This window comes from Micrasema longulum, unplaced genomic scaffold (assembly GCF_059751315.1).
Source record: "Micrasema longulum isolate JH-2025_06_02 unplaced genomic scaffold, ASM5975131v1 h1tg000148l, whole genome shotgun sequence".
NCBI lineage: Eukaryota > Metazoa > Arthropoda > Insecta > Trichoptera > Brachycentridae > Micrasema > Micrasema longulum.
The window spans coordinates 619240-691328 of record NW_028277354.1 but is presented as its reverse complement, the minus strand read 5'-3'; the positions used below and the strand labels follow the sequence as shown (position 1 = coordinate 691328).

The following is a 72089-nucleotide window of genomic DNA, read 5'->3' as shown; positions in this document are numbered from 1 at the left end:
ATCAAGGATTTTTTAAAAAAGAAAACCCAAAATTAACTCCAAGATCACCTTTTTATAACTTTATAAATAAAACAGCGAATTGGAATTACATTAAAAACTTTCTTAAACATGTCAAGCTTTATTTTTGATAAAGATAAGAATATTAGGAGATTCGGAGAGCTGGACTTTGAATAAACGGAGTTCTACTATATGCAGTTTTGGTTTATATTTCAATACCGTTTTTTTTTAGCTGCCAATCTACTGCATTATCTAACGTCCCTATATATAATAGACTAGCGGACCCGACAGATGTTGTCCTGCCCGAAGGTTGGCTTGCCTGCTATTAGTTTGGAAACAGACTTTTCATTGTTAAGTAGGTACCTAGGTACTTGTTTGTGATTGAATTACAAAACTCAAAGTTATTAAAATTAAAATAATGAATTTAAGTGGATACCTAGGTACTTGTTTATGTTTGAATTCCAAAACATAAAATGAATATTTTTTCAAATATGGCATTCTTTTTGCAAACGTCATATTCTGGTCTTTTTTACCGACAAAGGGGTGTACTTATGTAGGAATAAGATTTTTTTAAATGTTTTGAATGTAATATTATTTTAGTATTACCAAAATCCAGTCAAAAGAAATAAATGGGTGAAAAGTATAGGGAATTTAAGGAAATAATCTGATTAAGATCCACAAAAAACGAATGCTGTTTGTAAACGTTAAAAAATAATCTTCGTTTATACACAAAAAAACATCATCTTTCCATTTTTTTGTAAATGCGTTCTCCTTAAATGCAGCCCTGGTAGATAACTGAGTAAAATATTTATGCTCCTTACTTTTTTTACATATAAGATTGAAGATTTTAATATCTAGAAACACGCACAGCGCGAAGATTTACATTTTTCTGCAAACTGCACGTAAATCGGTTAAGCCGTTTAGGAGGAGTTTCGTCACATCACACGTACAGAGGAATTATATATAAAGATGCATATATTTTGTCTTTTTTTGCGCTTGGTTGTTTTGGTATTGTGTAAAGGGTAGTAAATAATGAACCCGGTTCTATTACAGCACTAAAACTGAATACAAAAGCAAACACTGTAAGGGCCGAATTGAAAATTTTACACGTTTAGTAAAGCAATTAAGTCAGCATTTTTGATACACAGATTTTATATCTTTTTTTCTACCTGCACCAAAGCGTTAGTTCATAAAAAAATATATAACATTAGACAGGCGCCGTGGCGCAGTTGGTTAGACGGTCAACTGTGAAACTGGCGTCGCGGGTTCGATTCCCGCCAGTTGCAAGAAAAAAATCCAAGAAAGAGTTTTTTTCTCAATTGGTCTGGGTGTTGTAGTGTATTTTTCATTACCTCCTTCCATATCACCTCTATCCCACCTGCTGACAAGCCTCAAAATAGAGGCTTAGCGGGTTATTCCTTTAAAAAAAAAAAAAAATTGTTTGAAATTCGTTTGATGTAAATTTGTCTATGGTTACTGCACATGATATTAACAAAAAGATGTCAAACAAAACTAATTACATGAAATTTGTCTTTGTTGTTTAAAAATCATATTAAATAAGTATTCCCTAAGTTTTTCCGAGAAGGATAATTAAGGATGAGAGCTCAGAGCGTGCAAAAAACAAAGTGTTTTTCTTGGGAACTTTTTGAATCTCAAAACAAATTGAACAAGACACCTTCATTTAAATTTCACTGGAGCTTTTATTGCTTCTTCATAAATTATATTTTTTTAAACCAAATCGAGATCGGAATTTCGGTGAGTAAAATTGTACTTTTTAGAGAATTTATATTAATTTCTTGATTCAGCAGAACTAATTTACAAGGCATTTATCTTTCGCACGAAAATCTAGGTCTGTATTACGATGAGATAATCGGCTTTTACAATGCTGATTACAATGCAATACATGAAACTAACTTTTTATTTTATTTTCTAAGATGTTTTTTAGATTCAATTTTTAAGGGGTGAAATCGGGCGATTTAAATATATATGGCACAAAACTTTGCAATCGCAATTTTGGTTTAGTATTTTTATTGTTTACTAAACATATTTTTGTGGCTTGTGAACGTTTTCAATTCGAAAATAAGCCGTATTCCTAGTCGGATAAAATAGCGTCATAAATTGCGGCGCAATTCAAAATGTTTCTCATTTTAATAAAACCATCATTTGTCAAAGGAATAGAGCCTGTTTACACAGTACTGTCACGTCGCTTCCGAATTAATACGAAAATATACCGAAGATACATATTTATTCCGAAAAACATATTTTAATAGCTTCAAAAGACTTCCTTTAGGGTAAAGTGAGACCATGTTTCCGAATTTTTCCCGAAATAAAATACCCTTGCTTGTTTATCAATACACAATAAGATTCGCCAACTCATGATATAAGCTTGTGTTGGGTACTTTTTTCCAGTTCTCGCTATAAACAACTTCCCATCGCAAAAAAATATATATCCAGGGGTTGTAAAATGAAAATTTTAAAAGAAAAAATACCGGCTTGTGGGGAAAACTATATCATCATCATTATTCCCTTTCCGCACCTTACGGTGCTTGGGCACTGCATTAGTACACCGATTGCAGCGTATCTTGATCATTTTTGTTTCATGAAGGTAAGATGATCAGTCTTACGCTCCAGGGACCATGAAATATTCTAGCGTGAAAACACACTTTTAAATAAATATTTCATATCAACCATGTCGGGATTTGAACCAAAATCCTCTTGCATGGCAGGCTACAGGCTGACTATTACACCACGAGGCACGAGGAAAACTATATTGCTGGGTTAAATTAAAACAATCGATTTTATTTCATGTGAAAATTCGTGGAAACATATTATTTAAAAAAACATATTAAAACACAGTTCATTACATCGATGGCTTAGTTCCACAAAAAAATATCTCAAATCAAGCAATGTTTTTTTTTTGATGTTTATTTGTTGCAATAGAGAAGGAAAACATTTTTGAGAAGAGGAAAACAATTTTTTTGTTAAAGCGCAAAAATCCTAGTGAAATTTAAAGAGTGTAGAGAATTTATTATTATACTCTACTTGATAGTAAGTATTTGTTAGTTTATGTAAAACATATTATGATTGAATGGATTTAACCTCAAGGAATAAATAAATAAGATAATTTCAGTGACTTACAATTTTTGGTTTATTACACACGAAAATACAAAGATTACACAAATAATATTTTAGAGTGAATTGAATACTGGTGAGGATAGAGAAGGGCGAGTGACGTGTTCCACGCCCTTATATAGGTCCATTAGGCACTGTGGCCATAGACAACAACTCTCTGGTCCCCACAATAGTTTAGACAATTTGCTCGTTTCTTAAGCTCAAAATGAATAATTTTTGCCTTAGTGATTTGAGTTTTTCAATAAATTTACATAAATGACACATAACACGCATATAAGTTGAATTTATATTTACGTTGCAACACGTCAGTGAAACATTAATTTTTTTATTAATATAGAAACAGGTAATCTTAAAGCAAAATGCATGTTTTGCATGAATCAAATAGATATAATATTAATATTTTTTACTTTGCAGAAAATACCGATTCTACCAGCTGCTTTAGTTGGAGGTAGAAAATATAGTGGCTGCTTTGTTGCTAGTTCACAAAACATTTACCAGAAACGCAATAAACATTAAAATGCAATTCCTCGAAAACAACATTTTTTTATGTATTTTCCTACGGGTCTGAGAAATCGATATAATCTGTATTCTATGTTACATAGACTTAATATTTAAATGTACCAGGGCCTCAATTATGAACGCTATCTTCATCTGTATATATCGAGACGGTATACTTAATTTCTGTACTATCTGTATCTTACCTCGGTATGTTCTACCTACTTGCCATATCGACATCATATGATCGAAATAAGCCAATGAATGACCGCTAAAAATCAGTCCGCGTTCCTTACGTCATAAGCATTTAAAATAGTTCTCATTTATATTTTAAATATAATTATAAACTCCAATAAATCCCAATTCAAGCAAAAAATGCTCGCTTTAATATGATTTTTGTATGACTTTTAACCATTGCCAAAACGATATGCTTAAAGATCGTTTGCATTTAGCTACTGAGGATACGTAGCGATTACAAAACCGGCTCTCGATACGTTCTCTCAGAAAGATAGTAAAACAGATGGAAAAAATAAAATAACTTAATTTATTTTTTACAGGGGTACCTTTCTAATTATAGAACATAACCTAACGAGATTATTTTTGCATCTAGCCGCACGTTTCTCTTAATCTGACAGTTATGTCGAAATATAATTCGACTTTGAAATTGACTTATTTCTTTCTCATAAAATAGGCTTTTAAAAAAAAGCGCCAACCTCAAAAAGACAAAAAATTTAAATAAATCGTAATTAAACAAAATATTGCTCAGTGGAACAAAATTTTTGTTACTTTGCGTAGATAAACGTATCGAAGGGTTCTACACCCATCAGTATAAACCGAAGTACCTACATCAAAACTTGATGGTGGTATCAATAGTATATCTTTGTAGTCGGTCGGGAGAATTTTATCTTCAACTATGACGTAATATTGAAGCTGTCATTTTTGAGCGTAGATATGTTGACTGTGACGTACGCTTCCCCTTGTTTCATATCGATGTACCTACCCAAAACTTGAAGGTGGAGGATCGGTAGTATATCTTTGTAATAGCTAAAACGAATTTATCTTCAACTATACCGTCAAGGTGAAAGTATGACATCTTTATCTTCACATCATAATCGAGGCCCAGATGACAAACTCTTAACTACTTGATGATTACGTGTAGACCTCCCGGTGATCACATGAAGACTACTCAGTGATTACGTGACGACCATCCGGTGATCACGCGACAAGCACTCGGTGATTACATGATGACCAGTCGCATAGCATGCGTGCCATTCGCCGCGTCATAGTGCGGTGATCGAAAGTTTAGGAGTTTTCGGACCTCAGTATTTTTTGTATATTTTTGTGCAAACGGCTGGGTAGTGCAAGGTAAATTTTGCGGTCATTACATAATTGTTTTAAAACGGAGATTGGTTAAACATTGCATATGAAAAAATCGTTGAATTACAAAATAATTGCAATCCTGTCATTTTTAATATGCGTAAACAATTTTATTCATGCTGTTCTGAAAAAGAATATCGAGTGAAAATTAGGCGGCTTCGTGCTTAGTCAAGGTTTACAGTTTTTGTCTACCATGTCTAAGGTCCCGGGTTCAATTTCCAGTAAGGTTGGCGTGAAATATACACGCGAAAAAGCCATTATAAAAGTAATGTTCAATCGGACTGGTTCTTAGGTGTAGGACTAATCGTTTTGCCCGCACGTATCAAATTTATATACATAAATGGTCATGGAAATGATGATGCTGATTATTTTGTTATATTTATTTGTAAATAAACAATATACGATGCAATCGGTGAACCAATGCAGCGCTCTATGAATCATAAGGTGTGAATAATTATTCAGTCCAGTGCCAAAAATTGGCGTTTATAATTAGCAAAGTATTATTATATTTTGTTTGCAAAACATTGAAGAATGTAAAAAAAAAAATACAAATAAGCAAAATTAAAATAAAGGCAATTATATTTAGCTCTGTCTATTCTCACTAGGTAAATAAAATACCTGTTCTAAAGTAGACAGATTTATTTTTTTTTAATATAAAATACAACACATTTTTTAATTACAGGTCTCTAAAGAAAATTAGTACAATATTGAATAATTTATAAAAATACGATAATCTAAAAAAAAGGGAACTTAACATTTTAGTTTGATGAGTTAACAATTTTTCTTGGTGGTGAACTATGGTTTTAATACTAACTGCAGTGGTGTACTGATCATTAGTAGAGCTGCAAAGCACAGCCGATACAGTGGGGTAAATTGTTTTACCAAAAATATGGTCGATACAAGTTTCAGCCTCATGTGTCACTCTAGTTGATACATTAATTGATGAAACAAATCCATGGTGCATAAGAAGATTAGTGTATTCAATTATTAAAAGCATATTTTTAGCTTAGAATATTTATGTTGATATCTCCGGCTAAGACAATTTGTTTTGAATGTTTGGTTTCTTCTAGGATCTGCTCGAGAGATTGTAAAAAGTGTGCATTGTTTGCATAGCTGTGGCTCCATAGTAAAAGATGTAATAATAATTGATGTTTGAAGGATGTTCTAGATATTTTAAACAATTTTTTTTATCTATGTCATTAGCATGTTTAATATAATAGTAGTTTTTCTCACTGGTATTATTCCGTTCTCAAGCAAAACAAATTTTAAAATTTTGCCTTTTGACTCTTTTTTTGTTTTCCAGAAAAGTTTCGTATTGTACTCGGTTTGTGTTTCATTCATAAAAAATTTGGTGCCATCTGCACAAATTTGTTTTATGATTTATATATAAGTTTTTGAATTCATTATGTTCTATCGCTTTTCTTTATTGCAAAACCTGATAATTATGTGACGAGGTTTATCGGCATCGATTATGATGATGATAGGTATGTTAAATGGTAAAAAAAACTAATATGAAGTATCTACATACACACATACATATTATTCTACATACACAAATACATTCGCCCATACCAATGCTGATTCAACTGCTCCACAACTGTATAGCTTATGTTAGGTTTTTGTTATTTTCATTGTATGTTTTGTAATATAAGTAATATAGATGTAATATAGATGTATAGTGAATATAGGCTCGTTAACTATATCGAGCGGAATTCTTTATTTTCGGTAAGGCAATCGGCATACCGACGTTTTCATTCCACGGAGACGGGAGTGATAAGAGTACTGTCTGACATTATAACGTCGGTGGACTCTGGTAATCTGGTGTTGATGGCTCTTCTGGACATGAGTGCTGCATTTGATACTGTAGACCATAATATTTTGCTTGAACGTCTGGAGAAAACTTATGGTATCCGTGATCAGGCACATATGTGGTTCAGTTCATATCTTAATAAAAGAGAATATGCAGTCGTGTTCCAGGGTAAAAGCTCAACCAACTTTCGGGTGTCTACAGGAGTGCCTCAAGGGTCAGTACTCGGACCACTTCTCTATCTCCTTTACACTAAAGATATAGAGAACATTATCAAAGAATGTGGATTGTGGTCGCACTGCTATGCAGATGATACGCAGATTTATTTTTATTGCAAACCAGGCGAGAGAAGTGTGCTTGTCAATTTAATTGATGGATGCATCAAGAAAATAGGAAACTGGATGGCTGAAAACAGACTAACATTAAACCCATCAAAAACTGAACAACTGTGGGTGGCTTCAGCCAGACGACAGAATTTGATCCAGGATACGGCTCTACCCAATGTAGGGAGTGCCGTTCTACCCACCGTTAAACTACTGGGAGTTTTACTCAATTCTGACCTATCTCTTGACGCTCAAATTAGTAGAACGATAAGTTCATGCTTCTACCAGCTGAGACAAATTAAATGCATACGCAAAAATTTGCCGGTTGATGCCGCCCGTCAATTAATAAATGCGTTTGTAGTGTCTAGAGTCGATTATTGTAATGGTATCTATGCAGGTCTACCAATGAACAAAATGACTCGCCTACAATCTGTATTGAATGCCGCAGCGAGACTTATTTTCGGAATCTCTAAGTTCAGTCATATCACTCCACTACTTCGGGAACTACACTGGCTACGTTTTCCACAGAGGGTCGAATACAAATTCTGTTGGCTTATGTATAAGTCACTGCACAACTCGGCTCCGGAATATCTAAGGGAACTATGCATTCCAGATGAACTAGCTGACAGGCGTCTCACGCTTAGATCAGCTACGTCTACGGCGAGAGGAAAAGTTATTATACCTCTACGCAAACAGCGCACTAAATTTGGTGAGCGCGCATTTGCGGTCGCAGGCCCTATGGCATGGAATGCTCTCCCAGCAGAGGTGCGAGGCTGTGAAAGTGAAGTGATGTTTCGGAAAAAACTTAAAACCCACTTGTTCTCTAAATCATTTGAATAAATCCGTAGCACGTGACAACAAAATAAATTATTTTAATCAAATTACAAATTTAAAGCTTCAATTAAATTAACTTAACAGTAGAATCACCATGTAAAGCGCCCTTGAGGTATTTTATTACGAAAATGGCGCTATATAAGTTATCCACAATAAATAAATACTTTGTTTTTAAAACTGTCTGAATATTTGTTAATTATGTTTGTTTTTTAAGTTAGTCTTCTTTGTTTATTCTCAAATGTTATTTCAAAAAACTAAATAGTTAAGTGTTTTCGGCACGGGAAACCCAGTGAAGTCACATTATTTTTACTATTAATTATAGTTTGTAGGTGAAAAATATGAATAAATATATATTTTTTTAAATAAATAAATACCGGCAAGCCCATTTCAAGATAGTCCACTGAAGAAGTCTAGTGAACTTCTCAGAAATAAACAATTATACTGACTCTAGGGTCTCACTTTTTAATAACGATAATCAAAAATAACTACCCTTCTTTACAGACTTCAAACGTCGAAATAGTGTTTTGATACGAAAGGTCTCATTCCTAAGAATCCGCAAATTATATTTTTATGAAAAAAGAATCCGATGGATATTTCATCTTCCCTGTGTTCAGAAAGACAGTAAATAAAAGTCAGAGAAGTTAATGCATAAATATAAATACATCCGAACATAGAATCGGGTGGTCGAGACTAGTGCCTGGCGCCTCTGTACGAGCGCGGACTAACTCGAGGGTGAGAAACACCCAAACACAAAAGAAAATCTAGAGAAGTCGAAAATTTCCTTCTAAATACAGACTCTGCCAATGAAGAGTCACATCTAAAGCCGACTGATTTATAGAAACTACACATTCATACGAGATAGATCTAGAAATATATGTTTGTTCTACACTATGAAAGGACATTTAGATACCAGATTCTGTCCTTAAACGAAAAATACTTTTCATTTTTTATTTAACTTTGCGAATCTTATATCAAAAAGATTTTTATATTATAATATGAAAAATCTATTGGTTTATTGGTAAATACTGTTTTTAAGGAAAAGTGATCCTAATTGCCCCCCACATAAGTGTTTAAAACATCATAGCCATATAAAATTCACCTGCCACATTTAAGTATATTCATTTTCATTTATTTTATTCATAAAAAAAAAACAACAGCCATTATAACAATAAAAAAACAATATTTATTTAAACCATAATTAAAGGCCATTTATAGTTTTCTATATATTACTCCACATCATTCAACTCGAAAAAAAATGTGGCTTTTCGCGTTTAAACTTGTTGACATATTATTTTAAGGCTAAGCAAAACAACGTAACCGACGACAATGTAGGTGGTTACGCTAGCTCGCCATAAAAAAATAAACCTATCAGAGTTATAGGCAAAACAGCGTTACCGCCACTATATTAAAAGCAGAAGTTATTTAAACAATTTGGCGGTCATTTCAATATTAGCAGTAACCAATTATTGCAAATTACATTTACCGAAGTATCAAAATACGTGTTTACAAAACAAAAATTGAAAAAATCTTCTCCTGCACATTTCACCATTTGTCGCTTACATTGTTCTGCCGATTGTAGCTCGGTATATATCATTAAAATATTAACGAAATTGATTTGACTGTCTTATAGGGTAAGTAACCCTGTTTTGAGATAATCGAAATTGTATTATTTTGGTATCTAAAAACACAGTACGTAATATACGTAATAAACCTATAAAAATTGTATAAAAAAAACAACATATTAAAAACTATTCCAAACATAATCTGTTATATTTAATTATGTAAAAATAACGATTTAAACAAGAACATGTGATAGTCATTTATTGGCTATCACCAACATCTAACTCTCCGATTACTCACTGGTTTCACTTAAGAAGGATATTTACTTATTCAAAACGTGTATGTGCTGGAGCACACCTGTTTATTACAATGCATACATGAGTATCATAAAAAATGCAAAAAAAAGTGCATAATAGAGAATTTAAAGTTAAACAAATCTATAACACATAAATTAAAAAAAAAACAAAGCAGGTAAATCACTAATACTCATCACGATACATAATAAGAGAAGAATAGTCTAAAACTGGTAATCCTAGAACGGAATGTTAAAATATGTATGTATATTCTTAAAATGCTATTATTATACTTTGATTTTAGACCGGAGCGTTCTTAACAAATTTACATCGATCGATAAGGTGGTTGATAGGTTTTCTCATTAAGGTTAAAAAAAAACCAGATATTTCTTGATAATCATTATTCAATAAGTCCACTTATATTCACTGCACACTCTCGCATACGTACAATACTCACACACCCATACATATATACACACACCCTAAATATATATACTAACTATCACTAACATGTACAATAATAAAACGGATACACTATTTTTTTGGGACCAAAACTAGTACATAGAGTAAATATTATTATGTTATAATAAAAGTTATCCTCACAATGTAATTAAAACCCATTTAATGTATATATTTCTACCAACATATTGTAACGATTGTGTACATTCCGTAATGTGCTTTGTTTTTATGAGAAAAATAAAATAAAATAAAATAAAATAAAATAAAATAAAATTAAATAAAATGAAAGAAAATGAAATAAAATGAAATAAAATAAAATAAAATAAAATAAAATTAAATTAAACCAAATAAAAAAATTAAAAAAATTAAATTAAAATTAAATTAAAATAAGAATATGCTTATGTGTGCAGTATTTCAAAATTCTAAATGAAAAAAAAGTAAAAAGTGGAATATTAAATATGAAAAATATGTATTTGTGGTTATTTCAGTATTTTTATATTTTTTAAGATATCTGAAATCATAAATTTAAAGCTTACGCTCACCTAATTTTTGCAGTAAAATTTTGTATGTAATAACTATGTCGAATGAATCACAAATCTCGGAGAAAATGTTTAAGAAAGAATTTCTTTATCGGCCACGCAACAAAATCCTCCTTAAAGCTCCATTTGATCATAGCAACCCTCGCTTTAAATCTCCCCGAAATTAGTATAAAATTTCGAAAATTACCAAAAAACTCCGAAAATTGTTGAAGCAATTTCCCGTTGAATTACGATTAAGTTTTCGTAGGAAAGAAAATATGGCAGTCTCACACCCGAAGGGAAATTAGCGCCTGGAGAAAGCTCGCTTATGCAAATAGGCTAACAAGATCTCCTTTACCGCACTTTGCATAATTAGGCGAGCGACTGAAGTATGGTGTACTTCCTAAAGCAAGTTTTGGCATTGTTATTATTTCATAATTAGCCACCCTAGACGCGTTTGTGCACGTAAAAACCTTTGCCAACCTGCCATAGATGGATGAATTTACTTTATACATCATACGAAAAATATGTTTCTTAAATCCTCCCTTTTTTTACCTTCTCCATACCTATTTGATAAAAATTTAAGGCACTTACAAAGTTTTAACTTCAAATTAAAAAAAAGGTAAGGTAACGTAATTGATTAATTCATATTATTTATGTTCCAAGCATTTACTTTGTGGTGAAGAATTTTTATGAATGTTTGTAAATATTAGCATAAAACCACTTACTGACTTTTTATGCCTACCGGTTTGAAGACGTACCCGTCTCTTCGTCAGGACACTCATTACACCAACATGCAAATACTAAAATACACTTTCATCATTACCATCACCGTGGTATACATGTTATTTACGAAAATATACACGAATTACATTACGCAAAATTAAAGGGGATGCAAACACCACCATTTCCGAACATGCAATAAAATTGGGTTGAAAATATTTAGCAATATATAAAAGTATGTGGAAGGGGAACGGTAGGAAAGGTAGGGGCTAGGAAGTTGAAAGTTACACATTTGGTTAATTTCAATAATTTTATTAAAAATACTTTGGTATTTTCTCTTTGTAGCGTGAAATTATTTAGTTATTTTAAATAAAATATTGATTATTGCGTTTTTTTGTATGCTCAATGTAAGTTTGAGATTAAATTAAAACATTCATAATTAATTTATTATATGAAGTTTTTTGATGTCGATTTGGAAAAAATATTACGAGTCAATAGGTAATTTCACTAAATTACCACTGAAATTCAACTTAATGCGTGCCTTAAACAGGTTGTACCTAATTTTGGCAACTTGCACATAATCCAGATGAATCTATTACCATAAGCTTGTAGTAAATAAAGAAATTGTTGTTTTTGTTAATAAACCGGGATTGTTATTTTACTTACTTGGGCGAATTTTCACAATTTTATAGAAAAAACTTAACTTTAAAGAAAAATAATAAATAAAATCACTTGTACCACCGTTAAAAAATAAACAAAAAAATCATTTAGAGGCAGTTTTTTTGTTAATTATGCCTACAAAATATATAACTAATATATTTATGATGTACGAGGTGTGTTCAGAAAATAACAGGATTTTTTTAATTTGGCGGGTTTGGAGAGTCCGACTGTAATATTTTTTTAATATGTTGGTATACATACCTCTGAAGTATGCTTGAATTTTCAGCTGTATTCATTGTATACTTTGTTTGAGGCAGCCGCTAAGGTTAGGTTAGGTTATGAGCTCGGCGATTTTCGTTTTCAAAATGGATCAAAGAATTTGTATCGAATTTTGTGTAAAAAAATAAAATAAAGTGTAACAAAGTGAGTGAAATGTTAAAAAAGGCCTATGGTGAGTCGTCTATGAGTAAAACAAGAGTTTACGAGTAGTATAAGCGTATCCCAGATGGCCGTGAAGGCCAGGACGCCCCAGCACATCAAGTACCGATGAAAACGTGGCAAAAGTGAATGAAATAGTCCATAACGATTACCGAATCACAATCAAAGAGGTCGCTGATAATGTTGGGATATCTATTGGCTCATGCCATGAAACTTTTTCGAATGTTTCGGGCATGAAACGCGTGGCAGCAAAATTTGATCCATTTTTTTTAAAATTTTGAACAAAAACAGCGGCGAATGAATGTTGCTCAGGTGTCACTAAATGAAGTCAACGACGATGCGGAATTACTGAAACGTGTTGTTACAGGTGACAAAATATGAATTTATGGATATGACGTCGAAACTAAGGCTCAATCGTCCCAGTGGAGGCATTCTGAATTGCCAAGTCGAAAACAGACGAGCACGCTGAACGCGTACACCTTAGCGGCTGCCACAGACAAAGTAAACAATGAATACAGCTTAAAAATTTAGCATACTTTAGAGTTATGTGTACTGAAATATTTAAATTTTTTCAATTTGACAACCGTACTCTCCATTCCCGTTATTTTCTAAACACACCTTGTGGTTAGGTCGTTTGAAAATGTGTCACAGTTTAAATAAATTCCTATACCTGTCTCCTTTTCTCTCGCCCACTTAAATCCTGTCCCTTTTGCACCTTAATAGTTCCAATAACTTTTCGGTTGATTATTTTACCACCTGGGGTCATTGTCCGTTTTGACCGCAATTGAAGTGCATATTCAGTTTGGAGTTTTGATACTTAAGCAGAAAAATAAGAAAATCTACTAAAAAGGTCAGTTCATTCACTCTATATCCTTGTTGTCCATTTGGGCTGTGATATTTTCAAAATTTAAAATACCCACTGTTGAGAATCAGCTTACGCATTGCCACCTTGTTTGTATCATTTATGTTTAAACGTCAATTACATACCTTTCTTACGGTCGATCAAATGTTTATTTTTTATTATTCAACTTCTAGATTTCGTAAAACTCTCACAACATCGATAATTCTCTACCGTTTTGTTCTTATTATTGACGTGCTGACACTTCTTTCAAGAAAATACTTTGTGGGCGGTATTAAAAAAACATCGCTTAAAACGGATGAACAAAACAATACAATGAGATAAATTTCAGCGCATTACGCCGCTTTGTAGACAAAACAGTGTTTGCCAATATAATACGAGATATAAATTCAGAAACACGTATCAAAGAGAACCCAAAAATTCCTTCTTCGGGATAAGAGAAGCTTAATTTAAGACCGAGCCGTCAAAGATTAAGTGGCAGCTTTTATCTAGAACTAAACAATTAGCGAGTGATTGACTGAGAGCTTTATGGGAGCTTTCGAACTGTTTTTCAGCATTTAAAGAGATAAAAACTGTTTGAAACTCTTTGAAGCTCGGAGCCTAGTTTTTGGGAGCAGGATTTTGTTGGTCCACAGTATGATTAATGCAAATTGTGTTTGATAAAGTTTTCATCTCGGGCGTGAGAGTGAGATTTTATACTATGTGCGTAGTAAACTACGGAGTTGTATCTAAATAACGCCAATTTGCCCGATGAAAACGTGACAAATTAAAAAATAAATAAAATATAAACAGTATTTTGAGTATGTTGAATCTCTGGAGACTGGTAAATACTGAATTTTATTTATTTATTAAACCTCTTGTATCTACATATTGGTACATTAGTAAGTTTATCGTCAAATGTCAATTTTTCCCAACATACCAATAAAACAAAATGTATTATTTATATCGTTTTAGTTTCAAAACGTACACTAGAAAAGTATAATTCATCAAAAATAGAACAAGCAGTATGTGTTTATAAAGGAATGAATATCGATACAAGTCTTCCATGGGAAAATAAAATAAAGATAGACAAAAAGGAGAGATTAAGGAAAAGAAAGATAGAGAATGAATTTTACCCTCTAGGGAGTTTTTTGCTAGTACGAGAAATAATTCAACATGAGGCAAAACACACTATCAAAAGGTTTAAGCTATTTTACTTAATAAAACTCGATGGATTTTTTTTTAAATGTGCAAACATAGGCAGCATTAATGTTACACAGTGTGTAAAATGCACAGATAACCAAAAACGATATGTCGCACATGTATTTCTAAAGTGACTCAACGCAAAAAAATTCTTTATCGAGTTATCACTATGTGGGAGAACAGGAAATGTTTATTTTTGAATGATTAAAAGAGTGTAACTTAGCTTCAAAAATCAACTGGAAAATGGTGCTAATGTCACTCTCGTTGCTTCGACTTACTTCAACTAATTGTGTTTCATAGTATGTCAGACCGGTAGGAGACCAAACAATATCTGAACATGTGCTAGCAAACTATATACGTATTTTTATTATTGTAATTAAAATATAGTTCCTGAAATAAATGTAAGTTTAAAATTTAAATCTAAATGTGTTTGTTGTGTTCAAAACCGTATTATTTGGAATTATATCGTATATGTAGATTTAACGTAGATTTTTTTGTGTAGCATTTAAAATTTTTACATGTTTGTAGAAAGAATTTATTAAAATAATGAGTTTTATTTCGTATTGTGTCAGTTTAGCCGCTCAAGGTTAGCAGAAAGTTAATAATTATTTTAAATAAAGTCATTTTAGAGAATTTCAAAATTATAAAGTTATTTCTGAGGCTCAAAAATCATAATGTTAGAAAAAAAAATTGTTGTTCCTGGTGTCAATTAACTTGGAATATCCTTTTTGTTTCGTAACTGTCTTTTTTTATCAAGCTCACAAACAGTTTTTCACCTTTTTTCTCAAAGCGCAATTTTTTTAATTGTATCTCTTAAGAAATGCATTTGCGATATTAAAAATTTTATAAATGGAGAAGAAGGAATTTAGCAAAAAAAAAAGTGATAAATAAAAAAAAACTACATTTAAAGTCAATATTCCACAGTTACCCTGCCAGGAGGCGATCCTGGGACCTCAATCATGGTAGTCAAATGCGCTCTCCACTAAACTGCTAAGCGTCCTATTCTCCATTCGATTCCCTTTTCCAGGATTTATTTATTTATTTATTTAAATCTTAAAGTAGGGCACACATATCATACATATTGTTATGTGTGTTCTAATAATAACATTGAAAATATATTTAATTTATAAATTGTTCATCACATATGTCTTGACCATTATTTTAAATTTTTATATGTTTTTTTCTTCATAAATATTTTTACCTAGAAGCAGCCATCGAGTCGAAAACACTCATTCAGGATTCTTATTATATTACCCACTCAGAACTGTATTCTTCATCAGCCCGAATACAGACCAAAATACTCAAAACTACGAAGACCGATAATTCATAGCTGAAAATAGAACCAATATTTAAATATTTGGTGTAGTTATAATAATAATATCACAATCATATTTTGTTGTTAATTATTATGGCTTTGCACGAGCACAGCCTAAAAGGCCATAATAGATCAGTGAATGTGTAAAAAATGCATAAATCAAACTGGGTTGCGGTCCCGTGTTAGCATTGTGGACTCAATGATTAAAGATCGGAGGTTCAAATCCCAGTCTACCATAACTTGATTTCCATTTTTTTAGTACAAGTTATTTACGACTTTTGGGAAATGGTCTGAGAACTTCAATATTTGAGGAGATAAAAGGAATTCAAGTATTAAAAAAATATGAATAAATATTTAAAAATATACTCGTATATACTAGTATATACCTCCGTGGTGTAGTGGTCAAGACGCTTGACTCACACACGAAAGATCCCGGGTTCAATTCCCGGTGAGAAGACAAAAATTAAAATGTGATTTTTCTCAAGCCTGGGTGTTCTGTGATGTAATTCACCACTATAATTGGGCCTCCTGGCCTGTTGTGGTGCAAAAATAAATAGATAAAATAATAATAAATCGTAAGATTTCAAATATGTATTTTTGTAAATACTAGGAACGTAGATAATATATATGTCGGCCTCGTGGTGTAGTGGTCAGCGCGTTTTTCAACTAAGCAAGAGGTTTTGGATTCGATTCCTGACATGGTTAAAATGAAATATTTATTTAAAAGGGTGTTTTCACACCAGTATTTTTCATAGTTCCTGTACTGGTACCTAAAGCGTAAGATTGATCATCTAATATTTATGAAACAAAAAAATGATGACTATATTCTGGAATATTAGTGCAGTGTCTTTTGCACCATTAGACGTGGAAAGGGAATTACGATGATAATGACATTATATGCATAAAATTTTATCAGTACAAAATTTAAATTCGGAGTCGAGTCAAACTTAAATTATTTGAATACCCAAGCCACAAAGTTCCTCCGTTATGTAATTTTTCTTTTAAACGACCCAGGAGAAATTAAATTCCCCGCATTGTTCTTTTCTGTTGGAAGCTTCGGGTTTAATCAACACGCTCATATCGGAGTCAAGTTTATTAAATAAATACACAATCCGAAAAAACATTCACCACGCCAGCAAATGTCGGTGAATGAGAAGGCTAAAGAAGGGTAAATTACCAACACCTTATTTAAGGGAATGAACAAAAAAGGATTAGTTACTATGCATAAAAACAAAAAGTTAAACTATTAAAAAAACAATTGATCGGAGACGACTTTCATCAAGAATAGATGACTTGGTATGCCTCCTGAAAGCCTTAACCTGGCTTTAGGGTTTCTAGTCCTGTACGTCAACTGCTCACAGATCGTCGGCACATATATAGCCCTGACTGAGGAGGCTAGGGCTATTTATAGTTAGTATATGATTACTATTCCACGGAGGTTCGTTCCACACAGCACCGTGTAAAAAAAGTATACTTAAAAACGAAAATACTTATTAGGTTTTAAAAAAAAAAGTGAAATTGTTTATTGCGTCTTAATTTTTTGAATGAATCATTAATGTTGAAATATCACCTTTTTCCCCGATTATGAATCAATACGGGTATATGAAATATTATCGAGTATTTTTTTTTTGTTATTTTAAACTTATAACTATGAACTCTCGCAAAAGCGCTTTATTGCTTTGGCCACCCCTTATACGTCACGATTCATATTTGAGTTTGACGTTTTGTCATTTCAGTATGAAGAGACCGTCATTTTTGAAGTCATCATTCTTGAACTCACGAGTGTCAAGGCCAATCATGTCACGTTTTTATGATGGCGTATTTTTTGAGAATCTTATTCTCAAAGCTCTGAAAAAAAAATACACAATATCCATATCGATTTTGAAAACGCAATTATTTTTTCTAAAATTATATCATATGTTTTCATCGGTATTCGTGATAAGTGATATTTCTCTATTGTCAAATATAACATGTCATCAAAAAACTTGAAAAAATCGTAACAAAGATTATTCACCTTCACTTATTACATTATATTATACTTATTATCAAGTAAGCTAAAGAGCAGGGCAATAACAAACAATATTTTATTAGTAATTCATGTTTTTAGTTTTTTATTTAAAAAAAATGAAATGTGGCAGTGTATTACCAGTTTCAAAAACAATATTCCACGAACACAAGACTTCAAGTATGTTTGATTACGAGGCTAACCTGACCTAACCTAACCTAACCTTAGAAGTAATAAGACCTTAGTGCACTATTACGTTAGATTCTCAAAACTTCTGCAGTAAATATATTATTAGCCTTATAAAAGAGACTGTCAAGAAATAAAGACTGTCATCTTAAAAAACCCCAAGCTAGATTTCCAAAAAAAATAGCTTTAAAAAAATTAGATCTATTGTTGTCTAGTCGACGAATGCAAAACAAATTCATGAAAACCCCTTTTGAAATATTCAAAAGTTGAATTTTCTTTTGTGGCATTAAAATTGAGACCGAGAGGAATCCATTGAAAGTATGAGAAACAATGCCCGGCCATAACTGGGAAGAGTGGATGGGAATGGGAAGTGCATCATTGAAAGAGAAAAATATTCTAGCAAATGCTCTCATATTGTCATGGAAATGTTCAATGGCCATTTTGTATGTAGGACTGGCGGTATAAAGCAATAAGGTCAACGCGAAAATGAAAAAGTTCGATACTAAATTTTAGTTTACGTGCATTGCAAGCCACTCGATTTTGAAGCAAAGTTTTACGGGGATATAGTTCTGGCAAAATCGGAGGCCTTGCTATGGAATAATTTAACAAGCGAAAGTGCTTGCGATCGTAAATACGAACGTTCGTTTTTGATGCTACCATGGGCGTTAGTAATAATATGCACTGAAAAAGAAAATGAAACGTGTCTTTTCAAATTGCGTACGGAAAAAAGTTGTAATAAAAATTATAAAAAACGTTTGAAGTAATAAACTAAAGAATGAACAGTAGGTCATATTGTAATGATTATACATTTTAAATTTATTGTAAATTTTCTGTCTCTTTATAAAGTTTTTTATCTGTATTCTTATTTGTAATAAAAAGTACATTATCACGGGTAACCGCTCCCGACGAGGCCGACAGTGTATTGATCAGCTCGTTTGCCTGCCACGCAAAAGGTCTCAGGTTCGATTCCTGACAGGGTTGACATGAAATATTTATTTAAGAAGGTGGGAATATTTCATAATACCTGAACTGACAACTGAAGCGTAAGACCGATCATCTTACCTTCATGAAAAAAAATATATACATAAGAAATAAAAAATGATCAAGATACACTGCGATTGGTGTTATAATGCAGTGCCCTATGGACCATTATGTGCAGAAAGGGTATGATGATGATGAACCGCACCCCAGTAAATAATAATATTTTTTATGTTGTATATTTGATTAAAAATAAATATTATTTTTGTACTGCGGATGACCTAATTTTTTATGTATAATTCTATTTCATACATTATTTATATGATAATTCTTCTGTACGTGTGATGTCCTTGAACTATTCCTAAACGGCTAAACCGATTAACGGTTTTTTACAAAATATAGAACCCGAAAAAATGTTGTTAATTAAAAAAAAATATATATATATAAAAATAAATTTATTTAATTTACTTTTATATAATTTTGAATTCTCTATCCTAACCTCTGTTTTGTATTACTGAACTCCTTAATAATGTTACCAGTTTCGAAGATATCGCGAAATCAATGAAACCGGTAATTGGATATTTCAAATTTGTGGATTAAAGTATCACTCGTCTTTTATTTCTACAATAAAATCATAATTTTTCGTTTTGAAATTTAATCATAATTAAGTACCTACTTATCAATAAAGTCTTTTCCCTTTAAACCGGACAGTTTTTGCACAATTTAACAACACAAACAGTAATTTTTATTTTCATTTCTTTTTTCTGACTAAATGCCAAGCTTGCGTCAAAACCCGGCTAGCGATTAAAGAATTACTGAATTCGCGTTAGTCATGAGTTGAGTGCCATAATTTTAGAAGGCTTTGGGTAAAATGTGGTCTGATTTTTCTTCATTAACACGTATTCCCGTATTTCCTTTCTTGATTTTAGCACTAGTGCAGCAAATTTTTCACGATTTTGATTTGAGCACGACAAGGACTTTTAGCCAATCGCACGAGGAGATAAAACGAAAATCTAACTCTTATTACGAATGTGCAAAAAGGTTTAAAAAAAAGGCAAAAATAAATCATGTTTTAATAACGAAATGTTTGAGTGGGTGGGTCCTTGGATGGTTTCAATTCTCAATTAGAACCGTTAGGTGGCGCTGCGATCTTAATCTCAAATGTTACTTAGTATAATATGATTAATTGAAAATTCGTTTTTTTCAAGATTTTGCGTTTGCTGAACCAGCTAATAGCAGGCAAGCCAACGTTTGGGCAGGACAAAGTCTGCGGATCAACTAGTATTTTAATAAAATATGGAGTTGTAGTTGAAGTTGTTGAAATGCGTAAAACTTTTATTTAATACATTTTAAACATTTAGATGAATTTACTGATTGCAATTGTTTACAACGCAGCATATTTTTCTATCAATTCTGTTAGTAGTAATTAACATATATTTCATTAAAAAAAAGTTATTTGTTTCCATCACTTAAATAAAATAACCGACTTATATTGATTTATTTTTACAATTCAGTTTAAAAAAAGAGTATAAGAATCTATTTTTTCTATGGAAGATAAGGTATTTTACCAAAAATTCAAAGTAATTTAAAAACGAACAAATATGAAACAGAGTACGGTGCAAAATAAACTAAAAATATTAGTATTTAATTATTCTTTGACGACAGCTTTTTAAGAGAAGACGAAACTACACCAAAACATTCAACTCCAGTAAAATGACATTTATGGCGTTAAGCGAATGGTTTTTCGAGCTGCGCATTTTTAGATAATTTTAAGGGGTACAAACAAACGATTAACATTATTAACCCTTTGAGACCGTATGTATGTTAAATGGAAAAATAACTTTGCAGTTTTATTTTTCCCATAATTAATAAAATAATAATGTCATGTTTTTGTTTTCTAATTGCTGGCAATCTTTTCTACAGCGCTTATTTTTGACTGCTATGTTGAAATCCGAAATCCCGTTTCAAATGGCGTTCAAATTTTGATAGTTCGACTCTCGTTAGAGCAAACTATTCCATTCGTTATTATTTGCATTATTTAAGGTAAAATGTCAACTAGCCTGTGACCTGATGGGTTTAAATTGATGTATTGTAATGGAACATTACTTTGACCCTTCTATATACGAGTATTTTAAAAAGAAAGTAAATTTATATCTTTGTATAAAATAAAGAGTCTATGTCCTACGTGCTATTTTGTCACTCGTTGTCACTCCCCTCCCGACCCGCGTCTCACTTTGCCGCGCTTTTTCCCGCACTGGACCTACGTACAAAGCTTCTAGAACCTTCTACCCCCGCGACGCGTTCTCCCCTCGTCGCTGGTTTAGCAGACTGCTCTGACCGGCATGACGGGCTCCACGAATGAAAGCTTCGGATTCACGTTCGAATCTGTCTCCCCGAGTTTGTCTCTTGCCGTTGAATCTTAGTGTCCTTTTATTTCAGTTGTGATGTCGTCTATAACGGTGAATATATACATCAAACAAATAAAATACCGGTTATTGGTGTAGAAGGACTGAATTTATCGGTGCCGCGAAACTTCACCGCGCAATTCTGATAAAAGACAGTTATCGCGGAGTGCGCGAATACGAACTTAGTGCGAATTATCTGCAACGGGTGTAATTTGAGCGTTTTTTTCTTCTTCTTCAGTTTGGCTCTCTCCACTGCTGGATAAAGGTCTCTTCCAAACGTATCCATTCCTTCCTATCACCCGCTTTCATCATTTACGTTTTACCGGCAATAGAAGCAATGTCGTCGACCCATCTTTTCTGTGGCCTTCCAACATTTCTTTGTTTGCCCATTGCTATGCCAATTTGAGCATAGCTGTGGTTATTTCCACTGCTTTTTTGTGTCTTTACCTTACGTGTTCGTATTCGTACATTACAGTACCTTTGTGACCTGATGGTAACGGATTATATCGCTAGAATCAGTCACGCTTTTTTTCGAACTATAAGCCCAGAGACAAATGGCGTAATTAAGTGACTTAGATACAAGAAGTTCGTGTGATAGCCTGTTATTGGTATACTGGAAGTTGAGCCCAATCAGAATATAGAATCGATAGACATTCACCTGACAAATTTGCCTTGCATTAGTTAAACGTCAACATTGTGTATCCACCCCGCTGTGAACATTTGAACTGCTACCACCAAGTCAGAGGTTCTTATCTATCTTTAACTTGGAATTCCGTACAAACCTAATTTTCACATATTTTATACATTATTTTGTCAATAATATTTTTCCATAAATAAAAAAACAATAATGGGAAAAAAATGCAACGATATTTCTTTAGTAATTCTCTAATACCAAATATTTTTTACAACTGCCAAATTTAATTTAAATTTCAGATGGTTAAAAAATGTATATGGTGCAATTGGTATTTTTTCTCTTTTTTTAAGCTACAATAAATTACCCTGGCAGGAAAAGTCATGTGCTAATCCTCCAGATAACCCCGGAAGGGGTGCTAAGTTGCCAACTTCTGAACGGGAGAAAAGTAATAAATACCATCTTCGATAGAACCAGGCACTTCTATTTCTGCAATGTTTGTTATATTATATCATCGTTGATAAAACAGACAATAACAATTTATTTTATAACGTTTTAAAAATGCATTTTGGGTTTTCATTTTGAATTTATTTTTAAAAAATAAGGATTGTTTCAGACTATTGTCAGAGAACACAATATATGGAAAAAGCATCCACAAATTTAATACTAGTGCTTTTTTTGAAAATAATCCGTTTTTAATCTTAACGTATAATAACAACAGAGATGGAGAAAGTTTATGATAAGAAAATATCGATGTCTAGGCTTAAACATTTCTCATGACCTATAATTGGCGGGTTTAAACGGCCACTTTATGCAGTGTGAAATAATCACCATTTCGCCTGTGATTGAACATCATTTTTATGGGAATCTTTCATTGGGTAAGAAGCGTGCACGTTACACGGGCGTGTTTTAAATGTCATATTATGGTGATACATATACGTTCAAAAGTTCGAAAAAATTTCTCCAGCAATTCCTAGTCGGGTTGCGAGCGAGTTTGTGCATGCTTCCATCCTCAGGTATCCCAAATATTTAAAACTGTCAAATTTTTCGATTCTCTTTTCATTACAATGAAGAAGCTGATCAGGGTCATGACAGGATTCGTTGCACATAATTGCGGTAGACCTGGCTTAGACACGTGCTACGCATGCCTTAGGAGGACCTTAACTCAAGTTGCCTGTTATTTAAACCTGCGGGGCTCACGCCGTCCTGGAAGGCCGTCGATGACGATCTTTCGACTTTATTCAGCAGAACTAAGGGGCGCTGGATTGACGTTGGAGGAGGCGAAAGTGCTGGCTGGCGATAGGGTCCTCTGGAGGCAACGGATGGTGTCCACATGCTCTTAAAAGCGAATGTAGAAAAGGGAGAGAGAGGGATATTTTTATAAACGGTGCTGTATATTTTATTAGTGACTACCATAATCATATTTTTCGTATCAATACCAGTAACAAATAACAACATAGATGGCAAACATTTGTAACAAGGAAAAATGGAAGTCTTGACATTTACAGGGCTTATGACCTGTTGTTAACTGATTTAAGTTGCCATGTTAAAAACTGTGTAACATTCTTCCATCTGATGATATGAGTGAAATAAAAGAACTTAACCATTATTGTTGTGATATTAATATTAATTCATTTAATTGAATCATTTCACATATTAAACAACGCTTGAAAACAATTTATCATTTTTTTTTATATTTGGATAACCTTAAAAATATTATAGTTAATGCTAGAAGTTCTCAATTAATTTCTGATTCTAGAATTTTCGTTAAAACGTGCTATATTTTCATTTTTTATATTTAATAACAAAAAATGTCTCATGTTTTCAATTAGAATTAGGATATTTAAGTTTACCATTAAAGATGAAAAAAAAACAACTGTTTTGAAAAGTTCAATTCGAGTAACAAATCTTGAAGCATTCTCCAAACGAGCGGAAGAATGTAAATGTGAGATAAAAACATTTTCGATAGATGTCGTCTTATAACTTATGTGTAAGATATCGTTTGCCAAGCTAATGGAAAAATTATTATTGTTCCGAAGAATAAATATTTTCTCGCATTGTCGAACAAAGGGTGGCTAATTAAGGCATACGGAAAATTGGTTTGGCTCAGAATCTTCTCAAGAATGTTTGTTTTGCAAATGATTACAGAAACGAGAAATATTTATTTAAATGTATAAACATAATTGAACCACAAGTGAAATAAACATATAAATAAAAAAGTAACTGTTTTGAAATAAAAAAAAAACTGTTTTTCTTTATTAAAAAAGGAACTTGTTATAATTAAGTAGTTCCTAAAAAAAAAAAAGCTTTTTTTCTTCATTGAAACATAAAATAAAATAACAGATATTATTGTTATCAAAAACTTTTTTTACTTTGTGGTATGACATTTAACACTTATTTGTTTATAAATTTGTATAAACCACTTAATTTTTTTTTATTATTATTTTTTTAAATATTTTTTTAAATATTTTTTTTTTTTTTTTTTTTTTTTTTTTTTTTATGATTTATGATTTACTTTATCTTCTTTCTCTCTCTTTCTTTCAATTTTCGGTCTTTTTCATACAATATTTTATTATATAAATAGCAACGCGTGTAATTATAAGTTAGTTAAATTCCTGACGATGAGGTAGTAACCTCGAAACCGGTCGAAGTGTAATTTTAAAAAAATTAAGTAGTTTATACAAATTAATAAACAAATAAGTGTAAAATAATAGAATTTAAAAAAATGCTTCCAAAAAAGTATTTGTCATCGCTACAAAAGTTTTTCAATACAAGAGTTATAGGATTTTTTTATAATGCTCAGAGATAAATGTGAACTTTATAATTTCATGTCTGCTCTCTAGAACCAGCATATGGTGTTTTTTTAAAAGCTTTCATGTACTTCTGTCGGTTTTCAACTCTTGTGCGTCTTCCTAAGTTAGATTCGCGGCCCGTTGTTCTGACATGTACTGCCGACGAATAGTCAGCAGCGGACTTCCAGGACGTCTAGAACCTGATGTCTTGTTAAGTAGACAAACGTGGTAAAAGCTATCGAGTTTTCTGTGTCCATCCTCTTATTTCTTCATTTCTCAAAAGTCAAATCGGGTTGTGGTCCTGTGGCTAGTGTCTCGGACTCACGGACCAAAGGTCTGTGGTTCGAATCCCACTATACCCCAACTTGATTCCATTTCCTAATAGTGAGTTATTTACAACTCGTTGAAAATGGCCTTCAAAATTAATATTTGGGTAAATCATAAGAACGCAAATATTTCTTTTTACTAAAAAAAAAAAAAAAAAAAACAACCAAAAAAATTAATACCCGTAAAATCAGTTACAGAATTTTTTTTTACCCCTCTCAAAATCTATTTTCAAATATCAGGTAATGCACAAGCGCAGCGTACTAAGAGTAAAACCATATCAGATACCGCCCATTCCTTCCGAGCGTTGAGATGTCTTTCAGTTCGTTCCGACGCCTTGTTGTGTGTCGACGTCACCTCTCCGCCGCTCTGACGCCGACGCTTGAAACATTTTAGCGAACGAAACACACATTTGAATCACCATTAAAATGGCGGGAATTAAACAAAAAGTGAAACTCAAATCAAATTAAAATACAACTATCCACAGATAATTTAAATTTTATTGACTCAGACTTATCATTGAGGTTACATAAGTGTTATTTGAGTGATTAAATATGGAGATAAATTCAGAACTACGCATTAAAAATGAAGTTTGGAATCCAAGTGAAACATTCAGTGTTTATGTTTTGAGTGGCACTAACAATGTAACTGGATTTGTAAAAGAACAAAAACAAAAATACTTAATATTTTTTTGCAGCTTGTGAAGACACGATGTTTCTCGATTTGTGTACTGTTTTATTTTTTATATCGTTTGTTTATGGTAAGAAAAACATTAACATTCTTAATTGAGTTTTGATTTCAATTATTTAATTCATTATTTGAATCAATTTTTAAAATGTACATAAAAAAATATAGACGTGTATGTAAGAAAGTATTTTATCTCCAGGCTTCTTTTTTCCTGTTTATTTTTATTTGAGAAGGTAAACATGAAGAGAAAATATAAAAGGTAAAATAATGCAACCCACTCAACCGCAAAACCGGTTTGTCAGCAGGTATCTTATTTTTCCTTTGCAAAGAAAAAAAGTTAAAGAAATTATATAATAAAATAAATAGAACAACTTTGTTTTTAACCACTAATTTTTATTTTTCACCGACCGGTTTTAAAGCAAACAAGCTTCTTTGTCAAGGTTTACGTAACTAATGAATTGATAGAGGTTAAAAACAAAGTAGTTATTTTATCATAATGAATAACCACAAAGTTAGTGCTTTAAATATAAACTTTAAGTAATATAAATATAAAAAGTAATATATAAATTATAAAAAACTTAAAGCGTACGTATTTTCCATAGAATATATATTTACAAAGTAATAATCAATATAAAGCCTTGCAACATATTAGCCATTGAATTATTTTTTTCTTAAAAGTTTTGTTAACATTTTCTTTAAGATCTGCTTGGGAATCTTATTGAAAATTTCAGGAATTGTATAATGAAGTGTTCTTTGGCCAGATTTATTTAAAAGTTTCGGTACTGACAAGCTTTCAAGTTGTGCTAGCCTTGTATTAGTATATGTATCTACTCTTTCCGGTAGGTAGAATCAAACCGATACCTTCAAACAAATTTAAACCACATAATAGCATTGACGGACAGGCACCCTTGCTTTTTAAAAAGTTCAGGTACCTGTTAGGCTTTAAAAATAAACATTTTTAAATTTGACAATTTGAAAGTTCATATATTTGCAGAAATAAATTTGAATGTGACAATAAATATAACTGCCAAATGACACTGACAAACTGATTGATCCTTTTTAGGGAAATTTAAATAGTAAATTAATTTTTAAGTGACATTTTTTTTTAATTCTATATGATTTTTTTATATTTTTATTAAAAATACTCCAAAAACTTTTTTACTACAGTATTCAAGTTTGTCCAAATGTTTTTAGACAAAATACTGGATTTGTTAATCTTTATGACTCCCGAGTGGGTGAAATCCAGTTATTTGTCGACAAACATTTGGACAAACTCAAATATTGTAATAAATGCAACTGGTCCAAGAAGAAGTTTAGAAAAATTTAAGATTGTTTTCAGGCGTTACCTAGTATGTGAAATAATTCAGTCAGATCAGATGTTCAAACATAAGAAAAATTGTGAATGTTACAGTGTGTAAAATGGCTACAATAACCAGCCAATGGCAGGTAATTAGCCTTGTAAATGCTTAGACTCCCATTTTCCCTTATGTAAGGTATTCTCCATCCCTGTTGTAATTTGTTTTTTTTTTTAATGATTAGAAAAGTCTAAAAGAAGATTTTAAAAAAGATTTCTTGCTGAATATTTAAAAAGTATAATTTTCCTATATTTAATATGTACTAAGAATTTGAATTAAAATTTTGAAATTATATTTACTTATTTCAATATAGTACAATAAAGGTACATTTGAGTTTAAATTAATTATTTATTATGATACAACATAATTGTTTTTGATTAATAAATATCAAAAAAGAAACAAGCTCTTGTACTCACAATGAATTTTAATCGATATGAATATCAATAGAATTCATATAATTAAAAATACGAAATACTGTCATTTTGTTATTGTCCTTTATATAATACGAACTAAACCCGGCAATGCTTTGCTATTACTTAATTTGAGTACATGCCCGCATATAGATAAAATTAATTCAATCGAAAGTTTGATAGTACAAAATAGACATGACAATTAGACATTATCATTTTTGTATTTCGGTTTACATAAATTGTGAGGACAGAGAATTTTAATAAATAGGAATTCAAGCAATATTTTCCTGTCACTGTATTACAGATGCCTTCCCGATACTGTGCAAAAAAGACAAATGTATGTCAGACCTTTTATTAGAATAGACAAAATCGACGTTTCGTTGTCCCGTTTTCCGCACCTCAAAACTGAACCGATTTTGTATTAATCAAAATAAAATTTTCTGTATCGGTAGGTTTTGCGTTTTTCAAAAATAGATATATTTTAACTGTGCTTTTTTACGGGTTTTTGGGTCGTTCTTGTTCCTATTATAAATTATTTTTCAAAAAATAATACAATACGGACACGCCTATGGTATATAATACGTGTAAAAAAATCACAACTCTTGTGCTATTATCCAGAGAGTAAATACGAGAATACGTTTGTTTAAAGAAAAGTCGGACCGCGTTTTCTCTTAAGATTTAACATTATTAAGTATACTTACAATCCATAAAGACGATTGTTCTTAAAAAAACCATCGACCTATTAATACAAATAGACGCACCTGGAACCCTCTTAAAGTAAACTTAACTCATGCCCAAACGCTCAATTTTGCCCTACGCTTATTTAGTCGTTCTTTAATCACCAGCTGGGTTTTGACGTGAGATTGACATTCAATTTAAAACCAAAATGCGTGGTTGTGCCGTAAAAGCGAGTAGAAACCGTTTGGATAAACGTAAAAAAGATGGTGAAACTTTTCATTGGTGAGTAAGTACCTAGGTACTTGCTTATGATAGAATTCTAAAACATTCATTGATTAATTTTCATTCACATAATTATTTTTGCAAATGTCAAACTCTGCTCTTCTTGCCAAAAAAGGTGCATTTTATTTTAGAATGCAATTTTCGAAAATGTATTTAATGTCCGTTAATATTATTTTATTATTACCAAAAATTCTATTGAAAGAAATAAATGGGTACACATTATAAGGAATTTAAGTAAATAATTATTCATTCAAAAACAAACTTTTTTTATTTACAATAATAAACGTCCTTACAATTTTTTTGTATTAGCATTCTCTTTTTTTCCGTGTTTTGACTCTTTATCTTCACAAACATCAATATATGGAAGAATTGAAGGAATATGTTATATTATAAATATTTAAAGCATTAATTTTGGGGTCAAACATTTAACTAAATGTTATAACATTTAAAATATATTATAATTAACAAATTAAAAAAGAGATGGAGAATACCTAGAAGAAGATAATATGGAAGTCTAGGCATTTACAGGGCTTATGACCTGTCATTGGCTGGTTCAAGTGGCCACTTTACACACCGTGTAAAATTGTTTTCAGGCGTTGCCTAGTATGTGAAATAGCCGCTAGGCTATTTATTACATGTCGGCATTTAACTGAATTGCTAGACTACTCGTTTAATAAACATTCAACGAAAGTGTTGAACGTCGCTAACCCTCTTTAACGTTAATAAAACATTAACAATCATTGCATTTTTTAATTTATTTCGTTGTGTTAAGTAAGGTTAGGCCAGGATAGTTTGGTTTAATAACTATTTAACTAAATCTTTTTTTATACTTAATTCTTTGACTTAATAATTAATCCTCGACTTAACGCGATACATTAAGTAAAAACAAATTGATTAAATTATTTAACTCACCCAATATATCCTAAACTAACCCGGCAGCTTTTGGTTCGGTCGTTACCAAAGTGATAGCATACAAACCAACAGGTTGAACGTTGAGTTGTTTTAATTCATTCAACGAACGGCCTAGCCATTCAGGTGAATGCCGGCATTTAATTAACCACCTAGCCGCTTCAATGGCTGATTTAACTACTTGGCGGCTAAATATATAATTGTTAGTCCATTATAAAAATGCATATGAATGATTTATTTTGTTTCTTAACATTTTTGGTCTTTTCATGTGAATATATTTTTTAAACCACATATTTTGTATTATTATTGATTGAATTGGCATTCACTTTGTAACACTTCATGACAAATTTTACAAAAATAAAACTTTGTTATAAGTGTTACACAATTTTATTATTTTACATGAACCCTATAACAGTTTCGCAAGAGCGCTCTTCCCTCTGACGGGTCATATAAAGATTTAAAAGTTGTTTATGTATACATATATTTAAAAAAAAATGAAATGAATACACAAATATAAAATTTCATATCGACCGTCGATGGGAGGAGTGTTCTCCTGAAACTGTGGTAGTGTTCTTGTAAAATAATAAAATGGTGTAACACTAATAACTAAATTTTATTTTCATTATAATACATATTTTGTACATTATTTTTATTTATAAATCTTAATTTTTATGCATAAAAATTGATGGGAAAAAAATTCACCTTAAGCATACATTTTATGTGTCCACTTTTTTTTTACTAGTATAATATGTAAACAGCTTTCTTTTTTTCTTCTTCTTTTTAATTCATTTTTATTTCCTTCTTTTGTTTTTTGGTTTAAATAACTGATGTGTAAATGAAATATGATTCCAAATATTATAAATATATTTTTTATTTTTTATTTCTTTCACTTGATATTTTGTAAACTACATTTCCGATTTAATATTTATGTATGTAAAAGTTTACAGGGCGTTTAAATATATGAATGAAGCCTGGCTAAATTTTAAAAAAATAATTAAATGAATACATTTCAGAGATTCGGTGCTTAAGCGTCACGGACTTACGTATACACCCCCCGGCTGTGGAGAGAGGGGGTAGCGTGACACTACAGTGTGTTTACGAGTTGAAGGATGCACCCCTATACTGTGTAAAATGGTACAGAGGGTACCGAGAGTTCTATCGATACGCCCTCACTGACAGCCCTGCAACTAAAGTGTTCCCGTTTTCAGGAATAAACGTTAATGTACGTATACGTATACACATATTTTAATTCAAAGCTGAAACAAGCAAACATTATCACTCGCCTCTGTTTAAATGTATTTTATTCAAGATATGTCATACAGTCAATGAAATAAGACGGGTTTTTATCGCTAACTCCGTATCAAGATGTCAAAGGTTCGAATCTTCTTACTCCACCATATTTTCTAAATTATTTTTACTTTCTGTGCTGCTGAATAGCGTTTATTAATTATTATTTGAAGTAATATGTCATACCAATAATATTTTGAGTTTGTTCAAATGTTTGCAGATATGCTGAATTTCCTCCCTAGGGAGTTATTTTTATCTTAATTTGTCGCAACAGAGAGGTAACATATTTTTGAGAGTAGAGTATAGAAGTTTAGGCGTTTACATGGCTTATAGCCTGTCATCGGCTAGTGTAAGTGGCCACTTTACACAGTGTGTAATATTCACAATTCTGCCCATGTTCAAAAATCCGCATTTCCTCAACTCTTCCATCTGTTTATTTTAACCGAAACCTTTATCACGGGGGTGAAAGTCATCCGGCTGATCCAATTTACCTACTAGGCAATGCCTGAAAACAATTTTCAAATTTTTTGTACTTCTTATACCAGTAAATTAATTAAAAACATATTTAAATATGTTCAAATGTTTGCAAACAGGCTGGATTTTCTCCCTAGGGAGTTATTTAGGTCTGAGTTTGTTGCAACAGAGAAAGAAAATATTTTTAAGAATGGAATATGGAAGTCTAAGGTTTTACAAGGCTTATGACTTGTCAAAACTGGTTTAAATTGCCACTTTACACACTGTAATATTTACCATTCTCATCATTTTTAAACATGCACATTTCTTTATGTTATAATTTCAGTAACCCACTAAGTCTAGAGACTTTTCAGTGTACACATTTTTTTAACTGGTATGTTTTACACACATACATATTACATTTCAATTCATTTCCTAAAACGTACTAAGGAGTAGTTTCTTTTTTCATTTAAAGATCTTTTGCTTAAAAATTGGTTTTCGGGAGATTATCAAACGATCTTGGAATAACGCAATTTAATGTTCGTTCTCCGAAGTAATTTGGAATTTGGGGGACGGCTATAGAACTTATTGTTTTTAATTTAGTGTCATGCGTAGGTTGCTCTTTTTTAGTATTATTTATTAAAAAGGCGATCTATAATTAATTGAAGACATGATTGGATGAAGGCGCAAAGTCGCAATTTTTCGAAAATGTGTTTTTTTATAAAGATGAAGAATTTAAATACAACCGTTTCATATTAAACCGACTTCATCATAAAAAAAAGTAGCACAAAACCAATTTCAAGGCTGAATGAAGGTGATATATTATCAATAATTGTACTGATGATCAAAACTTTAACCCCAGATATCTCTGTTTTTTGTGTTTGTCACATAACACCTTTATCTTCACATGTTTACAATTTAAAGTCACAAAGTTGTTTTACCGGCAGCGTATCAGAGAATATCAAATATACACTTTCGCCCATATATTTCACCCTACTAGATAGCTTAGTTTGTTTCCCATTTTCTAATGATTTTGAATATTAGTGACTAAAAAAAAAAACAAAAAATTGAAGTATTTGAACAAATCATAAGAATGCAAATATTTCCATTGAAAAATTTATACAGATGAAGCATATTTCTAATTTGTCATACTTCGTGTAATAAGTGTTAAAATAATTTCTAAGGGTTTTTACTCAACACGGATTTGTCTACTGAGTCCGAGCAAGAACATACTTATGAGTTGTTTCTAGTATATATATATATATTTTTTTTATTCGTATAAAGGTAGATATTAAAAAAAAATATAATAGCGTATCCATAACTCTATGAGACCAAGAACCCTGTGTTGAGTTAGAATACAACACAATGGAAAGTGGAAGCATGCGTATTATTAAAGTATACTAAAAATAAATTATCCTTGTCATCATATTTGCATTTTAATTCGTCCAATTAATATTAATAAACTTTTCAAATGTCAATATGTCGAACGTGTTGAATTGTGTGAGTTTGTTTAAAAAACGTATTTAAAAAAATTACATTGTAAAAAGTAATAATTTTTATGTCCTGATACATACAATATGAAGTTTTTTAGTGAAAATTTTTGGTGGAAGCTCTTAGTAACTTATTATACAAATGAGTTAAGTGATACTGGAATACATACATTTAGAATAACCAGTGATAGGTAACATGACGTTCGCAACATCTTTGAAAATGGTATATCTACTATAAAAAAACATGCATTTTTAAAGAGGGTATGAACCAAATGATAGCTAGTGCAGTAAACTGCTTTTCAATTTGTGCAGTAACCCATGTTTTCGGGTACATTAGCTCTGTTGGCTGTCGGGATATTAGTTTTCTTCTAGGTCCTGACGTTATCAGGAAGATATTCTCTTCTCACACTCCACTTCTCACAGTTAAAAAAAAACTTAAATAAGTTCATCTCTATTAACAAAAATAACATACGTAAATACACCTAGTGTTGTATGCATTTATTTTAAAACCATCACATTAAATGAAAAAAAATATTAAATTATGAGTAACTAACAAAATATCATTATATTGTAAATGATATAATATATGTTCGCTTTAGAAAAAATCTTTTATCATGTTACGTTTCGTATAATAAACAAAAAAATATTAATTTTTAAACAAGCATTGACGATCAAACACCAGCAATTAAATAAAATAATAATTAAATTGTTAAATTGAGTAAATATTGAGTGAAAGAATATAGCCGAAAATACTGTTAGATAATAGAAATAATTTTTTAAAAAGCTGATCTTTAGGTTGAAATAAAAATGTTTTCCATAGTAAATACTTATTTTCTCTTATTACACTAACTTAAACTTTATATATTAATGTACTTGGTTAGCATTTTATCAAAATACTTATTTATTTAAAAAAATATTATTTCATAAATTGTTAAGTTGGTAGTTATAATTTTTATAAATTGTTATTGTACGATAGAATTTTCGTAAACAGAAAAAACAACAGATAAGTCACGTTTAATGTATATAAATTTAATTTATTTATAGAGGACAATTTTAATACTACCAAGTATTGATAATATTATCGAATTTTTATATGTTTTTTGCCTTCTTAATGCGATCGCTAAAATAATTAAAACATTTACAAAATATTTTATTTATGATGGTTTTTTTTTAAATTTTGAGTTTTTTTTTAAACAACCTACCAATTGAAAGAAAAACAGTTTTGCTGTTTTATTTTGATATTATACCTATTGATTGTATGTTTCCTTTTGTAGCTCGCAAGTTCTAACGCAACGCAGGTTGTTCTTCAAAGGGTTGATTTCACTCTAACAGGAAACTTTACCTGCGAAGTTTCTGCTGACGCCCCTTCGTTTTCTACAGCGTTGGCTTCAGGGTACTTAGAGGTTGTCAGTAAGTACAATTTACAATTAATTACTATTCTAAACTTTAGAGGAACTTTTAATGTGGTACTTTAAATTTATTTGGTACTATTGAAGTTAATAAGAGTAACCATCGGCGTCGTTTATAAATTTGCTGATAAGATTGTTAGGTATAAGCAGTGTTTTTAGAATATATTTTATCTTTGTAAATGTTTGATAAATGCATATTTTTTCGGTTTTTTAAAGAAATATTTGTCTTAAAATAAGATTTTCTAAGAAATGGCAACATGTAACGTATTTTTTGGATCAAAAAACGCACTTTTTTACTATTTTTTCCCCCAAAAATTGGGGTCCGTCGTATGTATGCATGCGTCTTATTAGAAAAATCATTTTTTTTCTCAAAAAGATGATATGTACATTTTGGGGTACGACTTACGGTCCGATACGTCTTATCGTCCGCAAAATACTGTATTTGTCTACAAAAATCATTAAATAAAAAATGACCTTTTGTAAACACAAACAAATTATTCAATACTTATTTAACCAAATTATATAAAATATATCAATAGTAGTAAATTCATCATCATCATTCCATATCCGCCCCCTAGTTGGAGAATATGGTGTCCACAAAGAGCCTCCAGGCATCTCTGTCGGCTGCTATCTCCTGTGTGTCCTCCCAAGTCAGGTTTGCGTCCCGTGGTTCTGACATTAACTGCCCACCAAAAATCAGCAGTGGCTATTCAGGACGTCAAGAACTTGATGTCTTTTAAAGTAGGCAAGAGTGGTTAAGGCTCTCAGGAGGCATTCGCAGTATTTAGCCCAGCCAACCGTATTGCCTTCACTTGGTGACAGTTACCGGAGTTTGTTGCGTTCGTTCTCTTATAACTTTATTCCTTACAAAGTCAAACCACTGCACACATAAGCTTCTTATGAGACATCTATTCTGAAAACTTGGTATTTTCCTGTTTTGAGCCCTAGTGTGATGCCACGATTCGGATCCGTAGAGGAGAACAGGTGTTATGTACGTGTAGTATAGGCGGTATTTGATTTTGTGGTGGAAGGGGAATGTACCTATAAAATGCTGCGACATCATGTTGCCCTTGCGACAATACCATCAAGTCAGAACTCTACGTCCTCGTCGTAAAACCCGGACAATGTGTCTTTCGGGACATAGCTAACAGAGTTAAAGGCGAATGGCGAGCCTCAGGCTCCACAAAACCCGCGCAACTCCAGCTAAGGGATAGAAAAAAACCCTGACAGAAAAATCAAAGGCACGGTACTAGGTCTTAAGGTAGCAGCCCTACTAAGTACCTAGGACACGGGAGGTTAGTCACATTCCTGTCCAAAACCCAAACTAATTACGAAACCATAAAAAAATGAAACCGGACGGAACTGCAACAGACCTGGCAAACGAAATAAGGATAATGATTAAAGAGTATGTACATGGAACGTTAGAACGCTACATCGAAGAGGTGCACTGAGAGCTTTATGTGACCAACTGGCTAAATACAGAGCTGACATAACTGCCCTACAAGAAGTAAAATGGCTAGGAAATGGTAGTTTAGAGAAAAAATAATACAATGCATATTATAGTTGTCATAAAAAGCACCATATTCTAGCAGCTGGTTTTATAGTATCAAAAAGAGTCAAACATTTGGTAATTGACTTCAGACCAATAAATGAAATAATGTGTGTGATTCGTATTAAAGGTAAATTCTATAATTACAGTATAATAAATGGCCATGCCCCAACCAAGAACAGTGAAGAGAATGAAAAAGATGAATGGTACAATGTGCTGGAACAAATTTACAAATTTAAATTCAAAATTAAATTTAAAAAAATACTAAGGAAGATATTTGGTGCTGTTGACCAAAACGAAGTGTGGAAGAGACGGTCATGAATTAGTGGCACTGTATGATGAACCCAACATTGCACAATACATCAAAATAAGAAGATTAAAATGGTTGGGCCATGTGCACAGAATGAATGATAATCGCACCCCAAAAAATATTATTTATACCACTCCGGAATGCAGACAAAGCAGAGGCATACCAAAATTAAGATGGCTGGATAATGTGGAAAGTGACATAAGAGCGATTGACCTGACAAACTGGAAAAGAGCCGCGGGGTGCAGGGATGAATGGAGACAAATTCTGGAGGAAGCCAGGGCCCACAACGGGCAGTAGCGCCACTAATGATGAAATATCCGATCTCCAGATAGCCTTCACACAGTTAAATGTGGCACCTGCTTTTCCTAGCGGCACATGTGTACTTGATTGATCACAAACTGACAAAACTGCAGTGAGGGGTACAATGAAAGTTTTTAAAGTTTATTTGTTTTGTTATTTTCGCGGTTTGATTGTAAAGAAATATTAAATTTTCGCTTAATTAGTTTTAAAAAAAAAAAAAAAATTGATATTGATATGCGAAACTGAAGAAAGACTCAAGTCTTTATGAACAGTTTCGGGAAAGGGGTGGATGCTTTCATTGTAGCCGCACTTTCATTTCTTTTTGAAAGTGACCATTTTTTTGTAACATATACTCCTTGGTATTTAAAAACTCTCGACCATTTCCATGACTTCGTTTGAGAGTCAGAAGATTTGAGGCATTAAGTATTATTACTCATTACACGAGTTTTTGAAATATTGATTTTTAAGCCCATGCATGTGGAGAATCTATTAAGACTATTTACAGTAACTTTTACACCCCTGATTGAGCCGTCAATTATACCTGCATCATCAACAGTAATTTATTTATTTGACAATTGTAGTCTGCATTATTTTAAGAGTTGTTAAACCCATTACGTTATGCAGTCAATAAATATAAGTTAATGCATAGAAAACAGATAGCTGCTAAACTGCCGATATGTACAAATAAATAGGTTCATATTATCCTCAGAAGCCGTATTCAGCAAGCGAATTGCCGAATCGTAATTTTTATTTAATTTTCTAATACGCGTAAGAGGCAAAAACAAACATATTACAGGTGTGTACAAACTAAGTAATAATTGAAAAAAATCAACAAAGGTGCGATATTAATTCTTTATTTTTTTAAGACAGAAATTAAAAAAAATAATAATTGAAAAAAGGTAAATGATTTTTTTTTAAAATGGGTTGAACAAATTAATATTAAAAATAAATAAAAAAATTGAAATAAAATTATTGTATGTGATAATAATAATATACATGGTACACATATGATGTTTGGTATAGTAAATTATAAACGGTATAGTAAATTACAAAAAAATATTACTAGAACCTCTTTTAATATAAGTGTTTAAAATGTTTTTTTTTTAATATTGTTGAAGTATTAATTAACTTATGAATTTTTAAATTTTATTGGTCTAAAAACTAACTCAAAAAGAATTTTATTTTCTTAGTTAAAAAAAGTTAGCTAAAATAACACTTTTATAAAAAGGAATTCCGATTTAAAGGTAAAATAATGGAATCAGAAAAATCTTATTGGCGTGGCGTCAATAAAGGATTCAGCTCTTTAACTTCACAAAAATCAATAGTTGGAAGAATCGAAGAAATGTGGATGTTTAACATTATTGTTATTCTTATTATTAAAGGTGGAGTCAGTGCTATACAATCACCTGACGTCACTGCGACCTCTGAAAATATATTGTGACGGGTCCCCGTGAAAAGTTCTCGCCCTCCCAGCCCCGGTCTATAAAGAGCCTGGCTACAGTGTGAAAGACGAAAAATCTCATTTTGCTATATCTCTCCCTCCAACCCTAGATCCGTAAAGTGTTCATCATTGGCAAAATGATCACTTTTACACTGTGCGTAAAGAAGGCAGTTTAACCAGTCAATGACAGGTCATTAGTCCAGTAAATGCCTAGACTTACATTTTCCCATATGCAAAATGCTGTTAAAACATGTCAGCAATTTTGAAATTAAACGTTTTTTTGTAAATATTATAAATGTTTAATGACTCAAAAAAATACTTTTTTTAAATTCGTAGGAAGTCAGTTGTTTCATGATATAATCTTAGGTTACAAGAGAACTTTTAGTTTTTTTTCCCTGTTATAGAAATGTCTTTTCCTGAAACCAATTTACTTTCTACCTAAGTCCTGTAATTGTCTTTCCGGGAATTCGGATTTATGACAGTTCCCTATGTCGGTGAAAAGAAGGATTTTGACGAAAGTTTAATTAGATTTTCGAGCGGCTGACTGCACTAAGAAAGTACATTTTTACAGAACCAATCAACTTCTTCCATTTATGTAAGACCTTTATCTTTCTACGGGAGTTAAATCTATTCGGAGTGCGAAATTGCAGTAGTTCGCCAATGCGCAAATGTGCAAGAACGATTCCATATATTGTCTTATCTCTAGAATCCAATTAAGACAGAGCTTCAACTTATTTATTGAAGCTATGCGCTCAAGAATGAGAATAGAATTAAATAATTCGGTGCCTACCTTTGGGAATACTTAATACAAAAATATAGCTTCAGCAATAAAATATAAACTTTTTATTTATCCATAGTAATTATAATGTTTAATTGGTACAAATAAAAAAAACAAAACTTTTTTTTCTGTTTCAAAATATTTCTTTTAATATAACTTTCAAGTATCTTTGTTTTGGTGCAACGATTAAAGAATAGTATATTTACTTATTTTTTATCCAAATAGGCTCAGAGGCCTTTTACAACACAGGTATAAAAATAAAATTCAAGCTTTTTATGATATAAAACGTTAATATGGAAGTACTTATCAAATGAAGATTTTTTATAGTATCAAGCACACTATGTAAAATATGTTGTATAGGTACTATTTAAAAAAAAAAAAATATTTTATTCACAAAACATACAGTCATACATAATAAATAGCTCTTTCATGACATTGGTCGTAGGGAGTCAGAAAAGTTAATGCATGCCACGGATTGGAGATTCTTACTGGATATCGAAAATAAAATATGAAAAAAAGAATAATTTTAAAATATATAAATACAGATGACAACCATGAAGTTCAGCATTATAAATAAATTGTCTATGTTTTATGAATGTATGTATGTGTATGCGCATGGGTGTATGTACGTGTGTGTGTATATATATATGTGTATATATGTGTGTGTATATATGTGTATGTGTGAATGTATATGTATCAAAATGTGTATGCGAGTAAGTTTATATTTTATTAGTCTGTGCTCTTTATTAATATGTTAACTATTATCATTTATTAGAATGTAATTGCCTAGCTTGGAACTGGGTTTGTACCCTTGTTAGCTTGGCAAAGTGAACGTAAAATTGTATTTCTGATAAAAGGTGTAAATAAATAAATAAATAAATCAAATAAATATCCAAAACCACGAATTTTAACATAAAAAGACTAATAAAGTTTTCATAAATTATGTCAAAGATGTAAACATTAAATGTGACAATTTAAATAAATAAATGAAAAAATTTGCGTTTTACATGGAGGTTGTTGTTGGTCATAAATAAAAAATACCGAATGCACACTCCGAGCCATCCATGTGCACATATATGAACGTATATACTAAACGTAAACAGACACATACATTACATGCGATACATATACATATTATCCATGTTATAATTCACTAAAGATGTACATTCGGCAACAATCCCAAATAATCAACTCCATGAAGAAATTTTCTGTATAAATGCAACGTGCTGTTGAAAATGTCCACATTAATACTGAGTCCATTAAAAGTTTTTCTGGTACGTCTAATAAATGAAATTGAGATATTTATTTTTTTACAAGTTGGTGTATAAAAATGGAAATTCAATCTGGTATAGCGTAAAGGACAACGAAAACCAATCGTTTGTAAAAGATATGATGGCAAATCTACCATATTTTTTTATAATTTTGAAAAGAAAAATTAAATCTCTCCTTCCTCCTTTTTTATAATGAGTCTATATTTAATTTAATCAATTATTCACCGTAATTATTTTCAATGTTACCAAAACCATATTCCAGACGCCTTATAAATTTATTTTAAATGTTCTCGATTTGAATATTCAGCAGTATCGAATGACATTATGCTATATAGATAAGCAAAAATAAAGGTAAAATACTCCATACAAGTAGATAATAAACATGTTTGAAAAATTATAGTAGTTTTGGCCAAAAAATTATGGTTTACTGGAAGTATTAGTTAATTGTAAGTAAGCAAAATAAAAACAGTCAGAGTAATTTTTAAAGCATTTGCATAATGTAAGTTATTTTTATTTTATCGCTGTAATATTTTTTTATCTAAAATCTGGCAATGGAGAACGAAACATGTCAATTACTCCGTACTCTAAAATAAAAATGATATTTGAAGCTCTAACTTTGTGTTTATTAATTTTGATTAAATAAATATAAAACAACTTTGTTTTTAACCGCTTATTTTTGTTTTTTGTAACAACCGGTTCCAAAGCTACACAATTTTTTTTATCTTTTAAGCTTCTAACAATTAAATTTCAAATATAGAATTCTTTTTGCAAATATCAAACTCAACTCTTCTACCATTGGGGGTGCACTTTATGTAGGAATGCAGTTTTCAAAAATGTGTGAAATGTCAGTTAATATTATTTTATCATTACTGAAAATCCTTAAAAAGAAGTAAATGGGTAGAAATTATAAGGAGTTAAGGAAAGAATCTGATTGGGATCCATATTGTTTGAAAACATTAAAAAACAAACATTTTATAAACAAAGAAAATGACATCTTTCCTTTTTTTGTATATACATTCTTGTCAAATGCAACTCTTGGTAGATAGATGAATAAAAAAATTATGCCCCAAATTTTTTTTTTTACCGATTAGAATGGAAATTTTAAGATCTACAAACATCCACAGCGAAAAGCTCATTATGATGCATAAAAAAATCGCACGTAAATCGTTAAAGCCGTTTAACAGGAGTAAAGTTATATCAAACGTACACATGAATTATTTATTTATTTATATTTTTATTTAATTTTACAATACGCCCAAGGGGCATTTACAAAAAATATACAGGTAAGTACAAACATAGTGCGCAAAAATTTAAAAGATAAACAATGATTTTTTGTATACATTTAGAAACAATAAGAAGCATACTGCCATGCAAAATAAAAAAAGAAACTTTACATAGTAAAAAGGAAAAAAAAAATTAATGGATAAAATAAAAATTATTGAATTAAAAAGCAAATTGTAAATAACTTGTAAAGAATTCAAACAAAAAATATATACATTTTCATATACTTATAAGTATAAAAAAAAATGGTATCAACAAATTATTGTTAAAACCAAATAATAAAAATTAGTTAATAGTAAGTATATATGTGAAAATAATATAATATACGGTACACAAAATTTTTTGTATGTTAATATGAGAAAGAGATAAGATAATAATAATACACATCAAAAACAGAGAAAGAATTGTATGAAAAAGAAAGTTTTATTACGACATTAATAATTTGTTTCAAACAGTGCATTTAAGAACGTTTTAAAATTGATATATATACATAAAGATAAGATTTACATATGGAAGCTAGATTACCAATCGTCGTGTAGCTACGAAGCGCATTGATGAGTGAAATTCTGGCAAGTTAAATGGTATCAATGAATTTATAAATAATAAACGTAAATATCGAGCATAGTATTAAAATTGTCAAAGGTTCATGCTAAGAAGTAAGCAATAAAAACCAAATGAATATTACAATACGATTAAAAAACTAAATACATATAGCAATACGATAATTTATTACAACACCTTTTAATTATTTGCCAGGAATATTAAATAAAACGAAGCAATACATTGATTTCCGCGTACATTATAAATTAAGTGAGATAATTTGCGCGGGAAAATTGATCGTCGAACCAACTTTTGAAATCGAATTATCAATGTTACCGCGCGCGAATGGTGTCGCTATAATTAATTGATCACGCTCGACTATTACCGTCCCGGTGGAAACTATTTGGAATCCATTAAGGATATTAATTTAGCTAAAATAAATTTCAATGGACATTTTCCGTTTTTCTTTTCCAGAGACGAGTTGGCAAGTGCAAAACTTGCGACTAAGATCTACACAATAAGGGTGGTTAAAGTTCGGTTTAATTCGAACTGAAATAGATCCCTGATCAGCGCTGAATCAGGCAGGGTTAATTGCTAGACTACACAGAGAGAAGTGCCGTAAATAAAATGCACTTTACAAATGTTCGGTTTTAATGAGAAAATTCAGTGATTCGGGAAATTAGAAAACATGGTTTTCTTACACGCGGTAAAAATACAACTACTTTAAAACGTTACAGCCTCACGTGAATAAAATAAAATAAAAAACAAATTTGATTGTACTCCAAGTGCAATTCAATCTTTAGAGTAAAGGAGAGTAATTGCAGATCAATTATTCCTATTTAAACTTGTAAACGATGTCATAGATGGCCTTATACTTACAAGTTATTTAGAATATCTTGTGCTCAACAGGACTAGACCCCTCACTACATTCAATTTGCCGATACCCAGGACAAATTCAAGAAAGAATGCTTCTTTCTATAGAGCATGTCAATATTACAATACCGTTTTCTCAGGTCAAGCAGACATTTATCATTTTTCCCATACTAAATATAAAAAATAACTTATAGGCGTTGATAATACGCCTGTTTATTACATGAGTATTTATTTTATTTTTATTTTTATTTATTTTCTTTTATTCAGGGAACATACAGTACAGTTACAAAGTTTAATATTTTACACAATTGGACTTAATTCTAATGGACCAGTGAAGTTTCCATATTAAAAAGCAATTAAATGTAAGGTTAATTATGAAAGTATAAAAAAGAGAAGGAAAAAGAAAACATAAATGAAAGTTGTTTAAAAATTAAAATTTAAGTGAAAAAAATATATTTTAAGGTTTGTAGTTTGTAGTGAGTATTTACAAATGGAAATAATATTAAATATGAAGAAAATTTGTAAGAGTAATTAAGAATTAAGAATGGAAATAAAGAATGAAAAACATGCTCAGATGTAAAAATAAAATAAAATAGCAATAACATTTTTTTAAAAAAGGAAAAACATAAACACATATTTATTTTAAGGGATTCAAAGAAACAATGAGAAGAATCTTTAAGTGAAATATAAGACAGTAAATTTAAATTTAGGTCAATTTAAAAAACATCTTCAAAATTAATGACACATTATAGTAAGAGCAGCAATATATTGATTTTATTAATATGTATAATATAAGTAATTAAAAGTAGTTTAAAAGTATAAAAACATGCCAATGGCAGCAGAGAAAAAAGAAAAAATAAAGAAGGAATAACAAGTATAGCAAGTTATCTTTAAAATTTGAAAAAGCAATATAAGGAGAAGATTTTAAACTGAGAGAAGTCGATAAAATTTTATTAAAGCGATTTTAGTAGTAATACAAAATTTCAAAAGAGAAATTTAATTTATAATAATAATATTAATGTATGTAATTTGAGTGATATAAGAGAAAAAGGGACCAACCGGAGTTTTATTCAAAAGTTTTCAGTACACTATTTTTAAATAATTGTTATCCTGTATGATATATATCTATATGGTTAAAAAAGCTGTTGAAAGTGGAACACGATCTGTGTAAAAACGAATTCTGGCAATAGTTCGTATTGACACTAGGTATTCTAAAGGTTGGGTGATTTCGTGGGGCACGTGATGGACAGTTAATTTGAATTTTATTTAGGAGCTGGGACGAATCAGCTAGACTGTTAATAATTTTATAGAGGAATGTGAGGTCTATTAATGTTCTCCTTTTTTCGAGGTTAATCAGTTTGTGAAAACGTCCAGATAAGTCATGATTTGGAAATATAAGAGAGCATCGGAAATTCAAATGTTTTAAAAATTTGTTTTGTACTTTCTCCAGCCTGTCAATATAAGTAATGTATTGTGGATTCCAAACGATAGACGCAAATTCAAGATGGGTTCTTACATAACAATAATAAAGATTTTTTATTGTTAGATCATTTTTAAAAGGCTTAGATACGCGTATAATAAAACCTAACATTTTATATGCTTTTTCAATAATTTTATCAATATGTGATTGAAATGTCATTTTCGAGTCCAGAACTACACCTAGATCTCGTATTTCTTGGACACGGTGCAAGACTGTACCCGATAGAAAATACGAATAATCTATCGGATTTTTTATTCTCGTAAAGGTAATTGTTTTGCATTTAAGCGGATTTAATATGAGCTGATTATTTACACAATAAGTAGAGAAGTTTTCAAGATCTTCTTGCATATCAAGACAATCTTGTAGGGAAGTAACTTTCTTGTATATTTTTGTGTCATCGGCAAATATTTTGTATTCGGAAAATTTAAAGACGTTACCCATATCATTAATATAAAGAATAAACAATAATGGACCCAAGTGGGATCCCTGGGGTACACCGGAATAGCATTGTTTAAATGAAGACTGATAGTTTAATAGTGCAACTGTATGTCATTGAAACTGTAAATTCATGTTTATGTTTGTACCTTTTTCGATATTTTTTAAATGTTTTTATTTTATTTTAATTTTCTTATAAAATAAAAACAAATTTATAAATGTATTTATTTATCATATATTTGTATCAATTTTAAATTTATATATATTTTTTTACTTTTTTGTAATTATATATTATATTTTCCGAATAACTAACATTTCTTAACTTTTAATTGAATTTTATTCTACTACTGGGTTATTTTGATGTGTACACTTAATTTATTACTTATATAGCCGTGAAAAATGATTATTGACGATTTTTACAATTTAATTTACAATGTACCCTTATTTTATAGATGAATTATATGTAAAAACTGTTGTGTTTTTCCCAAATAAATAAATAAATACGTGATTAGAATAACCAATCAATTTGTAGCGTTGTAATAAATTTCAGGTTTCCGGGTAGCATTGTTTTTTGGCGTTTAGAGTATTTCAATGTATACGAGGTTTTACTTTTAAATGTCAGAAAAACTGACCGAATTTGACTCGTGACGTCGCGGGTGGTGTAATTTCAATATAACAAAGCTTTGAAAAACCATAGCGGCAATCACGCGATACATAAAAAAATGTATTTTTGGCTTAGTTTAATAGTTTATTAACAAACAGAAAAATAAAGAAAAAACACCGAACTTCCTTATTTTTTTTTTAAGGAAACTCTCGTAATTTTTGTTCTTACAAGATTTAATCAATTCAATTTAAGTCATTTACGAGTTGAACGTGTGACGAGACCCATGAAATCAATTATTTTTAAAGGTTTTTATGACTCTTTGAATGATGATTAAGTTTCTCTGTTATTATACCCTGTGATATTCATATTTACTGACAATATATTGGAGGCACGCTCTTGATAATACTTACGTATGAAAAAACGTGACAGTGATACTATACAAATAATCTCACTAACATTATACATTTTCATCTACACAAAACAATTTATTAGCTTGGAAGATGGACATTGTTTACAATGAAAATTATTTATCATTAAATAATAATTACAAAAATACTACATTAAAAAGATTTTTAAGCATAATCTCACGTATTTTATAATTTTTATTTTTTTAAAACCTAAAAAGATTAAAATAAATTTAGTCAATCAATACATTTAGTTTACTTTTCACGAAGGATGAGACACTAAAAATAAAATAAAATACTAACACTTATTTAAATAACATTATATCAACTCATTAGTTAACCCGAAAAAAAAATTTGATAATGATCCTTAAGATAAAAATAACTTTATTTAATTTACTTTCACATAACTTTTTAATTATCTATCCTTACCTCTGTTTTGTATAAATACATTGAACTCCTTAATAAAGATACCAGTCTCGAAAATGTCACGAAAGCGATGAAACCGGTCACTGGATATTCCAAATTTGTGGATTAAAGTAACACTCGTCTTTTATTTATATAAAAAAATACTACAAAGTAATTGCATGTACATGATATTACATTACATAAAAATGTTTTTTTTAAACTATCGAGGCTTATACAAGGTTTTTCAGAGGCACTGCCCAAAATTTTAAGGGAATATTTTTTATGATGAGTTTTTACTTTTTTATTTGAGCTTAAAAACGTATTTTAGCAACGAAGTAATACGCAACGGACATGGACTAGGGAAGCAGCTGAGCAGGGGAGTGGTAGGGGTTTGTGGAGGGGATGCTGGTGCTAAACATTCAGGATTGATTCCGTTTTCAAATCTTAATAATGTTTTTTTTTCATGAGTTGAAAAAAAAAATTTAAGGATTTTTTAAAAGTTTACCTTGAGGAATATTTCTCTGAAGTTTTGCGATCTGGTCCTGAAACACAAGTATAAATATTATAAAAATGTATTAATATAAAGCAGTTTTATGCACGTGTTAAATTAGCACATAGCTCAAAGTGGTTACACATTTATTTTCATTTGATTTGAATAAAACTTGTTTTTTTAAATAATTTGAACAATTTCATAGCAAAATAAAAGCGTTTGTTGAAGCTTACAAAAAAGGAGCAACGAGAAACATAATAATATTTCTAAATATTGTTTGATATTTGAGAATGAAAATGTTAAGAAGTTGTAACTAACCGAAATTGACAAACTATCACGCATTAACAACACGTTTATTTTTTGTACCAGGTGTACCTTTGGGGGGCCCAGTCATAGTAGCCGAGAATTCCCTTTACGATCCAGGGGATATTTTAAGGGCAAACTGCACAGCACCCCCTGCGCGCCCGAGGGCTAACATAACCATGTTAATTAATAATATTCAGGTAAGCATGTAATTTTTTAATTACTTAAATTTAATTTATTCACACTTGTTCATAGTTATTGATGTAGGAAATTTAGGAAACGATGGGGCAACATGACGCATCTGGGCAAAATGACGAACTAAAACACACGACAACACTTTTTCATATGAAATCTGGATTTTTATTTACGTTATCTAGCATATTAATTTTTTGGTAAATCTTTATTATGTTTTAAATTTCAGGATAGGATTCAAAAATACTAGAAAACGCTTTTGTGGAAGCATTAAGCATGTAAAATAGCAGATTTTGTTATATTTATAAACCCTAAAAGTTAACAATAGTATTGAAATTTCCTGATTTTATTCTTTCTACGTTTATTTTAAAAGTTAACTTAAATTTTTTAGTTCAATTGACCTCAAAAACGATTTTATTTCGAAAGTTTTATTTACTTTATGCTTAAATGGATAAAATACTGGTTTTCATTTGAAAAACACTTAGCATAGGTGGCAACTTGATTAATGTTCTGAAAACCTATTTGATAAACTAAATGATTTTAGTAGAAGTTAATGAAATATTTGGCAATATTTAATACACGAAGACTGGGAAACTCCAAGGTTCGTGTCCCAGTCTTTTATTGTATATTTTTCATGCCATAACAATGTCTAAAAATTTAATGGAAGCCAAAAATTGTGTATTGTAATTTATCATAAATATCCATGTGTTGCGGAAAGTCAATTATTTATTTATTCATACATATACATATATTTATATATGGAATATAGATGTTCAAATAAAGGCAAAATGGTGAATTTTAGACAGTGTGTAAAATAGCCCCTCAACTAGCCAACGACAAGTCATAAGCCCTGTAGATGCCTAGACTTCTATATTCCCTTCTCTAAAATGTTCTTCATCTCTGTTATAATATTTAAATCATTAAATACGTATTAATTACGAAAAAAAACGTATCCTTAACTCTCTGAGGCCAAGAGCCCGATTGCAAGAAGACTACAACAGTTTCTGGCTAAAATAGAAGCATAATACAGGAATTATAATAAATAAAAACAATACAAATATCTAATACAGATCCTCGCGTATCAGTAATAAGTAAAATGATTAAAGTGTCACAAAGTTAAGACTGTCTTCATAATAAATGGTATTGACGTATTATTAAATTGTAAAAAAAATGCTTTTGTTGTAACCTAAATATGATGCACTTAAGGACGATTATAATAAGAAGTATGTATGAAATAAATTATTTTATAAAAAAAAACTAATTTTTAAATCTCTAGCGGAATCAATTATTTGATAAAGTATTACAAGTTGAGACCTTAAGAGTAAAACAAATGTTATAAAAAATAATCTGGCTTTAAAATTAATAATAAATATGCTAGAGTTGGTAAGAAAGATGTGCCTTAACTCTTCAAAAGCGAGGATAAAGTCGTTGCCAGATAAGAATGCCTACGTTAATATATATTTTACAATGTGTTTACTATGTGAGCATAGACATTTTTACCTGGCAGGCAGTATATTTCACCGTAAATGCTATATTATTACCGTTTTCACATTACAGTAAAAATCCATCCAGCCTAATAAAATTACATAGAATTGATTGATTTTTATCGAATTTAAATTATTTATTTATTTATTTATTTTATTTATTTATTCACACTCTTTATCAAAATATAATTCCATATTCACTTTGCCCAGCTAACAAGAGTACATACCCCGTTCCAAGCTAGGCAATTACATTTTAATATATTATAATACTTAACAAATTAATATAGAGCACAGACAAACAAAATATAAACTTATTCGGATACATATTTTGATTCATATCCATAAAATAAAACATGTATTTTTTTATGGCATATTAACATACCAAGAAGCCGACTTATCTCCACTCGATTCCCTTTTGTAAAATTTGTAGAAGCGAGTTTAAACTAAATAAATAAAACCAAAAAAGAAAATAAACAATAAGTATTCACCTACCCCAATTTTTGCGGACCGCGTGGATTTGGACGATATATGTAAAATGGGCCCATGACTCCAATTTGTTTCTAAATATAAGGCTGATAGTACCTTAAATAAAGGGTTATTATATGACGTATAACACAAAATTCTTACCAAATGAAAGCTTTTGAAAAAGCTCTAAATTATATTATTTGGGAAACCTTAAAAAAAAAGTTTCTCAAAAGAAAACGTTGCTATTGATTACTTATTCATAAAAACAAATAAATAAAGTAATAGTAAGTACAAAAAAAAACTTAATTACTTTTACGCAAATCTTGTATTGAATATTCCATTTTGTTTTAAAGCCATTCCTTTATTTTTACTGTTTTTTCCCTGTTTTGTATTGTATGGATGAGTATCATATTTTTTTTTATTATTTAGTTCTGATAGTATTAGCATTGTTTTGTTAATTTATTTAAATGATTTTTTACATCTTTCTATGTTCAAAAAATAAAAACCTGCCAACAAGGCCAGTCTTTGGGTTTAATGATTTTTTCATTTTAGATGATTTTGTTCGCTTTTTGAATCTCATTAATTTAAACAATTTCAAGTATTTTTACCAATAGATTGTAAGACATATGATTAAAACGAAAATTTCACACCATGGTATTTTTAATTAATTTTATTACACGAAATTTTTTTTTGCCCATTTTGAGATTTTAGCCTCCGGGTATTCATACGAATCCCATTAACGAATACCGTAATGAAAATATGTTTTTAAAAATGATATTGCTTTTACAATATTTTATCATTATTTCACATTATGTAAATTGAATAATTTTGTCTAGTGGAAGAGAAACATAATAATTAGTTAAATATTATTATTAAATCGCGTATACAAAAATTACCATAATATGTATTCAGTAAACATTCCGTCTAATTTGTTCACTTATGAATGTTTTATTTTGACTCAAATCATATTTTTCCAAATATTTGTTTTCTACATAAAGGGTCTATGATAACAGTAAATTAATGAATGTCACAGTGCGTGATGTAATCACTAAAACCACATATGTTAGCTATAGGTTATAAGCCCTGTGATACCCGGATTTCCGTTAAGACGAATAAACTTTTCATTAAATTGTTAATCACATGCTTTTTAATCAAAATACTACCCTTGTACTCAAAAGACATTATACTCGTATAAATTAATCAATTGCAACAATATTTTGAGTATGTCAAAATGCTTGCAGACTGGCTGGATTTTCTCCCTAGGGAGTTTTTCATATTTAAATTTGTTGCAACAGAGCAGGAAAACATTTTTGAGAAGGGAATATGGGAGTCTAGGCATTAGCGGGGCTTATGACCTGTCATTGGCTGGTTAAAGTGGCCACTTTACACACTGTGTAACATTCACCATTCTGCCTATGTTTTAACATCGACATTTCCTCAACTCTTCCATCTGTTGACTTTTGTAAATTAAGAGAGCTGAAACCTTTATCATGTGAAAGATTCATCCAGCTGAACCAATTTTCTCACTAGGCAACGTCTCGAAAGTTGTGTTCTTGTAAAATAATAAAATTGTGTAACACTAATAACAAATTTTCAAAATAATATATATATTGATTTACTCACTTTAATATCTTTGGTATTTAAACTCTATTTTAATCACTTTAAAAATTGCGTAGCACTTAATAGTTTGCTTATGTGTAAGAAATCTCTTACTCAACCGTATGTATTCGCATAACGACATTTTTCATGTTACTGAACGTAAGTTCAGTGAGGATATCTTCCTTTTTTATTATTATCCTATTATCCAGAAAATATTATATAATATATATATATATATATTTTTAAACAATATAAATTGAGTCCTTCTCAGTAGGGAACTAATTATAACTCTTTAATTTTACTGTTAGTTTTTATGTGTTATGGTATCATGCCTTGAAGTATATATTATGTTATGCATATTTATTGAATAAATAGATTGAATCGAATTAAATTAAATCCTTATTTCTGCAACTGAACGTCTGTTTTAATTATTTCAAATACTAACAAATGCCGAAAACAAAATTTAAAATGTAGATACTTATTTTAAGACCGACTATTGCTGGCTCTTTTTTGCGATTCTTGCTCTTGTCATGTTCATAAACAGGTTGATTTTATGTACAAAATTTTATGTCTGTTAATTTATGCGTATTTGAAATTTTTTGTTTTACATGTTTCATTTTTTTTTACAGGTTCTTCCAGGTCGCACGGAGCAGCGTGAGGTAGACAGGGGGCTTTTCCAGAACCAGTTATCTGTTTCCGTCCTCCTACTTCCAGAACACTTCAGCAGTGGACCTCCTATGCTAAAGTGCACAGCGAGGGTCTTGAATCTGTACAGTCAGTCGGCAGAGTTGAATCTAAGATCCAGTAGAGGAGCTCCGAGGATTGAAAGAGGTTAAACAGAAAAAATATGCTTTTAGAGACATGTATTTTCCATGGGTTCTTTTCACGTTTTTCGTATAATTATTTTAAAATAGCAAATAAATATGATGGAAATAGTACAACTTTTTTGACGTGCGATGCAGTCAGATTGATTTTCAACAATACGAAAACGAGCCGTTTTTCGCCCTGTGCAACAAACGGCACGTATTACGTTGCCGTGCCATACTTGTTCGTAATGCTTGTTAGAAGCGCACTTGAGGGGCATAACGTGTGACGTCAGAGTGACGCTACCCCAACAGTGAGCAGTTTTATTTTTATTTATTTATTTTTATTTTCTTTTATTCAGAAAACATACAGTACAGTTACAAAGTTTAATATTTTACACAATAAGACTTAATTCTAATGGACCAGTGAAGTTTCCATTTAATAAAGCAATTATATGTAAGGCTAATTATGAAAGTATAAAAAAGAGAAGGAAAAAGAAAAACCACAAATGAAAGTTGTTTAAAAATTAAAATTTAAGTAAAAAAAGATATTTTAAAGTTTGTAGTTTGTAGTGAGTATTTACAAATAGAAATAATATTAAAAATGAAGAAAATTTCTAAGAGTAATAAAAAATTAAGAATTGAAATAAAGAATGAAAAACATGCTCAGATGTAAAAATAAAATAAAATAGTAATAACATTTAAAAAAAAAAAAACATAAATATACACATATTCATTTTAAGGGATTCAAAGAATCGATGAGAAGAATCTTTAAGTGAAATATAAGAGAGTAAATTTGGGTCAGTATAAAAAACATCTTCAAAATTAATGACACATTATAGTAAGAGCAGCAATATATTGATTTTATTTACATATATAATATAAGTAATTAAAAGTAGTTTAAAAGTATAAAAACATGCCAATGCAGCAGAGAAAAAAGAAAAAATAAAGAACGAATAACAAGTATAGTAAGTAATCTTTAAAATTTGAAAAAGCAATATTAGGAGAAGATTTTAAACCAAGAGAAGTCGATAATATTTCATTAAAACGATTTTAGTAGTAATACAAATTTCAAAAGAGAAATTTGTATTACTACTATTTTATATGTGTTTGTTACAAAAAATAAATCTGCTTTTTATACGATGCTATTTATATCATTAAAATCTTAAAGGCCACTTTAAATAATTAATAAATTTGCAATGTTATTTCTTATTCGTGAAATTCCCTATGGTTGAGCTTGATCGAATATAGTCGTTGGTGTTTTGGAGTTTTTATATTCTTTGTATGCATTTTATTTTTGATTTTCTCTTTTACTCATTCTCTTTCTTATGATCCTTTTAACTCACACTTTCAAGAGTCTTGACAGTTATAAAGGACAACTTGCTCAGTAAATAAATGTTTTTTTGTGTATTAATGTAAGTGTAACTATTATCTTAAAGAATGTCAATTGCTATTGACATTTATTATTATTTATTTTTTTAATACATGCATATATAAGTAAGGTAATAAATCATCGGTAAACTGATAAAAGTCTCTACATGCAATATCGACTGAAGTGAGGAAAATCAGCTTGAATGTTTTACTAAAAGTTATTAAATATTTGTAGATAACAACTTACCGACTTTTCTATGTCTACCGGTTTCGAGACGTACCCGTCTCTTCACTGTGTCACAAATTACACCAACATGCAAAACCCACTATACACCTTCAATTTTTTACTCAACAAAAGTCTTTCAAACATATTTCGCACATGATACGTACTTATGAAACCAATTAAGTTCCTTTGAGTTGTTTTAATGGATGTGATTTCCAAAAAAGTGTCTAGTGCCTATTTGGCTAGTAGTGTCTCGAACTCACGGTTTAAGGGTCAGTGGTTCGAATTCCACTCTACCCCAACTTGATTCCCATTTTGTAATAGTGAGTTATTTACAACTCGTTGGAAATGGCCCTTAATATGAAATATTTGGGTAAAAACGTAAATATTCTTTTAAATTTATACACGTATGTTTATATATATATATAAATGTTTCTATAATATATATACTACATGATAAGAAGAAAAAAAAAACCAAAGTAACAATATTTCCTTTTATCCATTCCTGTCTAATTTTAAAAATCGTATCCATCTTACATTACGTTTCCCATCCTTACAAAACAAAACACTTGATTTATTAGCTCCGTATATATAATATTAAGATAAAATTCCTAAAATAAAATAGAATAGAATTCGTTTGTTACGTATACCTTGATTAATAAGCTTGTATAGCTTTAAAACCGGTAGGTAGAAAAATAAAAAAATAAGTGGCTAAACACAAAGTTGTTTTTATTTATTATACAATAAAAAATATTATTTAAAGAGATAACGTAACGTGTTTATTAAGTGTAAAGCTACCGAAAAAACCTTTGATACAAAGCGATCAATGAAATAATTGTAAAGTTTTATCTTTGTTTTACACAATTAATTTGAAAAATGATATTGAACGCAAAAACGCCTAATAAAATTATTGTTATTTATTTTTAGTTCACAAACAATGAAAAATATGTCAATATACATACATTCCATAAAATAAAAAATTATCAAACCAAACATCTTTCACTAAATATATGTGAACACCAATAATCAGAAATAGACCAAAATTAAACCAATGCAATTTATTAAAACTTATATTAATTTTAATAAAGATGTAATCAAAATAGATGTAATTTATGCAATTTAAAAAAATGTTACTTAATATACATTATTTATAAACTGTCATGTCATATTAATATTTTTTTAAATTATGACAATAATTATAGTCAAAATAGGAAACTACGTAAAACTATGCCTTCGGTAATACTTTAAAAAAAAATACTGAAATATTTTAGTTGAAACCTTTTTTTATGGAATCGTATTTTTTTTTTTTAAGAAGATAATTCTGGTTGTAATATTCAATTTCTAAAAATATTCTTATTTACGTTTTTATTACATTTATACCTGCCCTTACCGGTACCGATAAGCATAATTTTACTTAGAAATAAAGGAAAATGTCACAAAAATGTATGTGATTTAAAATGCTTGTTATTCTTTTCACAAACAAAAAATTAAAGTTTTGCTTAAGCCACTTTCATGTTCAATTTATTATCTACAAATTATCAAAATTAGTTTTGGTTCAATACTTAGTCTTTATATGAGAACCGATATACCTAAGTTTAGTCTAAATTTGAAATGGCGTAATCTGCCGGTCTAAAAGTAATTATATTTTAGTTACATTAAACTTTTAAGTTTATTTTTTTATGGAAATACCCTTTAAAATGATTGTTTATATGTTTTTAAATGGCAAAATTGTATGATTTCCTCATTTTGCGTGCATTTTACCTGACTATAGCCTTAAGACATAAGAAGCATTGAAAACAAAAAAAAATACAAATCCAAATTTAAGAAGCATACGAAAACCCATTCAATTCTAATTTTCACGCTGCATTGATCGATTTTTGTAATAAAATACATTCTTTCAAATATTTTTGTAAAATATTTTATATAAATATAATTAATAAGTGTAAAGCATAAATTTTTGGAAATATACTTCTTCTCTAAACACCAGCATATTGCTCCATGGGAGGTCGAAATGTTCAAATGTATTTAAAAAATTTAATAAAATGATGGTAGAACTTTCTCGATTAAACAAAAAGCAAATAAAGAAATAAACGCTTTTTTTTTAAATTTCAATTTTTTTTTGCAATTTAGAGAAATTTTCTACCCAAAGTTGAGTTGAATTGAATGTTCCCAACATTTTTCACAGTTAATATGTTTTTTTGAAAATAGACAACCATTAAAAGGAAGATTAATTAAAGTTATTATTATTCTGACTTATAAAAGTTACCTTAAAAATTGGTCGAAAGCATGATTTTTTGTAGATAATGTTATTTTAGTTTGTTTATACATATTGTCAAAAAATAAAAACTGTTTCTTTTTTTTCAGTGACATCGAGAGGCGTTTCTCGTAAAGACAACAACAATATAATTTTTAATCTCCTGTCTACTATATTTTTGGTTCATTTTTTCCTCAATAAATTATTAAAATATAGCTGAAAATTTTATGCTTTAATAAATTGGCTAGGCATAATATTGTACATTTGAAAACTTACTTAGAAATCAATGGGATAAAATAAAATCATGTTATAAATAATGATTGTGATAATTTATACGAAATAAAATTATTATGAATACTTTGTTTTATTTATTTATCTCACGAATTTATATTATGGTTATCGTAATGTCAATATTTTATATGTATTTAAAATAATAGCCTCTGTGGTGTAATGGTTCAGACGCTAAACTCACGCTCGAAAGGTTTTATGTTCGATTTCCGACCAGAATCCAAAATTTAAATATAATTTTTCTGATACCTGGGTTCTCTGTACTGTACTTAATCATTGTAAATGGACTTCTTGGCCTGTTGTGGTGCGAAGTTAGATAATTTAAGGAATTGGTACAGTCATCACAAAAAAGACTTCATGTAGGACGGTATTGATTCTGTATATTTATTACCGGCTTAACAATACTTTACTCAGCATTAGAAATTCGGTAGAATTTTATTTATTTATTTATTGATTCATTTAGTTAATTAATTCATTTTTTTAAACGCCTTGTAAGCTTTTACATGTTTTACATATATTTATGTACAAAGAACAGACATATATTTTACACAAAATTAGCAAATTTTTTTAATGAAGTAATAAGAATAAGAAAATAAAAAATATGAAAACTAATCCAGTTGAATCCAGTCCATGTCTACAAAAATTTGGAAAAACTCAAAATATTGTTGATAAATTACGTGGTCCATGAAGAAATATAGAAATTGAAAAAATAATATTTTCAGGCGTTGCCTAGTATGTAGGTGAAATAATTCAATTGGATGAATCTCACCCGCATAAATAAAGGTTTCAGCTCTTTAACTTTACAAACATCAACAGATGAAAGAATTGAAGGAATATAGATGTTCAAATATAGGCAGAATGGTGAATGTTACACAGTCGTGAGCCCTGTAGATGCCTAGACTTCCATATTACCTTCTCTTAAATGTTCTTCATCTCTGTTGTAATATGTAAATATATCTTTATTATTTGCGTATTCATTTGATGATGATTTTATGAATTCAACTTATGCACTATATATTTGTAATTGTATACATATTTTGGTGGATATAAGCAATATTTTTCAACCACCAAAAAACGGACTTGTGATAGTTAATCGTAATCAGTGTTAGTACTTATCGATATTTTACCACTGTATGTAAGTAAAAAGATATAACTTATACATAAAAAACGGAACATATCAAAAAACTTCCGAAAAAATTTGCATGATATGGAATCAGGCAAGGATTTTTGAAGGTGACAGGTTCAAGAGGATTGAAGAAAAACTAGGAATAATATTATGAAAAATTAGGGTTTTAGGGATCCATAGTAATGTTTCAGTCGTTTCTAAAAGGTGATCAGGAAGATGCATTTATTTACGTTTTAAAGGAATAACCCAAAAATACACCAGTTGGCTTCAGAGTCCGCCGTCTAACCAACTGCGCAGCCCCTGTCTCATAAGTATTTAGATTGAAGGGAAATAAATTAAAGAAGGTAAGGTGCCAAGTTAGTGCAGGACATTGGTAAAATGAACCAAAGTAGGACACAAAATGCCGAACATTATATTGGTGAAATGAAAGGATTGTTGATGACCGCCAACAGGCCAGCTTCTCCTAAGTAGTTTTAAGTGGTTTCCTCTTAACGAGAGCAAATGATGAGAAGATCCTGATTAGCCCACTATAGAATATACCTCCCGATCTCAATACCGAAAGAAAATATTTAACATGCTTAAAAGCAGAAAAAACCCGCTCTAAGAAATATAAATCTTGTATATATCTAGCAAGGTAGAAAATAAATGCAACTTGCATAAAAATAAAAACCGGTGCGGTGACCCGTTTAAAAAGGGGTTGAATCCTTTTTAATCTATCAATGCTAAAAATTTAAAGGATAGCTAAATAGAGTCGGACCATTTTATACGTTTTTTCAGACTAACACTTAATAACAAAATATAATACTTTTGTTAATATAACGTGTACATGTGTTTACATGGGATATTTGAGAAAAATTATAAAATGCGACAATACTATGGTTAAGGAATAATAAAATGTTTTACATAAACTACTAGAATTGTTTTGAGTTCGTCTTAATTTTTGTAGACAAGCCCTTATTCTTGATATTAACATATTATAACAGAGGTAGATACGGTTTTAGAGGAATTAACATGTGTAGGACTGATGAATGGTGAATGTTACACGGGTGTGTAAAGTGGCTATTAAAACCAGCCAATAACATGTCATAAGACCAGTAAATGTGTTGACTTCCATATTCGCTTTTCTAAAATGTTCTCCATCTCTGTTGTAATATGTTAATGAAATATATATTTTTTGCTTATTGGTTTTTTAAAATAATTAAATGTCTTAAAATCGAAAACTAGATTCATCTTTATCAATGCCGCAAGCGATAAATGAGTTTTTTTTTATTTTATAAAATTTTTAGTATGTCTGAATGTGTGAACAAAAAGTTTAATTTCACTCCTTAGGGCGTTTTTAAGATTGAACTTTATTGCAACAGAGAGGGAAAACATTTTTAAGAACATCAAAGCATCAATAAAGGTTTATGTTCTTTCACTTCACAAAAGTCAACAAATAGAAGAATGTGTTAAGTATGTAAAGGGGCCACTTAAGCTTGCCGATGACATGTCATAAGCCCTGTAAATGCCTAGACTTTCATATTCCCTTATCGAAAATTTCCCTGTTTCTTAAAATAAACATTTATTTCTAATTAATTATTTGATCAGTTTCCATAGAAACGCAGCCTAAAAGCTTTTAAACATATTTACTCTGTACTTCTGAATTTCTGGATCAGAATTGAAAATAATGTTGGTTCAGGTGTAAAATCCCACGTTCAATGCCCTTCGTTCAACTTTTTATTATTTTAAAACGACCCTTATCAGTTATCAGGTAGTCTGCACGTGAATATATACCATATTCTCTCTACCCTTCCGAAATGATTGGATATTGATGGCACTATTTGCCAGGGTGGGAGGTTGAGTTGCTACCCTCCGTCTGTCATACGTAACTGACATCCGATCCTTACTTAACCTCATCTGATATTGGGTCCCTGGGTCTCAAATATGGCGGGGAATCAGATAACTGAGACCGTTTTCCTATTGGAAATGCAAGGAATGTATGAGAAATGTATTTGCCGATATTCAAACTAAGGTAACAGATCCTATTTATGACGAAAAAAGGTTTCGACTTCTAAAACCGAAGTATTTACTATGGATAAATCTATCAGCTTCTATGGCTCAAAAGTTACCACACTACACTGGTATAAATTTTATTTTATGCTCTCGAATAACTTGCACTAATAATAGTTTATTAACAAAATAACAATTTTCGATTCTTAGCTTATTTATTTTTTATAATGAATAACCACAATGGCAGCCTCCGTGGTGTAGTGGTCAAGACGCTTGACTCACGCACGGAAGGTTCCGGGTTCGATTCCCGGTGAGAACACAAAAATTAAAAATGTGATTTTTCTCAAGCCTGGGTGCTCTGTGATGTAATTCACCACTGTAATTAGGCCTCCTGGCCTGTTGTGGTGCAAAAAAAAAAATGTAAATGTAAAAAAAATAAAATAATAAATACTGTATAGTACCCAGAAGCACAACGAATAGATAATTAACAACGTCAAAATCTTTCGTAAAAACCTCGCGACAATAACGGCCCATACAAATAGTAAGAAACAATGCCAAACATTGTAGACGAAAATAAAAATTGACGTCGCGAGTGTCACGATAAATCATGCAAGTTTTTGTGAAGGCGCATTTGTAACAATTTGTTTTGAAAATTATGAATAAAAACATTTTTAACTATGTTTGATTGTGTCCAAATGCTTGCAGACTGGCTGGATTTCCTCCCTAGTTCATATTTAAATTTATTTCAACAGAGAGGGGAAACATTTTTGAGATTTTTCTTCTCAAAAGAAGGGGTTCAGCCGGATAAATTTCAACCAAGTGATAAAGGTTTCAGCTCTTTAACTTCACAAACATCAACAGATGAAAGAATTGAAGGAATATAGATGTTCAAATATAGGCAGAATAGTGAATGTTACACAGTGTGTAAAGTGGCCACTTAATCCAGCCATTGACAGGTCATAAGCCCTGTAGATGCCTGGACTTCTATATTACCTTCTCTTAAATGTTCTTCATCTCTGTTGTAATATGTTAATATAAACAGCTCTCCAGGGAGTTGAATCCAGTCCTTGTCCTTGTGTACACAAAGTTAGTACTTCAAATATAAACTTTATAATAGATAAATAATTTATTTATATATTCTGCTTAGTGTAGTAGACTATAACCAACGAAAAAACAAAAAATCACCGAACTTCCCCATTTGATACATAAAGAAAAATGTCTCAAAGTGCTAAGCACGCTGACAAAATGCCGGTTCGTTGATCGTTCGTCATTCGACAACGTTATAATTAATTGGTCGTTTTAGCTACGCCTCGTTGGTCGCTAATCAACGAGTATGCTCGCGGGCGTCATCATAATATTAATACAAAATAGTATCACGTACGCTTTAGAATTTTAAGTGTTAATTGATTTTGTAATTGGATATTACGCGCCACGTGGAACCAGTTATTCGGTTTATGGGCTATTTAAGCGAAACCTTTGTATGTGAATTATATTGGGTAGACAAAAAAAAATATTAAAAAAAAATAAAACCAATTTTATTATACGGCAACTATATCATTGTTTCCTCCGGAATTTAAATACATGTGTTAGTGAAAAACTTTGGGCAGCAAAAAATCAGTTTTTTTTCTAGGAAAAAAAAATATATGAGACTGATATTATTTTTTCTCCTGATTGCTTTTTTTTCCATCATAGAAGTTTTTTTAAGAAACAGACTTTTTAATTTTTAATATTTTAATACTTTTTGCATTCTTAAATGCTTCATATTCAAACTTTCTGACTTGCCTAGAAACCGTGATTGACATTTTTCGATGCTTGCCAAGCTGTACTTTCTAGTAGATTTAATAGTCCCTCAAACGATTCATCATGCATTAGTGATCATATTTGTGGACTTACAAATATTCCGTCTTAATTTTTTCATTTTTTATAACTACGAGTATTTTAGAAAACTACTGTTTGACGTTCATGAAACCAAAAGTATTGTCAATAGCTTTGTCTAAATGCTGTATATGTTGGAGGAATTTTGAATTAAAATAGGATAAAAAACTGCATTCTAAAAAACAAAAATCGTAAAAAAAATCACGTTAACCAGTGTAATTAGTCAACGGTACACTGTCATCTTAAAATGAAAATGTGAACTCTGTCTAAAACGTTTTTTGCAAACGCTATTTTATCATCTCATTGTTAATATGAATAGCTGCTCTTACGTTAAAGTCCCGAAAAAGAAAATCGAGTGGAGAAAAACCCGCCGTTTTGTGTAGTGAAATATGCGTTTCCTTTTCTTTCTTTGGGTTTTGGGTCTAATTCCTGGCCAGGTTGAGTGAAATATTGATTTCAGTGGTATTTTTAAAGAACAATATTTTATTGTTTTCAACTGGCACCTGAAGCGTAAGACTAATTACCTTGCTTTCGCGTAACAGATGATCAAACAACGCAAGTTTTTGTTTACTAATGCAGCCCTATGCGCCATTTACATATATTGTATACAGAAAATAAGAATACATATGAACGAAAATTGTGAAAACAGTCACTAAAATTTTTCCACAGTGGTGTAAGATAAAGATTAAGTACAGTATCGGTATCAAAATAAAAGCAATTAACATTTTTTAGGCACTTAGAAGTTGCAAATAAAATAAAAATACATATACTTTTAAACAGTTATAAAAATAAAGTTAATAGAAACCAGATAAATTTAAATTTGAAGAATAAGAAAAGAAAAAAGTTATATAAAAATAATGTAAAATGTACAAAAATATAATAATGAACATACGAATACATACATAATTACTGACATCGTAAAACTAAACGGGTGTACTGTCTATAAGGAATTTTCTATATTTCATATAGGAGAGATGAAAAATGTCTGCGTGACCGGAGAGAACAGTATTATAAAAATGACATGCTCTAAAGAAAAAGTCGTTTTTCCTTGAGTTAGTCCTAGGTACTGGCCAATTAAATGTAGTATGGAGTCTTGTTCTGTTGGGTACAAGGTATTCTGAAGAACTTGTAAGTAAAGGGCAGTCTACGACGTTGTTTACTAGTTAAATAACTAATTGTGTATAAGGCACCGATGAAAACATATTTGTACCTCGATCAAAATTTCTGACAGACCGACTTTTTGGTTTCCGTTGATAGAGTCACAAGTTTGCAACGGTAGTCATCATTGTCAGAACGAGTACAACCTACAAGATATCATTTAAAAAATACCATTGAAATATTTTGATAACAGTGCCTGTGAAAATTTAAACACTCGTAAAACCTTATTTAATCAAGTTTACCCTGAAGATCACCCCTTCAATGGTATTTGAAACATCGAAAAGTATGTTACCTTTTTATTTACTCAAATATTTTTTACTTTCATATTTGAAAGTTAGCAGAATTATTGGCAAATGGATATTTCTTACAACCAACCAATAAGAGAATAAGTGTTTTATATTTATTTTAGTTTCAACATTAATGAAAAAAAAAAACATTAAAATAAATGAAACTTTAACAGAATAATAAATATTTGTACATAGGGTGTTCTTTAAACCCTGTCACATCTGAAACCACGATAATCAGTATGAGTAAGAAGACATATTGGAACATTAAAATATTTTTTTTGAATACTTAAATCTTAAAAAATAAAAGATAAATAAAAAACAAATGCTTGCTTACTCCTGTAGGGGAGAAACGAGGAAGGGAAGGCGGGAGCCTGATACACTGTCAACCGCACAGCCGCGCTTCCCTTGCTTCTCCCCTGCAGAAGTAAGTAACCATTTGTTATTTTTTAATATTTTATTTTTTTAAATATGCTTATATGTCTTCTTGCTCATACTGAGCATCGTGGTTTCAAATGTGACAGGGTTTTAAGAACACCCTGTATAAATAAATTGATTTTGATCGAGAAGGCAATAAAGGAAATAACATAGAAGACATTTATGACAAGAAAAAAGATGTTTCCTCAGACGTAATTTAAACAAAGCTACAGAGAGTAGATTTATCAATGATAGTGAACGGGAGATGATTCTTTAACCGAGCCGCATGGACACTATATGAGTTTGAAAAGCGTTAAAGTTTTTTACGAAGGAGTAGAGGAGCGTTAGAACTCTGAAGTACAGCGAACAAAGGCGGGGCGGTGTGGTAGTCTCTCCATCGTCTAATTTTTAACCAGTCCAGTTAATTAGATGTTATATTTATAGGTTAATATAAACCTAATTCAACCTTAATGAAATCACTAGAAAGAGACCATGTTTATTGATAACTGTGAACATGAAAATTTATGGCTTTTTTTAACTTTATGATGTACATACAAATATAACCTATTATTAGAAAGCAGAGAACAATACTTATAAAACAACTTTGTAATATTTAAAATCACTTGTTAATTTTCACCCGTATTTACATCAATTGTGTCCAGTCGGATAAAGAACACACTTCTATGTGTAAAATGTAATCAGAATCCTGGACAAGTGTTTTCGACTTGATGGCTGCTTTCAGGTAAAAATCCTAAATAAGGAAATCGAGTGGAGATAAGAACGTAGACCATTATTGTTATCCTTGATTCGATTCCATTGGTTGATAGCAAAGTGGACGGGGAATATTGATTTTTAAAGTTATTTGAAATGTGATTTTATTTATTTTTTAAATATTTAATCCCTGCGTTTTCATATTTAATTTAACTTTGCATCACAATAGGCAAGAAAACCCAATAACATGGTTGAATTACATTACGGAACATTTTGAACACCAGGACACCAGGCTTAAGAAAAATCACATTAAAATTTTGTGTTTTCATCGAAAATCGAAAATCGAACCCGGAACCTTACGTGTGTGAGTCAAGCACCATGGAATTCATCGAATGTTTTAATTTTGGGCTTTTATAATTCGTGTAGTGGTCAATCAACTTAAGTTGTTTAGTGGTCAAGACGCTTGACTTACACACGGAAGATTTCGGGTTAACACAAAAAAAAGTGATTTTTCTTAAGCCTGGGTGTATTTTGACGCAATTTACCACTGTTATTGGGCCTCCTGGCCTATTGTGGTGAAAAAAAATGTTTTAAATGAATCTCTAACATAAATGGAAATCAAGTTTGAGTGGGATTCAAACCTCGCACCTCTGATTCGCAAGTCCGTAAGACTAGCCGTTGGAGCACCACATTATTTCTGGACTGGCACCTGAAGTCTAGGACTGATCACCTTACCTTAAAAATTCAGTGCCCTATTCATAATAAGGTGCCAAAATGGGAGTGACGACGATATTTTTATTTTTTCACAATATTAAAAACGGATAGAAAATAATACCTTTAGTTTTAGGGAAAAAATATCTTTTTAATATATAAAACAACTCAATACTACCCAAATATTAATAAAATGCCTTGAGATTCGACATAACCCACCCAGTGTGCCACGTCGAGAAAACATATAACTTTAACAGAATTTCTTCTGAAAATTCGACCTTTAATATCTGCGTTCAAAGGCGTCAATATTATACAGGACAAAGTAGGAAAACAATTTAGGTAAGTTGAAATTAAAAATCTACGAATAATTTGGTTAGCATTTTGCGTCAGAAGACTACTTGATCAATTATTTGCTATTTTTTTAAATTATTTTGAATTAATTGTTAAGGCCTTAGAAATATATTTGCATATAATTAGGACTTTAGAATGTGATGAGTAAAAAAAGGATTTAATATTTACAATTTCTTGTCCAAAAGGATGAAGCATTCTACAGTTTTGTGGATGAAATACAACCAAAGCCTTAGACGAGACGTTTTGAATAGATGGTTGCTCTCAAGTGAATATCCTGAATAAGGAAATAGAGTGAAGATAAACCCACTTCGTTGTGTAGTGATTGATGCTGTCGCCTACCATTTTTAAGGAACTCTGTTCAATTTCATTATTCCTGGACTGATACCTGAAGCATAAGGCTGATCACCTTACGTTAAAGTATCCGATGGTCAAACAACGCCATCGTTGGTGTACCAATACCGCCTCTTGCATCACTGGATGCAGGAAGGATGATGATGATAAATAAAAGGTTATTTTCAACTACTTTTTTATGGCAACCCTTCCATACTCCCCCATGAAAAGATTTCTCATATCCATTTAAATATTAGTTTGTTCCGTGATTTTTTCTACCATACCACAGGTCTGAAGTTTGATTCTCGATATGGTTGGCATAAAATATTGAGAAAAAATATTTTTGCACTTCCACGTTTCATAATTACCATACACGCTAAACAAATAATTAAACTGAGAAATTTACAACAGATATGCAGAACGTTTTAGAGAAGGAAAAAAGGAGGTCTAGGCATTTAGAAGGCTTACAATTTGTCATTGGCTAAATCAAGTAGCCACGTTTGTCTGCAAACATTTTGACGAACTCAAAAGATTGTAATATTTTAACTATTATTTAATATCAAAGCATAACGTTTGTGGTCAACCATTTTTATTATTGTTGGTAAATATAAGTAATTAGCCGCTTACCAACTATTAGTGTCTACCAGTTTCAAGAAGCACCCGTCTCTTCGTCAGAACACTCACAACACCAACATGAAAATACAAAAATATGCTTTTACCTTTTCCGTCACATTGTCTTTACGAAAAAAATCATAAATTATATGCAAAATAAAAGGGGATGCAAATTCCACCAAGTTTGAATATGCAATAATGATATTAATGTGTGATGGGATGGGGAGGGTAAAGAAAAGGGAGGGGCTAAGAGGTTGAACGTTATACGATTGATTGATTTTAAAATATAAAAGTGTTCTATGTTGAAAAGATATTGTATTATTAATTTGAGGAATATTCTTTTTTAAAGCCTTTTTAATGTGAAACACGTCCATATTATTCAATTAAGGTCCTTTTTTATTGTGTTTATGTAAAATTTTAACTCCTTCATCTTTGTCAAAACATGATTTGAATTTAGGAGATTATTGGCAAACTCTGAAAAAATATGATTATTTGAACATCTCATTGTTCTTCTCTGTTGTAATATGTCAATAAAACACTTCTCCAGGGAGTTTAATCCAGTTCTTGTCTACAAAAAATTGGACAAATTCAAAATATTGTTGAAAAATTCACCTGGTCCATAAAGAAGTTTATAAATTGATAAAATAAGATTTTCAGGCGTTGCAAACATCAACAGATGAAAGAATTGAAGGAATACAGATGCTAAAATATGGGCAGAATGGTAAATGTTACACAGCGTGTAAAGTGGCTACTTAAACAAGCCAATGACAGGTCATAAGCCCTGTAGATACCTAGACTTCTATATTACCTTCTCTAAAATGTTCTTCATCTCTGTTGTAATATATTAATATAAACAGCTCCCCGGGGAGTTGAATCCAGTCCTTGTCTACAAAAATTTGAACAAACTGAAAATATTGTTAGCCTTTAGAAATTTTATTATTTCAGTTTAGCTTAGAATGTACCTCCTTTATTAAACATTTTGTTACTACATATTCTCTTTTTATTATTTATTTATTTTATTTTATTTGGGAAATCAACAGTTCTACATACATATTTAAAGTAAACAAACAGATATAGTGAATAAACTCAGAACTAATAACAGATTTCCACAAAGTATACAAAGTTAGTAAAGAAAATATATTACACATCAAATAAATACATTTAAGTTTGTGCATATAAAAATGTTATTTTCAAGTACTCGTAAATATTTTCCAATAATCAAAGAATTTTTAATACATTTTTTTAAGAACAGTAAGTTATTGTAAATTGGGCGGGATTAGAACAAGAATGCTTGAAGAGAGGATAAGGAGGGGAAGGGAGATGTACATATGTATTATTATAATGTCTACTAAGTTACATTTTACATTTTGCATTTTTAGTGTAAATTTTAAATCTGACAGAGTGATGTTTGTGTAATCTTTATCTTAAAATTTTGTATTGTACACCGAAAAAATCCTACGAAAAAAAGCATTTTTACTTATTGGTATATAAAACAGGTGGTACAGTCTACAAATCCTGGTTGGCACATGTATTGTTATTAAACTAAGGAGTTCTGTACAGTCAACTATTCCTGTCATAATTTTGTAAAGCAGTAGTTGGTACGCACACACTATGCGGTATTGTAGATAAGTAATTCCATGGAAGGTGGAGGCAGTGAGAGTTGATACATAAGAAATACCGGTTTAGTATTTAAGGTACTTTATAAATTTGTTTTGAATATTTTCTATTCTTGTTATATATATGGCATACTGTAGATTCTATATCTGAGTATAATATAATGAAATTAGGGCCTTTGGATTATCAAAGTGTTTACTCATTCGAATTATGAAACCTAACAAGCTCAATGCTTTAGAGGTAATTTTATTGATATGCGATTCAAAAAGTAGTTTTTAGTCTAAAACAATCTCAAGATTACTATTATTTTGTTATATTTATTTACTTTGCCATTTGTATGCACTTGTGAAACAATTTTAAACCGACAGCCCAAAAAAGTTTCCACCCTTGATGAAAAGAGTTATCATGCCGGCAGTTCAAATGTTGTATAGCGGTGTAAACATCCACTACTTTCGAATCTTATACTTTACCTTATTTAATACACATTTTTATTAATGTAACAGGATATAAGGATAAGGGGTTGATTATGATTTAAATAATTTTTGTTTTTACAAACGATTTATGTAGAGTAACAACGGAACTTTGTTTTTGAAATGTCGTACAAAACAAATGGACTGGCAAAGGACGCAGGCCACAAATGTCATTAGTAGAGCTATGAAGGAAGGACACATGGCTTAACCCTTTGTAGGACGTAAACTAATTATGGTTTCATTTGCATTCACTCCTTCAGCATACCTCTACTGTACTTTTACTGATAAAATATACATAAATAATACAACATCTTAGCATATTTATTCAGTTATCCTTTGGCATGTTTTTGGCCTCTACATTGCGCCACGAGGCCACAGGCTATCATATATTGCAAAAAGGTCACAGATTAGGATAAAAAGATCAGGTTCTTAAAGGGTCTAATGTCGGGTGATATGGGGATTAGGTGAGCTCTTAATAGGGAAATATCACAAAGGTACTACGAGTACCGATAAAAATATGTGAAATGGATTGAGAAAAATTAATTATATTTTTTAATAAAAAAAATTTTTTTCATTTTTTAATTTATTTCAACAGAGAGGAAAAACATTTTTGAGAAGGGAATATGGAAGTCTAGGCATTTACAGGGCTTATGACCTGTCATTGGCTGGTTTAAGTGGCCACTTTACACACTGTGTAACATTCACCATTCGGCCCATGTTTGAACATCCACATTTCCTCAACTCTTCCGTCTGTTGACTTTTGTGAAGTAAAAGAGCTGAAACCTTTATTAATTGGTTGAAATTTATCCGGCTGAACCCCCTTCTCAAAAATCTCAAAAATTTTTCCCCTCTCTGTTGAAATAAATTTAAATATGAACTAGGGAGGAAATCCAGCCAGTCTGCAAGCATTTGGACATAAATTTGGATAAAAATGTTTTCATTCATAATTTTCAAAACAAATTGTTACAAATACGCCTTCACAAAAACTTGCATGATTTATCGTGACACTCGTGACGTCAATTTTCATTTTCGTCTAAAATGTTTGGCATTGTTTCTTACTATTTGTATGGGCCGTTATTGTCGCGAGGTTTTTATGAAAGATTTTGACGTTGTTAATTATCTATTCGTTGTGCTTCTGGGTACTATACAGTATTTATAAACTTTTCTTCCAGACATAACACACAAAAATAGTTGTAAAATCACTAATTTATGAAGGTTGGTATATTCTTGTACTTCCACAACTGTTATGTGGAAGAATGTTTTTTTTTTTACTCAAAGTATTTCATTTACACTTATTAATTTAAAATTGTACATATTGGGATGTTTCTCTACTATTTGCAAGATAGGTACGTAGTTCCACGGTCACTCTTATCAATTTGTATGGATTTTTTGGGTAATCACGTGTGGGTTGGACTCGTCCGTTTTGGTTATTGTTGCAGAAGCCATCATCAGTAAAAACTACGTATTTTATAGAAAATAATATTCTGGTGTACTAGCAGTTTGTACAGTATTGCCGTCGGTATTAATTCATTGTTGTTTTTTTGTTGGTTGTATGTGGTGCAGGGAACCATATTGCGTTTTGTTAAAGCCTTTGTTTCCAGTCCAACCTACATGAGATCATTAAAAAACATCCATATTTAAAAAATATCATCTGTTATATGTGTTTTAAAATTGGTTGCAATATTCTTTTTAATTCTTCTAAACAAAGACGAAATATAAGCGTTTTAAAAATTAACTTAAATATAGTTTTACTTAAATTATTAACTAACAACTCTTAATGGAATTCCATTGTAATGATGTAATAACTTATATTTACATATAAATTGTTGATTAAAAAATACTTGGTACACTTCCACTTATATATTTGACCAATTACCGCTTTCACCGTCTAATTCAGACTTGTCTGAAGATGCCCGTTAGAGGATTAAAGCGCTTATTGGTCTAATAAATAATTGGAAGTGAACCAAGTATTTTAAAATGAATAATTTAAATGTAAATTTAAATTATTACATCACTTAATATTGTTATTTCAGTTAGTTATAATAACGGTTCGTTATTACTAAGCTATTTTAAACCGGCACCGGTATAAAGGTAATAAAAACCTTAATAAGATATTGTTAGAAATAAATAATAAAACCTTAATTGTCTTCTTAAAAAATAAGAGAATGTAATGAAAAAGTTTTTAACTCATATATTTCAATAAATATATTTTTTTAAATCATCACTGAAGGCATAGTTTTAGATAAAACTAAAGAAAATGTCACAAAAATTTATGTGATTTAAAACGCTTGTATTTTTTTTCAAAAACGAGTAATCAAGATTTTGCTTCGGTTATTTTAATTTTGAATTTATATCCTTTAAATCATAGTAAAAAAATAATAGTTCAATGTCTAGTCTTTAAATAAGAATCGAGATATCAAAGTTTAGTCTAAATTTGAAATGGCGTAATATGCCTGTCAAAAAATATTTATTTTGGTTAAATAAAACTTTTAAATGTATATTTTAAGATAAATACCTTTAAGAAAAATATTTTTGTCTCATTTATGTTTCATTATTGCGGGATTTAAAAAAAACATTCGTTTTAAAATAGCAGAGCCGTTTGATTTTTCTTATTTTTCGTGCGTTTTACCCGATTACAGCCTTAAGTAAGATGCGACAAATAAAGAAGAAATGGCGTAAAATATTTTGGAAGCTTATTTAATGTTATGCAAAAAGCTTTGACTAAATAAATTTTCGTTATTTCCTCTAAGTAACATTCAGTTTACCTTGCTCTGGTTGCAATTTATTTTTGCCGTCGTAATCCGTTTCATTCCGGTCACGATTGTCATTTATTCGCCGAAAGAGATGGCGACAAGTTAATAACATTTTGTATTCAAATCAAAGCAAACAGCTAAATTGAATTCGCCGGGCTGATTCCCGTGGACTTGGGAAAAAAACAGGGACAAATCGTAATGGCTCAGCCAACAAAACTGAGGCCAATTGTGAATACCTCCTTCCGAGGTTTCCAAGACTTCATTAGTTCCGAAACTCAAATTGTTTGATTGTAGTCCGAGCGAATATGAAGGAAAATATTTTTGTGTTGTTTTCTCGCATTGAAAAGATTTTTACTTCTTTCAAAGCGGGAAATGAAAGAATAAATTTTCTTTTTACGTTTTGAAATTCTTGAGTCAAAAAACAAACTAAGTTTTGATTGGCGAAATGTTTGAATGAGAATGTAAATATTTTTCGTGCTATTTACAAAATGAATTTGAAAAAATACACGTTTTATTGAAATATTTCGAAAAATTGGTTTAAAAATATATTTAAATATTCCTTCCATCTCGATCATCTGTAACGGTAAGTAAGACGATTATTTTTATGCTTTAAGTGCCAGTCCACGAACAACTAACTGCGTCCACGTGAAACAACCTTTAAAAATAAACGTGTATTTATTTATTTATTCATATAAAGATACATATTACAAAAAATAATGACGTGAAAAATTATAATAAATAATCGAATTTCATTCCAACTTTCCCAGGAATCGAATCCGAGACCTGAAACGTTGTAGGCAAATGCATTAACTACTATACTACGTTGCCAATTTTTCTCCATTCGATATCTTTTAAAGTTACTTTTACCTTAGAGCAGTCGAAAGAAAAAAAAATAATAACATTTCTTATCAAAATTAATATTGAACAATTACACAAATTAATCAACGTTCAAGGTTTCTCAACGCAATACTAATTTTTTGTCAGTTTTTAGAAGATATCCCACTGACAAATACCTTTATATCGGGGTCTTAAATGTTGTAAATTTTACCGTCAAAGATCGTAAAAGGATTGTCGAACTATGAATTAAATATGACATTGTATTGCGTCGAATATTTATTAAAGTTATTCCAAGGAGACGAAGCACAAAAAGGATGACTATTATGCTTGTTCTTGAGAACATTTCGGTCTACAAAACGGCTACAGCAGAAGCTTAAACTAAATTTATTATTATTGCTTTGTTTATTGTCTTCGTAACATACGAGTAGTTTACCTTTATATGTATGTATGAAGTAATGTATTGTACTATCCACAGACCTGAACATGAATAATGTAGACATACCACACATAACACACACGTTGTATTGTTGCAACTGGCATACTGTATACAGAACTGCAGAATTAGCTTTACGATAGAGGCGTAATTAGGACAATAAGCAAATAATATTGGCCCTTACACAATACGCATTATGTAAAGCAAACACATTTCGATGTGTTTTTGTAATAGAATGAGGCAATTAACATAATACTGAGTTATGTAACAAAGGTAATAACTATTTATATTATTGTTGTGTGCTAACCTCGTTTCAAACCCTTTTTGCCTTTTATTATATTTAAAACTATCGCGATTCCTGGTTATATTTGATATGAGGGCCATAATAATAATAATATTTGGCTAATTTATAAAGCGCCATTTTTGTAAAAAATCACCTCAAGGGCTTCTTTTGTATCTTGACCAAAAACATTTTTACTAATGTATATTCCTATTTCTTTCACACAAGAGTTATTTATTATTTTTTTTCCGGTGGTCATCTCTGGTGGTCATTTACTTATACACGCCAATAATTTTTGTCTTTATGCGTTTATGTAATATTGTTCTTATTTATCTTTTATGCCTAAAAGAGCAGGTATCTGTTGGTTAAAGAATCATATCTTTAAACTCTAAGAAGTTTGCATTAAAACAATAAAATAGCTTAAGTTCTAATTGTTTAGATATATCTTGCGATTAATCCAAAAGGTACCTTTCTTAACGGAACTTTTTTGTATCCCTTCCATTTTTTTTTTTTTAATTTAAAAAGGAATAACCCGCTTATCCTCTATTTTGAGGGTTGTCAGCAGGTTGGGTTAGAGGGGATATGGAAGAAGGTAATGAAAAGTACACCACAACACCCAGACCAATTGAGAAAAAAATCTTCCTTGGATTTTTTTTTCTTGCAACTGGTGGAAATCGAACCAGCTACGCCAGTTTCACAGTTAGTCGTCTAACCAACTACGCCACGGTGCCTGCCTTATGTA

At 30.5% G+C, this 72089-nt stretch overlaps 1 protein-coding gene across 1 annotated transcript; it reads left to right on the top strand.

Annotated features, from left to right (window-relative positions):
• Window positions 1-25613: 25613 nt before the first annotated feature.
• LOC148284113 (uncharacterized) lies at window positions 25614-55442 on the top strand. Its single transcript, XM_088242659.1, has 6 exons — window positions 25614-26053; window positions 30628-30836; window positions 34119-34254; window positions 46784-46917; window positions 51087-51288; window positions 55219-55442. Exons 1-6 carry the CDS (start codon window positions 26005-26007, stop codon window positions 55326-55328), a joined length of 840 nt encoding a protein of 279 aa, XP_088098785.1. The 5' UTR covers window positions 25614-26004; the 3' UTR covers window positions 55329-55442.
• The last annotated feature ends 16647 nt before the right edge of the window (window positions 55443-72089 follow it).

Bases quoted from the DNA above. Each gene is read 5' to 3' on its own strand.
- LOC148284113 (XM_088242659.1), top strand. From the start codon at position 26,005: ATGTTTCTCGATTTGTGTACTGTTTTATTTTTTATATCGTTTGTTTAT. The intron at 30,837-34,118 runs GTACGTATACGT...TTCCTTTTGTAG, and splicing joins TTTCAGGAATAAACGTTAAT to CTCGCAAGTTCTAACGCAAC. The intron at 34,255-46,783 runs GTAAGTACAATT...TTTTTGTACCAG, and splicing joins AGGGTACTTAGAGGTTGTCA to GTGTACCTTTGGGGGGCCCA.